At 45.0% G+C, this 72,089-nt stretch overlaps 1 protein-coding gene across 1 annotated transcript; it reads left to right on the top strand.

Moving 5' to 3' along the window:
• Positions 1-18,875: 18,875 nt before the first annotated feature.
• Positions 18,876-70,824, top strand: LOC123135030 (diacylglycerol kinase 4-like). The gene is made up of 12 exons (XM_044554157.1): positions 18,876-19,390; positions 44,998-45,120; positions 45,418-45,555; positions 45,637-45,722; positions 48,426-48,525; positions 48,625-48,700; positions 51,154-51,236; positions 61,836-61,906; positions 68,664-68,741; positions 69,024-69,111; positions 69,238-69,354; positions 70,436-70,824. Exons 1-12 carry the CDS (start codon positions 18,932-18,934, stop codon positions 70,598-70,600), a joined length of 1,584 nt encoding a protein of 527 aa, XP_044410092.1. The 5' UTR covers positions 18,876-18,931; the 3' UTR covers positions 70,601-70,824.
• The last annotated feature ends 1,265 nt before the right edge of the window (positions 70,825-72,089 follow it).

Raw genomic sequence — 72,089 nt, 5'->3', positions numbered from 1 at the left:
GATCATCCAAACCTGGCATTGCCATGCCATGCGTACGCACGGCCGCACAAATGATCGCCCTGGGTGGTGGATTAGGGCTACTGCCGTTTCTGTGTGCGGGTGTATCATTATTACCGCCACACCTTGTGCCAAACCGAATTCTGGTGGATCAATACTTGGCATCTTTACTCATCACCGTAAAAAGAAAGACGGGACTTTTCGAAAGGAACAAACAGACAGACAGAAGCAAGTGTGGTTGTCTTTGGTGAGTTTTCACAGCGTAGCAAACGTCGCTAGTGACTGTCTCTGCAGTCAACTTGTCAACGGGATCTTTTCCTCCTTTCTTTTTCATCGAGGGCACTGGTCAGCACTCAGAAGATACTGCCTCGATAAACCCTGGACGAGCACATGCAAAGATGCATGGAGGCCGAGGACATGAACACGGGCGGCACTGTACCGTCACGGCATGCATCAAGTACGGCCACAGCAACCACTGGACAAGTTGGAAACATATATGATATATACTCCCTCTGTTCGAAATTACTTGTCTTGAAGATGGATGCATCTAGATGTATTTTAGTTCTAAATACATCCATTTAAGCAAGACGTAATGCGACTATTTAAGCAAGGTACATGAGCGGATGCACGTACCCTCCCTGGATCTTGTACACTGAAACTAACGATCATGTGCTAACGCGCGAGTGCACGTTCACCCCGTAAGAGCTGAGTAGTTGACATGACGCGGACACGAGCTGCAGTCGACACATGCTAAGATTGAGACCATGGACACGCATGCAAGCAGTTGTCATGATGCATCATTATCGCTAACATTTTTTATGAATGTCGATGTCAACTATAGGTCACTATCGACCTTCACTCAACTCTCGCGGAACAATGTTGACTCTGGAATTTTGGAAGAAAAATGGCGGTGAGAAGAGTACCCTCCTCCTCCATGCAGGCACGGCCCGAGGAGCCACCAGACAAGCGTAACTCCTTACACGTGCACGGACCTTAGAGCAACTCCAACTCAGCGACTCAAATCGTCCGCTTGCGTTCGTTTGGGTCGGCGCGGACAAAAATGAAGGCCCAACACGTCGTTCCAAACCCAATACGCATCCGTTTCACGTCCACGGCTGAAATGCGTCGGTGCGGACACGCCTCGCGCGGCTTCTCGGTGTCCACCACGTCTCCACCTGTCGGTCGTCCAACTATCCCGCGGCCAGTTTGGTCAGCTTAATTTGTGACGACCGCCCACCTCGGGCCCACTCGTCAGCAATGATGGTCGTCCTTTTTAAGCCAGATGTGTGTGTGTGTGTGGCGGGGGGGGGGGGGGTGTCCTCATCCGCTTCTAGAAAGCCCCTGTCCCCATCTCGCTACCCTCGGATCCCCCGTCGGCGGCAACCCTAGCCTTGGCTAGGCACCCGCCACCCCTCTCCCTCGCCTACCCCCGCCTCCGCTCAACCTGGCAGTCGATCCCTAATCTGGTTGAGAGTCTGACCATGACCCTACTCATGGGTCTATACTGAGACCCACACCCGAACCATCGGGCGACCCGACATAATCGGGCACCCATCGGGTCTAGGCACAGCCGAACGAGTGGCCTCGATGTTCTCTCAGTCACAATAGAAGGTCAAGTTTATTTCAAAAATATTTTCAGGAATTTTCATCTTTTTGTTGAATTACTAATTTTTTTTGCATATAGGGTGCATATGTCCCCATAGACCAAAAGTTCCCCTCCAATAGCGGGAAATACACTTTGGTTCCTGGGTGTATATACACCCTATATGGGAAATTTTTAGCATTATTTTAATAAAAAGTCAAAATAGGTAAGAACTATTTTGACAAAACACTTGACTTACTTTTGCACTAGTAAATAAATCTGGATGAAAAAAAATTGACCTCACAGCAAAAAAGACAAAATTTATTTGCTATTATAGGTCACTGTTCACACTATTTTAGCCAAAATTTTGTCTTTTTTGAAAAGAAGTCAAAGGGATGTTTTTTTGGGGGATTTATTTTCTCACGAGTACAATAGAAGGTCAAGTTTATTTCAAAAATATTTTCAGGAATTTTCATCTTTTTGTTGAATTACTAAATTTTTTTTGCATATAGGATGCATATGTCCCCATAGACCAAAAGTTCCCCTCCCAGCAATAGCGGTGTTGCACTCACGCAGATTCCACCAGCCTTTAGAGCCCAAGTAAGTCGCTGAGCTGGCCAAAGGCCCAATGGCCGAACTAGCTTTGGGCCAAAATTACGTGTGAATGAGCCTAGTAGATGATTATATATGTTCAGGACAAGTGTTCGTGTGGGTCTGCTAGACGTGCCGTGTAACTTGTTCTGTTTTTTACTACTATGCAATTACTAGTACACTGCCGTTTTGGAGCAGTTATGAAGGGCATTTAAATAAAAGTAGCCAGATGTAATATAGAATAAATATTTATTTAATTACTAATATTAATCGGGCGACCCATCGGGTCACCCGTGGGCACAAACTTGTACCCATACCCTACCCATGACTAATCGGGTTACCCATGGCTAAACCCATGGGCAGAGTCGGAGACCCATACCCTACCCATTCGGGTCGGGTGCCCATGGGCGCGTAAACCCATGGGTCGAATTGCCGGGTTGAGCCTCCGCCGACGCCTTCTCGTCGGCCGAGGCAGCGCGTGAACGTGCCAGTGCCACCCCGTCCCCAGTCAAGGCTGAGCCGGAGCCAACCCCCGTCGAGCGCTACTCCTGGACCGGAGTAGTGCGCGAGTGGGTGAGCGCACCGCCGATCTAGCTCGGGGCGACGGAGGCGGCGTACCTCGAGCAATGGCGCCAGTGGCGGCTGGCCTAGGAGCGCCGCGACGGTGAGTACCTCGAGCAGCTCGAGCACGACGCCGAGGAGGAGCAACGTGAGGTGGAGGAGGAGGCACGCCAGGCCCAGGCAGCGGCGGCCCAGCCTGAGGCGGCACAGCCCGTGCCAGACGGCGAGGACGAAGATGCCTAGGGCATCGCACCGCTTCGTAGTTAACTTTTTTTATTGTTCATTAATGAAAATGTGGACGCGTGGACTCTCCCGGCCTTCGTCGCTGGATTTAAAGTTTAATTAAAGTTTGTTTTCATTTTCAAAATATTTGATTTTTTTTTTGCGCGCCCGTCAAAATGTGTCAGGTCAGCGTTGGGCGCATGCGCCGACCCAAACGCGAAAGCGGACATTGATGTTCACCGGGCCAATCCAAACGGATAAAATCGCCGTCCGTTTGGGTCGGCGCGTTGGAGTTGCTCTTAACGTTTTTTCATTGTTGTACGTATCACAAGAGACGTACCATAACAAATGTGCAACGCACGGACGCACGTACGTACAAGTCGTCCTCCGGTGCAGTTAGCCGACCGGCCTCGGAGGCGATCCAATCCGACAGGCACAGGACATGACGCCGGGTCAAAGGAAAGCCAATCACCCGGATTCAGATTCTCCCTCTACTCACAGAAGTTTTCTTCCCATCTATCAATTCTACTAGCTGCCTACGGTACCTTTTCACGCTTTGGCAGCTGCGCCTGCTCTCTTCAGACGGGCACACAGTCACACACACACCACCCTGCGTGGATCGCCACCCCTCCCACGACCGCCCAAATGATCGCCGCAGGCCGGTGGCTAGGATCAGTGCCGTTCCTGCCGGCGCATTATTGTTACCGGCACACACACCTCGTGCCAACCTGACACTAATCCAAGCCAACGCTAATCTCTACGACATATTTTCTCTCACTGTAAAAAAGACATACGACGACACCGGTCACCGGATGCCGGCTTGACAAACCCAGCACAGGTAGGAGCACGTGCAAAGATGCATGCGTGGCGAGGGCAATGCACTGCACAGGGGCGGTACTGTACCCTCCTGCACACCAAGCACGGCCAGAGAAGCCAGTGGGACAAGTTGGAAACATCACTTGGACTTGGAGATTGTATGAATACCAGCTTCATTTTCTTAACCAAGGCGCACGCGCGTACGTAGCCTGGATCCAGTACACCACCTATGCACAACGGCGATCACTGCACCGCATCCTACGATCGATATCGATCCCTCCTCCCCTCATTAAATCGGCCTGAGGCTTGCCCTGGCCGTGCACACATGGGCATAAATACGCACAGGGATAATAAATGGCGCTGCCCTGCTTTGCCTTGGGCCATGGACATGCATGCACATTGGTCGTCGGTAGTCCTTGCCTTGCGTGCATCGGTTGGACGTCCAGTCCCCGGAGCCGGGACCGGCACGGCACAGCCTGCCCGCGGACGTGGTCACCACGAGCTGCGCGCCGCCCAGCCGCCAGCCTTCCACCACGTACAGCAATACTGCCTGCGATGCAACGCAGTGCGGCACATGGCCACTTGCTAATCACGCAGGTTTAGTTCGTGGACACGATCCAGAAATAACGTGCTGCATTCATGAGGTTTTATGCCTGCAACACATGCAGCGCAATGGCGATTCAATGAGATGCAGCACATGGTGATTAATCAGGCGGGTTCAATTCGTGGGGGAGATATACTAAAAGAACTCGGTCAGCCTTCAGAAAGAACATGGAGTTTTTATGGTCTTTGAATGCTCATGCCTGTTGCTCCTTTAAGGAGTAGAGGAGATGAATGTTCATGTTGAATACTGGCCAGATTAAACACAGACAGCGCAAATGTGCAATGCAGTAGACAGTGCAGCACATCGTCGACATTGATGGAGCATGGTTCAGAAGAGAACGTGCTGTTGCTATTGCTGCTGCATGCAGGAGTTTTTAAGTGTTCATGTTTTTCCTTTAAGGAGAAGGAGAAATGAATGTTGTTGTTTTGTACTGGGTGGATTTCACCGTTTGTTTGATAGTCTGAATAACGTGCAGAGGTATAGAAGGAGATGCATGGCCGGGTCAGGGATTCAGGGTGCACACATGGAGCGAGCAGTGCACAGTGCAGACAAGACAAGGTGTACTCCGTGCAGCGATCCGAGCCGAGATCGAGATGCCCATGAACACTGCACAGGGATTTGATGTCTGGTTGGATCCAAGTGAAGGTGCTTGCTCATCAACATGGCCAGATTGTTAGTATTAACTCAAGGGGGGCAGCACAAGTGTATATGTTGATGAATCGCTGTTGAATTAACTCCTGGACATGCTCAACACCTCGTCAGCAATCCTAGGTACTGGTGTAGTACATGCGAATATTTATGGTCTTAAAAACACAATGTTCCTATGCAGATTTTGGCCAACGCAGCTCAGCAGGGGCCTTGCCCACTACTGAAACTGCCCTGAGCAGATGAGATTCAGAAGAAGTTTTGAGTTTCAGCCTTCTTGTGATTCAGACCTCTGGGACTCTGGGAGGGATCTTGTCGATTTTTTTTTGAAAGAACCGACACCCGCCGGCATTCATATATTAAGCAGGGAGAAGATGGTAAAAGCGTTCGTGATCAAGTGATCATGGCGGGTTAGAAGAATTGGTGAACACAGATTCACCCTAGTACCAGATAGAGCCCTGTCTAGCTAGCCTGGATCTCCCAACGACGTCTTGAGGCATTTCGCTCTAGCTAGTTTCCAGGAATCCATGTCACAACTGATTGCAGAAACGAGTTGCAGACCCGGTTGCTTGTCTGTCTGAAAGTATGATCGTTCCTCCCTTTCCAGATGTGCCATGTAATCAGGAAGATGTTCCTCCTTTTCAGCTTTGCCCTGAGCTTTGGTCCTGCTTGTTGGAGCAGGTTACGAACTCGCTGTTCCGAGGTGGTGCTGCTGTCTTCAGTTAGGAGAGTGAGCTTGTCACAGCCCGACCAGAGAGAAGTACGGTGCCAAATTTCCTTGGACAGCGGACACTCCCAGAACAGATGAAGGGAGGATTCGAGGTTTCTCATACATAGTGGACAGAAGTAATCATTTTCCCAACCTCGACGCTGTAACCTATCGCTGCACCAGAGCCGGTTCTGAAGCAGAAGCCAGAAGGAGAATTTTATCTTGCCGGGGGCCCGAGTTTTCCAGATCAATATCTTGTAATCATTCCTTGCCATATCATCGAATTGGGCATTGGAGCAGAGCTTGCACTGTAGTTTCCTGAGCTGTGTAAACACCATGTAATCCTGTCTTTAGACTGGGGTTGCAGTGTCACATTTGCTGCCCTAAGCGCTCTCCAAAGAATTACGAAGTTCTGAGCCAGCTCGGTATTTGCTTGTTGTCTGATGTCCTTAACCCAAGTGTCATTTGCTTTTTTTTTTAGAAAAGGAGGATGACCCCCGCCTCTGCATCTAGGAGATGCATAAGGTCACTTTATTGATTATTTTCGAGGACCTTACAAAGTATTACAACAATGTGCCTGGATCCACCGTCTTGGCAACACATGCCGCTACTCCTATCCAAAATGATGAAGGGGTGCTAGCTGGGCCACTACCCAAACCACTCACCTAAGCCTAATATCAAAAGCTGGAAGGCGAAACATATTCGGAAGCCCCAACCGAGCCACTTACCGGGTCCGGGGCACAATCCGGTCAGACGCACTCGCGTGTCGTCGCCGCCATCTTCCACAGGTCCATCTTCAGATCATATTGAGGCTTCTATCTTGTCTGGCTACTCAGCCATCGACGCCCCCATGACGCCAGACAACATCCTCCTCCTGCACGAATCCATCTCCGCGCATCAGGCACCGAGTCTCCACAACACCATGCCGTCGAGATCCGCCACCATCAATGTGTAAGATGAAGCACCGCTCCACCAAAGTCGCCGTCCTCTAATCCCTCGAGTCCGTGTGCTCCTCCAAGATGACGCCCCCAGGGGGGAAACGACACCAGAGAGCCGCCGTCATCCGATCTACTGATCTAGGGTTTCCCCCAGAGGTAGCAGAGAGTGGCCTTGAACATCTCCACGGCGATGCCTTCAGGAAGGGAACGACGCAGACAACGTCGCCATCGCCAGCCTTGACAATAGCCAATAACAGGTTTTCACCCAGATCTGATCGAGTCCTTGCCGGGATCTGGATGATCCCGCTTGCCAGATCTCAGCACGGAGAAGCCCCCCCCCCTCCCCCCACCGAGACCCGCCGGTCGAGCAGGGGAGGCCGAGGCCGCGCCCACAAGATCAGATCCGCGATGGATCCAAGCCCACGCTGCCGCCCCGGAGTCTGCCCCGCGCGCAGCCGCCAGCGCCTGCCGAGGCTCGCCGCCGCGTGCCCCGCGCCCCGCCACCGCTCGCCGAGGCCTGCCGCCGCAGGACACCGCCGCCTGCCGCCTAGATCCGCCGCCCGCGGAAGAAGGGGAGTCGGGAGAGGGAATCCCCCCGCCGCCGCCGTCTGCTACGCGGGTTTCACCCGGCGGCGTCACCCGGCGGCGGCGCGAGGAAGGGAGAAGGAGGGGGCGGCGGCTGTGCCTAGGGTTGGAGGCCCCCGAGTCGCCCAGGGCGGGGGCGACGCGAGGGACGCGATACTGAGCTGTTCGTCTAGTTAGCTGGTTCTCTCTGTTTCTTACTAGTATATACAAACCAGGACTTGTATATGTCTTTTGAATCAGATAGGTTACAATAGAGTCATTTGCTAGAGCATTAGCCACACATATGTGTTTTCCCCTGGATCTCATTTACATATCTGGGGACAGAGTCGCCAGGCAAGGGGAGGTAAACCATGAGGAACGCGAGAATGAAGCGATCTGAGCATTGCCAATGGTCACTGTTGTTGCTCTGTCAAAGAATTCCCTGTCTCCAGCGTCACAAGGAAGTTCAGAACCTTTCCATGGGCGATCATCATTTTGCCAGGACAGCCACAACCATCTCAGGCGCAGGGCCCTGGAGAACTTGTTGAGATCAAGCACTCCCAGACCCCCACGATCAGATGGTGTGCACACCGTTTTCCATCCCACCTTGCAGTGTCCGCCGTTGAGCTGTTCATCTTGTCGAATTTTAAGATTCTAGATGCATGGTACCATGGGCTTTTGCTCTCGCGATTCAGACCTTAGGGAGATGAAAGAGAAAAGACCGGCCTTGCCAGAAAGATTCAAGATGAATTAGAAACAGTATCTACAAAAATACGTTCATAGAAATGAATGAAATCTTGTGAACATATGAAATGTGGTTTTCGAAAGCGTCCAAGTCCGTAGTAGAAATGTTGATGGATGAGTCATGAGGTCGTCGTGTGACTGTCAACCGAATCACAAGCTGCACAGTTGTTGGCAGGAGGAAAGGAGGTTCTACTTAAATCAGTTACACAGGCAATCCCATCATATGCTATAGGTGTCTTCAAAATTCATAAACAAACATGCAAATGAATAACTGACGCAATGTCGCATTACTGTAGGGTGGCAGTGATGACCAGAAAAAGATCATTGGATGACTTGGTGGAAGTTGTGTATGCCGAAACATCAAGGAGGTATGGGGTTCCATGACATCCATTGCTTTAACCTTGCTTTGTTGGCTAATGATTTTTTATTTCATCATGGCATTTTAACTTTAATACCAAGGAAAAATTCACTATTCATCTTTCATGGGAATTTATGCTTTTGATGTGTCCATGGTACATTTCATTTATGAAACACAACAATTACTACCAAATAATATATGCTACACTTTTTATGTTCTACATGATGGAAGTTTTAATCCACATATATTTTTATATCTTCGTGTATATAGTAAAATATCTACAAAAATTAATGCACAATTTTCACCAGTACGTACATATGAATGTCCATGAATTGTTTTTTGCGCCATTGAAAAAATAATCTTGAACCATGGCAAAATTTTCTTTTAAAGATTATCGCAATCCTTTTTTTCATGGTCTACTGGCTTTTTTGTTATTGGACGATGAGAATTTTAACTAAAACAAGCCATGGTTCATTCTTCTTACATCAATTTTATTTCCTTTATCTTTACGCCAAGGTATTTTTGTTCATACAATGGCAAAAGATTGGGCTTTAGTCACCGCAAAAAAGGGCGTTATCAGCCAACGCAAAAAACCTGGTTTTATTCTGTCACAGAAAAAACTGGGTTTTAATTTTATTTTATTTTCATAGTGAAAAGGCATGTAGGTCAGCAAGGGGAGGATGCTAGGGCTTGGGTGTTCTCTAGTCGAAATTATTCGTTTGATCGATCTACCCCTAGTAGCGAACGAAACATTGGATCCTATAAACATGCTAGACTTACGTGCAGATTCTTACTATTTGAGTTATAATCTGACTTCTCTTGTTTTTGCTTGTCTAATTTGATAATTCGACCCATCCTAATTAACTACCCTTCCCCATGAATTCAGCGGGATGCCTTGATGGCCACTACGTAATTTTGTTTAACTTGCCTGTGAATATAGCATTGCTCCTCACAGGCAGCACCACGCAACACAAAACAGACATACTGCTTTTTTTTTTTTCGAAAAGGGGGGCTTCCCCGGCCTCTGCATCAGCATGATGCATACGGCCATTTTATTAAGCATAAAATAGTCCACAAAGTCTCCAAGTCTCAAGGTTGTCAACAAGAAAAGTAAGAAAAGGCTCACACAGAGCCCGAAGGCTAGATACACAAGCTAGCCAAAGCACTTATACATCACAGCCGTTTGGCTCCAAAATAGACAGGTAAACTAATTGCATATCCTGTAACACGACCGCCATCCAAACCGGCTGAATATATCCCGAGCTACCATCTCCCATCGGATAGCAGCAGTAACCAAAAGCTCCCTGGCCTCCGTCGGAGTGAGTAGCGACCAGGAACGGATAAGAGCCGTTGCTCGGAAGATAACCTGCAAAACATGGATATTTGTTGATCTGTTAAAGACGAAGTCATTTCTGCAATTCCAAAGCGCCCACAAAAAAGCGCAAACCCCCAAGCGAATATGTTTTGCTAACCCGGGCTCTACCCTAGTTAGCCATGTCCCAAACAACATGTTAACCGACCTTGGTGGGGTAATATTGAAAGCGACTTGAATAGTCGTCCAAAGAATTCTAGCTAGTGGGCAGTCAAAGAAAAGATGTTTAATGGTTTCACCCTGATCACAGAAACTACACCTAGTAGGTCCTGTCCAATTACGCTTAATAAGATTATCCTTTGTTAAGATCACCTGTTTATGTAGAAACCACATAAACACCTTGATCTTTAAAGGAACTCTGACGTCCCACACATGCTTTGAAGTAGGAATCGAGCTGGAATTAATAACATCAACATACATTGATTTAACCGTGAATCCCCCTGACCTAGTGAGATTCCAGCGTAATTTATCAGGTTGTTGAGATAGTTGTACCTGCATCAGTCTCCTAACTAGATGCAGCCACTCTTCCCAACGATTGCCCACTAACGATCTTCTAAACTGGATATCCAGGGGTATCGAGGCGAAGACCGATGCAACCAAAGCATCGCGCCTTCGAACTGTACGATACAGAGACGGATACTGGATTGCTAGGGGAGCCTCTCCAAGCCAAGTATCCTCCCAGAATCTCGTGCTTGCACCATTACCAACTAAATGCTTTGACCTCTGAAAAAATGAAAGCTTCACTTTCATAAGCCCTTTCCAAAAGGGTGAATCAGTTGGTCTAACCGACACCTGAGCCAAAGTTTTGGTTTGGAGATACTTGTTACGCAGGATTTGAGCCCACATGGCGTCAGTTCCTGAGGATAACTTCCACAACCACTTACTAAGAAGGCACCGGTTCTTGACTTCGAGATTCTCAATCCCCATACCCCCTTGGTCTTTCGGTCTACAAATGATATCCCACTTCGCTAACCGATATTTTCTCTTAGGCTCATCCCCCTGCCAAAAGAACCACGATCGATAGAAGTCCAGTCGTTTCCTAACTCCAACTGGGACTTCAAAGAAGGACAAAAGGAACATGGGCATGCTCGTGAGCACCGAATTAATAAGAATTAAACGGCCTCCATACGACATGAGCTTGCCCTTCCAACAACTTAGCTTCTTCTCGAAACGATCCTCAATACACTTCCATTCATTATTCGTGAGCTTGCGGTGATGAATAGGAATTCCTAAGTAGGTAAAAGGCAGCTCACCCAAACCACATCCGAACAACTGCTTGTAATCCTCTTGTTCCTCTTTGGCTCTCCCAAAGCAGAACAACTCACTTTTGTGAAAGTTAATTTTGAGCCCACTTAGCTGCTCAAACAAACAAAGCAGCAGCTTCAGATTTCTAGCTTTTACCAAGTCATGCTCCATGAAGATGATAGTGTCATCAGCGTATTGCAGGATGGATATACCCCCATCCACTAAGTGTGGCACCAAGCCCCCTATTTGGCCAACTTCCTTGGCTCTCCCTAACAACACCGCCAACATATCGGCTACTATGTTGAACAGAATAGGGGACATCGGATCTCCCTGCCGCAGGCCCTTATGTGTCTGGAAGTAATGACCGACATCGTCATTCACTTTTATGCCAACACTACCCTTTTGCGTAAAAGTTTCAATCTGGCTCCTCCAGCCCTCGTGGAAACCTTTCATACGCAAAGCTTGTTGCAGAAAAGGCCATTTAACTTTGTCATACGCTTTCTCAAAATCTACTTTAAAGATGACTCCATCAAGTTTCTTAGAGTGAATTTCCTGGAGCGTTTCATGCAACACCACCACCCCTTCCAGGATGTTTCTGTCTGGCATGAAAGCTGTTTGGGATTGCTGCACCACAGAATGCGCAATCTGTGTGAGCCTATTAGTCCCAACCTTGGTAAAAATTTTGAAACTGACATTCAAGAGGCAGATAGGACGGAACTGCTCAATCCTGAGAGCGTCGGTCTTCTTTGGAAGCAACGTTATCGTTCCAAAGTTCAAATGAAAAAGTTGAAGCCGTCCAGCAAAAAGGTCGTGGAACATGGGTAGCAGATCCCCTTTGATGATATGCCAACATCTTTTGTAAAACTCTGCCGGGAACCCATCCGGCCCGGGAGCCTTATTGTTCTCCATCTGAGAGATGGCATCGAAAACCTCCTTTTCCGTAAACGGCGCAACTAGCATGTCATTATCAGCAGCAGTTAATTGAGGCACATCCTCAGTCCTAGACTCATCGAGGGACACAGCGCTATCCTCCGGCGGTCCAAATAACTGCTTGTAGTATTCGGTGATGTATAGCTTAAGATTATCGTGACCAACAATTGTGCCTTCATCTTGCTCGAGCTGAAATATTTTTTTCTTTCTGTGTTTGCCATTCGCAATCAGATGAAAGAATTGAGTGTTCGCATCCCCTTGGATTACTTTGCGAACCTTTGCTCTGAGCGCCCACTTCAGCTCTTCTTCGCGGAGAAGTTCCTTCAACCTCTTTTCCGCATCAATCTTACAGCACATATCCGCAGATTGAAGAACCGCTGATTCAGCTTTAACATCTAGGTATTGAATAATCTCCAGGAGTCTGTCTTTCTCAACCTTATAAACTCCACTTAGATGTTTAGCCCAACCTCGAAGAAAGCACCTCAAATGCCTAATCTTATTCTGCCATCTCTCGACAGGCGATCTACCCCTAGACTCTCTAGCCCACTCTCTGGCAACAATATCCAAGAAACCTTCTCTTTCAAACCATGACGTTTCAAAGGAGAAAGTATTCTTGTTTCCCACATGCCTTGGCTCCCCTGAGTCAACAAATAGCGGTGTGTGGTCCGAAATTCCTCGCGTTAGAGCCTGCACCGTGACCAGAGGGAACTTCTACTCCCATTCGGCACTTGCAAGAACCCGATCCAACTTCTCATATGTCGGGTTTGGTAAAGAGTTAGCCCAGGTAAATTGTCTACCAGAGAGTTCGATTTCTCTCAAATCCAAACTCTCAATGATGGTATTAAACATAAAGGACCATCGCCCATCAAAATTATCGTTATTCTTTTCATCCCGCCTCCTAATAATGTTGAAGTCCCCCCCAACCAGGATAGGGAGTTGTTCGGACCCACAAATTCGAACCAGGTCAGCCAAAAATTCAGGTTTAAGCTCAGGTTGTGCAGCCCCGTAGACCGCCACCAACACCCAGTTAAACCCATCTATTTTGGACCTGACTCTGAATTTCACTGCAAAGTCACCCATAACAACACTCCGGACTTCAAGGGAATCACATCTCACACCCAGCAAGATGCCCCCAGACCTCCCTCTTGGAGGAAGACAATGCCAATCGAATTCCACCCCTCCCGACAACGTGTTAAGAAACTGAGGTGCAAAATTATCCCTACCAGTTTCAGAGAGAGCAATGAAATCTAAACGGTGCTCTAAAGATGCCTCCGCTAGAAACCTACGTTTAGCCAAGTCCTTAAGACCTCTGCTATTCCAGAATATTCCTTTCATAGGTCATCATGGAATTTTTTGGCCTTACGAATTCTAGCACTCCTGCGTACCGCGGATGCAGGGTACACCTTCCGCTTCCACTTACGTTTAGGAATGTTATCACCTGTAGCCCGGTCCTCATAACCGTGCTCTGGTTGAACATGGGCTGCATCATCTACCTGGAGTTCATCCTCATCAGGCTCCGCAGACGGAGGAACAAGATCCGCGCAGAATTTATCAAGCACCCTAACACCCAAGGCCTCAATCTCCGCATCATTCAAAGGTTTTACAGCCGCTAGGTTTCTAATAGACTCCAAGGCCCGTTCCGCTTCCAAATCTAAAAGATCATTAACCGAGTTATCAATTTCCAAATTATTATTCCCAAGAGACACCCCCACTTGGTTTGCATTATTAATAATCTCATCCTTAGAGAAATGCAGAATAGAATTTGAAACATTAACTGACATACCTGTTGTGCTCTCCACATCACGCAGCTTGGCCGCCCGCATAGCGCACCTCTGCTGCAAATCATCAACCTCCGGAAGGTCCTGGAGACGAGAGCTCGTCCGCCTCCCCTCGGAAGCAGGGTCTCGGATCCCTCCGAACGCGATCACCTCCTCCCGAGTAGCGGCTCCCGGAGTAGGTCTGGGAGAGGGGGACCGCGTAGGAGATGTGGAGATGCCTGACGGAGTTGGCACCAGGGCCTCCTGCCCTAGTCCGACCCCCCCAGCCGACGCCGTGGCAGCCGTGCGCTCCACCTGCAGGACCGCCGTCGGTACTAGAGGGTCAGGGGCCACCTGCCCCTGACGCCTGCCTAGCACCTCCGGCGACCCCACCACCAACGAGGCTCCCGCGAGACGGACCTCCAGGGCCTCCTGCCCCAAAGATATGTCGCCCCGGCTGGACACAGGTACCTGCGCCGCCTGCTGTGAAACAGAAGAATGAGAGGGAGTCGTGGCCACCTGCCCAGACGCCCCTCCCCTCCGCAAGGAAACCGAAGACCTAGATCGCCCTGGCGACTCCTGAGGCTCCACCTCTTGAACAACACGGGCACTGAAGCTGGCCGACTGCCGGGGTGACCGCCCAAAGTCCAAGACCGGTAGCGAATGCTCGAACGCATCGTCAGAGTCAACCCGATCACTCCACAGACGAGGAGGCGCCGACGACGGCAGAAAAGATCCAAACCGCAGTGAGTTATGAGGCAAAGACGAAGCCGGGGACTGCTCCATCCCGGCTCCGTTCTCCGGCTCCTGAGTAGCAGGCCCCGATCCATTGGGCTCCTGTGCTGCCTCATCCGCCTGCTCCCTGGGAGCACCTGTATCATCACCCCCATCGTGCATATCCACGTCAGTGCCAGCAGCAACCTCAGCAAACAACTCTGCATCCTCAAACTCAATATCAAGTGGAAACACCTCGCCTCTATAGGTCCAGTTGATGACGTCTGGGACATACTCAATATCCAGAATGCTAACTCGCAGTCGAGCCACCCCCTAAGCTCTAGTGAACGCCATATCCACTTTCTCCGTCTTACCAACCATAATCCCCAAACTAGCCACCACACGCACATCAGAAAGAGCCTCAGACGGTGCCCCCGAGAAACGCAGCCACACCTGAGTAAGAGGCTTCCCCTTAGGCTCAACTTTCTTCCACTCGTGGAACTCCAAAATACCTTTGGTGCCTGGCACCTTACACATCCCAAAGCTCAACAAACGCTGCAAGTCCTCAATCGAAGGAAACTCCACTCTGAATACTCTATCCTCAACGGGTACGAGGTCCCACTGAAAATCACCCGGAGCCAACTCCTGAAGTCTCTGCACAATCTGAGCCTGGGAGACATCTCCCTGTGTCACCTTGACCAAACCAGAAGTAAGGCTCTGTGTATCAGCTGGGATCTCCCTCGCAGCCGCTGACTCGAAGAACATCAGCTCCGCACAGTACACACCATATACAGTAAGAGCTGGAATATGGTCCCTCAGCAAAGGACAATCCCCTGAAGCATGCACAGGCTTACCACAGGATTCGCACAGCTGGGCCACACACTCCGCGATGAAGTGCCCCTTCTCTCCGCACCGGTAACAAAGCATTCTCTCTTTCTTCCGAGCGTACTTGGATGCCCTCTCAGAATCAGCCACTTGAACCACCTCAGCCTCCTTCGCAATCCCAGGAACCTCAGCAACCGCAAGTGCATTCACCACCTCCATCGCCTGGGGAGGTAGCTCCTGTGGTGTCTGATCAGTCTCCATCGCCGCCCCGTCAGAGTCAACATGTCTAGGGGGAGGCGGCCGACGGAACCTTCCGCGGCCTCCACCACGACCACGGTATCCGCGATAACCTCCTCTGTGCCTGTTATCAGGTCCTGAGGCCCCCTCAACGAAGCCTCCAGCCGGCCCCAGGAACGGTCTCTCTGCAGACCCGTCACTCTGCCAAGCATAACCCCGACCTCCTCCCGCTGAAGATGAGCCCCGATGCTGGCCTACTCCATACGCATCAAACCCGTCATCACCCCACTTGCCTCGAGGTGCATCAGTCGGTCTCCCACTGGTATTACTCTGATTACTCTGAACCTGATTCTGCCCCGAACGATTCTGCGCCTGACGAACCGCAAGGTGTGGCGGGGGTGCACGCTGACCCCCGGTAGTTGCCGCCACCGGATCAGCAGCGACACCGGCAGCCACCGTGGCCCCCGACGTCTCGGCCCTCAGAGCAGCCATCCCCGCCGCCGACGCGTTACGAGCCGGCACCACCGGCGGTGCAGGGCGAGGAGCTCCACGGCCAGTATTAACCATACCAGTCGTCATCGACCCAGGAGCCGGCGCCGCCGGCGGCGGAGGGCGAGGGCCTCCCCGGCCGACCCCAGCAGCATGAGATGGCACCGGGGGTCTATGCGCTGCCCGGCCAGCCGTCGTTGGCTGCGCCTCAGGAGCCCGAACTCCCGGAGAGCCCAGCTGCTGCCGCGGCTGGAGAGCGCCTCCACGACCTGCAGCATCCGGCGCAAGTGCCGGCGGCTGCTGTCCGGCCGGCGGTGCGCCCCGTCCCGACGCATGGGGCAGCGGCGGTCGAGCCCTTCCAGCCCCCCCCCCCCGCGGTACTCGCAGCAGGAGGGGGTCATCCACACCGCGGCTCCCCTGGCGATGAACCCTAGCGGCACGTACCGACTGCGCTGGGACGATCGAAGGATCGGACGTGCATGGCAGAAAACACTCACCGGACCGGCCTTGATAGACATAATGGGCCTCATACCCATTATTGTCCGGCCCATTGGCAACGAGGCCCGAAGGCTCCCGATCCAGCCCGGCCGCACCAAGCAGCTGAGCGAACGCGGTCGCCCTCGTCGATCGAATCTCGGTCGCCGTGGCCTCCATGGCCGGCGCCGGCGGACGCACATTCCGGGACAACAACCTCCGTCATTTCTTCCTCTTAACCGTAACCCACGCATCCGGTCGGATCAGATCAAACACAGTGAGCTTCGGCAAACATACCTTGGGTAAAGGTCCCTTCCATGGACGAAGCGCCGACGGCGCCGTCTTTCTATGCACGATCCGGCGAACAATCTCGATCTTCTCTCCATCGTGCAGCCCCTCACGAGCCAGATCGTCTCTGGGAACCACCTTGTCCACCGTGGTCGCTACTTCCTCTTCCGAGTAACCTGAATGAAAGAATTCACAGATTAGGTCCGACGGCGTAGGAGACGGCGGTGACTCCCCCGGCGGCTCCGCTCCATCCTCGTCCGCATCATCATCGTCAGATCCGGCGAGGGCCCAGAAGCGACCGCCCACCCGGCGGCGATCGCCGGCATCGGGCGGTGGCTCCGCCGTCGGGCGCGGAGATCGCCCCGGATCGCCTCCCTGTCGCCTAACGGTCATCTGTGACTCCCTCTCTATCCTCCCTCCGCTACATACTCCCTCCGTTTCAAAATAGATGACTCAATTAGTTAAAGTTGAGTCATCTATTTTGAAACGGAGGGAGTATGAGAGTGAGGTAGATGTTTGACCTGGTCTTCGCCAACGAGCTCATGCAGGCAGGACTTGAGGATGGTGATGTGGCTACCGCCACTGCGCGGGTTGACAAACCAGGGGTTCATGGAACCAGCCCCTGGGGCTTCCAGCAATGCATAGGCACCTTCTAATGGATTCCTTACCTTCAGCGAAGCGTGCAGAGCATCGCGGAGGCATTCTAGCAGCATGACCTAGACGCGGAGGTCCACCTTGTCGAACGTAGAGGATGCAACGCGGCTGAATCTGCAGCTCCGGAACAAGGGCGACTCAATTAGAGCACCATGCAACGGCGGCGGCACAGCCGCCAGTGAGCACGATGATCACGGTGCCTCCCTCTCCGCCAGCAACGGGGACGCCGACAATGATACGGTCATCTCTGAGCACGACCATGACCTGATCAGGGGTTAGGATCCAGGAAATGTGTTTTCCGGTGGTGGGAGAGGACGAGGAGCTAGCTGCACTGCTCCTCAACCGGCAAGGCAAGTTAGTAAATACTCCCTCCGTTCCACAATACATGCCTTCCCTCTGTCAAAATATAGATGTATCTAGACATGTTTTAGTATATAGGTACATTCATTTTTGGACAAATGAAAGTCAAGTATTTTGGAACGGAGGGAGTACTAGCTAATGACCAATAGCTAAATATAGCATGGCTTCTCACAAGCAGCACCGTGCAACAAAAAATAGACATATTGCTACATACTACTCCCTCCGTTCCTAAATATTTGTCTTTCTAGAAATTTTAACAAGTGACTACATACGGAGCAAAATGAGTGAATCTTACACTCTAAAATATGTCTATATACATCCGTATGTGGTAGTCCATTTGAAATCTCTAAAAAGACAAATATTTAGGAACGGAGGGAGTATGAGGGAGGGACATAGGTTTCACCTGGTCTTTGCCAATGAGCTCCTGTAGGCGGGACTTGAGGACGGGGTTGAGGCGGCTGCCGTTGTGCGGGTTGGCGAACGTGACGATGGTCTTCTCGGGGGCTACGTCGGGCGCGAGTGCAAACCTGGGGTTGGTCGTGATGCTTGCCCCGGGGCTTCCTCCAACACGAAGACCGCCGGTGATGACCCGCTCGCCGCGCTCATCACCGGCGGTCGTGCCGCCACCGCTAGTTGGTGCTCTGATTGAGTCCCTCTCGTTCGGGAGCTGCCTTTTCCATCACGTGGCATCCTTGGTGTTCGAGAAGGAGGACCTCCATCCTCGGGTCACACTGTCACATTACCCTTGCGTCGTTCTGCACATTGCGCTGATGGTAAGGGACCTATCGGCAGGCGCCTTCGCGCTGGAGGAAGCCATGGGAGGGGGCGCTTGACGAACCCCTTGTCCTCCCTTGCTCCCAACGACACCCCCGAGAATCCCCTCATCGCGTTCATCAACCCGCGCAGCCGCGGTCGCCTCCGCCCCATCCTCATGTCTCACCTTAGCTCATTTGCGAAGACAAGATCAAACCTCTGGCCCTCTCTCATATGTAGTAGTATGTTGTTTCGTATTGTGTGGTGCTGCATGTGAGGAGCAATGCTATATTTAGGTATTTCTATTTATATATTTCCTAAGCTGCCTTTCCTATTGATGAGCGGTGCAGCTAGCCCCTTCTCCTCGTCCTTCCTTCCCACCGCAAAAAGAACTACCATATAAAACTATTGCTTCTCCAACCTCATCCGTTCAAACCGACCCATTGTTTGCTCTCCTCCACCACTGCAAAACACAATTGCTGGATGCTAACCCCCTACCGCAATGCGATCAAGGTCTCGATCGTGCTCGGACTTGTCCATATCATTGTCAGCATCGCCGTCAACATCGGAGCGGGAGGCGCCGAGCTTGCCGCGTTCACCGCCGGCGGCAGGGCAACCGCCGCTTGTTGGTGCTCTGCTTGAGTCTCTCTCGTTTCGGAGTTGCGGATTCGGGCGTGCCTCGTCCTCGGTGTTTGAGAGGCAGGATCTCCGCCTCCGAGTCGCGCTACCGCAACGCCTCCGCGACGCTCTACATGCTGCACTGAGGGCGAGGGACCCGTCGGCAGGCGCCTTCGCATTGAAGGAAGCCCCGGGGATCGGCGACGTGACCAACCCCTGGCTGTCCCTCGCTCCCGAAGACGCCCCCGAGAACCCCCTAGTTGCATTCGTCAACCCACGCAGTGGCGGTCGCCTCGGCCCCGTCCTCAAGTCCCGCCTCCAGCAGCTCATTGGCGAAGACCAGGTCAAACCTCTGGCCCTCTCTCATATGCAGTAGTATGTCTTTTTGGCATTGTGTGGTCCTACATTTGAGTACCAATGTTATATTTAGCTATGGCTCCTTAGCTATTTTCTATGGTGCCTTGCCCGTTGAGGAGCGGTGCAACAAGTACCTTCTCCATGTTCTTCCTTCCCACCGCAGGAAAAAACAACCATACAAAACTCCGCCTCCTCCACCCTCCTTCGTTCAAACTGCCACATCATGTACTCCCCCCCCCCCCCCCCCCCAATGAAATACACATTTCCTTGATCCTAACCTCCGACCGAAGTCCATATCATTGTCGGCATCACCATTGCTGGTGGAGCGGGAGGTGCTATGCTCGCCGCGCTCAACACCGGCAGCCATGCATCCATCATTGGATGGGGCTCTTATTGAGTCACTCTTGTTTCGAAGATTCGGCCGTGCCGAATCCTAGAATTTTGAGAATGAGGACTGCTGCCTTTGGGTTGCGCTGCCACAACGACTCTGTGCGGCATGCGCAATGCACTGAAGGCGAGGGATCTATCAGCAGGCGCCTTCGCATTGGAGAAAGCCCCAGGGCCGGTGCAGTGACCAACCCCTGATTCACCCTTGCACAGAATGAAGCTCCTGAGAACCCCCTCGCCACGTTCACATCAACTCGCACAATGGCGGTCGCCCCGGCCCGCTCCTCAAGTCCCGCCTCCAAGAGCTCATTGTCGAAGACCGAGTAAAACGTCTACCTTTCTCTCATATGTAGCAGTATGTCTGCTTCATGTTGCATGATGCTGCGTGTGAGGAGCAATGCTATATTTAGCTATTTTCTAATTTGTGTTGCCCGTTGAGGAGTGGTGCAACCGGCATCTTCTCCTTGGACTTCCTTCCCACCGTGGGAAAAACCAACCATACAAAACTCAGCTTCCTCCACCCTCCTCCGCTCAAGCTGCCACATCACTTGTTCTCCTCCCATCATTGGAAAACGCATTCCCTGAATTCTAAGACCTGATCGAGACATGGCTGAGGTCGCGGTCATGCTCGGAGGTGTCAATATCACTGTCGGCATCGCCATCACCGACGGAGCGGGAGGCACCGTGCTTGCCGCTCTCACCTCTGTGGACGTGCTGCTGCCGCTAGTTGGGGCTCTGATTAGGTCTTGTGTTCTAGGGTGCCGGACTCGGCCTTGTCGCGTCCTCGGTGTTCGAGAAGGATGACCTCCTCCTCTGAGTCGCACTACATCAGCAACTCCGTGATGCTCAACATGATGCTGACTGACTCGTCAACACTCGCCTTCACGTTGGAGGAGGACCCAGGGTCCATCACCACGACCAAACCCTGGTTCACCATTGTGCCCGATGATGCTATAGAGAAACCCCTTGTCAAGTTCGTCAACCTGAATAGCGGTAGTCACACTGCCCATCCCCAAGTCCTGCCTCCAGGAGCTCATTGGTGAAGACTAGGTCAAGCCTCTGTCCCTCTATCATATGTAGTACTCCCTCCGTTCCTAAATACTTGTCTTTCTAGAGATTTCAACAAGTGACTACATACGGCGCAAAATGAATGAATCTACACTTTAAAATATGTCTACATACATCCATATATTGAGTCCATTTGAAATGCCTAGAAAGACAAGTATTTGGGAACGGAGGGAGTAGTATGTATGTTTCGTGTTGCATGACGCTGCTTGTGAGGAGCAATGCTATATTTAGCTATTGCTCTTTATCTTTTTCATAAGTTGCTTTGCCATTGAGGAGCAGTGCAACCAACTCCTTTTCTTCGTCATTCCTTCCCACCGCAAGAAAAGAAGGACCATAGAAAACTCCACCTCCTCCACACTCCTCCATTCAAACTGTCACATTGCTTGTTCTCCTTCCACCATCAGAAAACACATTTCCTTCATCGCGACCCACGATCAGGATGCCATCACGGTCTCAGTCATGCTCCGGGATGTCAATATTGTTGTTGGCATCACCTTCACAGGCGGAGAGGGAGGCACTACGCTCGCTGTGCTTACCATTAGCGGCCGCGCCACCGCTGGTCAACGCTGTGATTAAGTCACTCGCATTCCGGAGCAGCGGATTCGTCCGCGCTATGTCCTTGTTGGCATTTGAGAAGGAGGACTTTCACATCTGGGTTGCGTTGCCGCAGCCCCTCCATGATGCTTTGCATGCTGCGTTGAAGGTGAGGGGCCCGTTGGCAGGCACCTTTGCCTTGGAGAAAGCCCCGCGGGCCAATGTCGCGACCAACCCCAGGTTTTCCCTCACACCCGCGACGCCTCCTCGAACCCCCTGGTTGTGTTCGTCAATCCATGGTGCGGCGGTCGCCTCTGCCCCCTCCTCGACTCCTACCTCTAGGAGCTCATTGGTGAATACTAGGTCAAACCTCCGATCCTCTCTTATATGTAGCAGGATGTTTGTTTCGTGTTGCATGCCATTGCCTGTGAGGAGAAATGCTATATTTAGCTATTGCTCTTTATCTATTACCTTAGATACCTTGCGCATTGAGGAGGGTTGCAGCCAGCTCCTTCTCGTCGTCCTTCGTTCCCTTGTGGGAAAAATGACCATACAAACTCTGGCTCCTCCACCCTCCTCCATTTAAATTGCCACAGTGCTTGTTCACCTACCACCACCGGAGGCATTATTTCGTGGATCGTAACCCCCAATCACAATGCGGTCACTGTCATCCATATCATTTTTGGCATCATCATCGTTAGTGGAACGGGAGGCACTACGCTCGCCGTTCTTAGTGTCGGCGGTCGCGCCACCACCACCCGTTGGGGCTCTGGTTGAGTTGCTCTCAGTTTAAGCTACAGACTAGGTCATACTTCATCCTCAATGTTTGATAAGGAGGACCTCCACCTCATGGTCAGTGCTTCAGTGCCTCCGCGATGCTCTACATGTCACGCTGATGGCGATGGACTTGTCAGTACAGGCTTTCTCATTCGAGGAAGCCCCGGGTGCCGGTTCTGCCACCAACCCCTAGTTCTTCATCGCGCATGATGATGCCCCACAGAACCCCCCCTCATCGTGTTTGTTAAACTGCAAAGAAGTGGTTGGCTCTGCCTCATCCTCAAGTCCCATCTTGAGGGTCTCATTGGCGAAGACCAGGTTAAACCTCTGTCCCTTTCTCATATGTAGCAATATGTCGGTTTCGTGTTGCGAGGTGCTACCTATGAGGAGCAATGCCATATTTATCTATTGCACTTTATATATTACCAAAGTTACCTTTCCCATTGAGGAGCAGCGCAAGTAGCTCATTCTCCTCATCCTTCCTTCCCACCGCGGGAAAATAACCATACAAAAGTCTGCCTCCTGCACGAAAACCGCGGGATAGCTTGTTCTCCTCCCACCACCAGGAAACTCATTTACTCGATCCTAACCCCGATCACAATGCGATCAAAGTTTCACTTGTGTCTCAGAGATCTCCATATTGCTGTCCGCATCACCATCATGGTCGCCAATGGAGCGGGAGGGATTGCGATCACCTCGCTCTATGTCTGTGCTCGTGCTGCCGCCGCTGGTTGGGGCTCTGATTGAGTCACTCTCGTTCTAGAGCTCTGGACTCAGCTATGCCGCATCCTCGGTATTCGAGAAGGAGGACCTTTGCCTCTAGGCCACGCTGCCATAGCGCCTCCACGATGTTGTGCATGTTGCACTAAAGGTGAGGGACCTGTTGGTAGGTGCCTTCGCGCTAGAGCAAGCTCCGGGGGACGGTGTCGCGACCAACCCCTAGTTCGCCCTCACACTTGACGATGCCCCAAGAACCCCCTTGTCTCCTTTGCCAACCTTCATAGCGGTGATCACCTCAGCCACTTCCTCAACTCCCGCCTCCAGGAGCTCATTGGTGCTACTTATGTGCTGTGTTGGGACTTTCCCCGAAGAGGAAGAGTGAAGCAATATAGTAGCTAATAAGTATTTCCCTCAGTGAGAATCAAGGTTAACGAACCAGTAGGAGAATCACACAAAGCCTAGTGAACATTACCTGCACACACAAGAGCAAATACTTGCACCCAACTCAGCCAAGAAGGTTGGCAATCCCCTTGAACTCGTTACTTGCAAGGATTAAATCTAGTAGTGGTAGTATATAAATTGCAAAGCAAAATAACAATAAACAAATTGCATCAAGGTATTTTTGGTTTTCGTAATATGATAAAAGTACACTCGGGGCAATTGTTTTCACTAGAGGCTTCTCTCACGAAACATAGCATACAGTGGGCAAACAAATTACTGTAGGGCAATTGATAGAAAAACGCATAGTTATGATGTTATTCATGGCAATGATCTCATCTATAGGCATCATGTCTGTGACCAGTAGACGAACTCCTGCCTACATCTACTACTATTTCTTCACTTCGAGAGCGCCTCTATGCTTGCCTCTCTTGTATTAAGTTCATAACAAACAGAGTAATGCATGAAGTATGATGACATGACGTATACAAAATAATACCAAGCAATATGATTAAACCCCATCATTTTACCCTTAATGAAAACAATATGAATATGTGCCTCGTTACCCCTTCTTTCACGAGGTGAGGGCACCACAAGATTGAACCCATCAAAAAGCACCACTCCCACTGAAGATAAATCAATCTAGTTGGCCAAACTAAACCGATAGATCGAAGAGAAATACAAAGCTATAATGATAATGCATAATAAAGTTCAGTAAAGACTTAATTACTTTTAATGAGTATCTGATCATAAACCCTTCACCGGATCCCAACGAACACACCACAACAGAAGATCACATCGGATAGATATCCATGGAGGTCATGGAGAATATGGTATTGAAGATCGAAGAGAAAGAAGAAGTCATCTAGCTACTAGCTATGGACTCGTATGTCCGTGGTAAACTACTCACACATCATCGGAAGGCAGCAAGGTCGATGTAGAAGTCCTCCGTAATCGATTCCCCCTCCGGCAGAGTGCCGGAAAAGGCCTCCAGATGAGATCACGAAAGAACGGAGACTTGCAGCATAGAAAAAATTGTTTTTGGTGGCTCTCAAGGGGTTACCCACCATTTGAGAATTTATGAAAGTGAAATTAGATCAGATGGAGCCACGTGGGGCCCACAAGGAATCAGGGCAGGCCTACCCCCCAGGGCGCACCTTGGTGCCATGTTGTCTCCTCATCTGTCGTCTGGTCTCCTCCTGAAGCTTCCAGGGTAACTTATGTGTAGAAAAAAACCATCAAAATGTTTCGTAGCGTTTGGACTCTATTCGGTACAAATTTTCTAGAAAACCAAAAACAAGCAGAAAAGAACAACTGGCACTAGGCATTGGGTTAACAAGTTAGTTCCCAAAATGATATAAAATTGTATAAAAAGTATCTAAGGTTGGTAATATAATAGCATGAAACAATAAAAATTATAGATACCTTGGAGACATATGAGCATCCCCAAGCTTAATTCATGCTTGTCCTCGAGTAGGTAAATGATAAAAGCAGAATTTTTGATGTTGAATGCTACCTAGCATGTTCATCATGGAATATCTTTACGGTATAAATATTGAGAAATGATGAAGTAATTGATATCAAAATAATAATATAGATGGATATAAGAACATAATCATTACTTTTTCAAAATATACATTGCTTAACAAATGTTATCTCTACTCATTGACTTATGTAAGCATGGAATGACTCCGCCTTCATCGCATAAATATAAATCACGAGCACCCTGGTGTCAAACCAAGCAATTGGATCACACTTTTCAACGCTGTTCAACATTTTCAACTCCACTCAATACATGAGCATGAGCCATGGATATTCGCACTAGGGTGGAATAGAGTGCGGTGGTAGAGATATATAGGAGAAGTCAAAAAGGACGAAATGCTTGCATCTACTCGGTGGATCGTTAGGAAATGGAGAAGCCTTACAATCGATATCACTGCGAGGAATAGGGATTGCCATGCGACAATTGCACTAGAGCTATAAGTGCATGCAAGCTCAAACTCAAACTAAGTGGGTGTGCATCCAATTGCTTACTCGTTAAGACCTCGGGTATTTCAGGAAGCCCATCATCGGAATATACAAGTCAAGTTCTATAATGAAAAATTCCCACTTGTATATGAAAGTGATAACTTAGGAGACTCTCTATATGAAGAACATGGTGCTACTTGAAGCACAAGTGTGGTAAAAGGATAGTGACATTGCCCCTTCTCACTTTTCTCTCATTTTTTTGGTGGGCTTTTTTTGGCCTCTTTTTTTGTTCGGTGTCTCATCCCAACTTATGGGGGAATCATCGTCTCCATCATCCTTTTCCTCACTGGGACAATGCTCTAATAATGATGATCATCACACTTTTTTTACTTACAACTCGATAAAACTAATACAAGATGACTCTAATGCCTCTAGCAGTGTACTAGGATGTGCAATGATCTAGCATAATATTGTAACAATGATGAATGGTGGCTTTTCCAAAAATATCATGTCAACTCTATATGATCATGCAAAGTGATATGATGATCAACACGCATGTCATAAGACGGAGCAATGGAAGTTGCATGGCAATATATCGCGGAATGGCTATGGAAATGTCATGATAGGTAGGTTCGGTGGTGTTTTGAGGAAGATATAAGGAGGCTAATGTGTGATAGAGCGTATCATATCATGGGGTTTGGATGCACCAGTGAAGTTTGCACCAACTCTCGAGGTGATAAAGGGCAATGCACGGTACCGAAGAGGCTAGCAAATTGCGGAAAGGTATGAGTGTGTAATTATGCATGGACTCACATTAGTCATAAAGGACTCATATACTTGTTGTGAAAGTTTTATTAGCCCTCAAAACAAAGTACTACTCGCATGCCCCTAGGGGGGGGGTAGGAGTTAACCATCACGCGCCCCTGATCCAAACATCACAAATGATTTCAATCAGACCTAAGAATGCTCGGACATCCCCATCATACCATGTCGGACACTTAAATGAGTAGTTAATAACAAGCTTTAATATCCATATTATTACTAAGAGATGGTCATGGACTCATACCCTTTTATATTACGACATCAACATAATCAAAACATATGTTTCATATTTAGTGATCTATATGAAAGCTATTATTATACCTGTCTTAAATACCTATCCTTTTTTGGACTAGTCTTATAACATGTGCTCATTATCACATCTTATTTAAAGTCTCTAAAAAAGATTTAAGTGAAGTATGATAGTGAAATTATTTCTATAAAATATAGCCACCACCATGCTCTAACAAATATAAGTGAAGCACAAGAGCAACTACATAGCTCAAAAGGTATAAGTGAAGCTCATGGAGTATTCTAACAAATCATGATGAATGTGTGTATTTCTCAAAAAGGTGTGCCAAACAAACAATGATTGTGGAAAACTAACAAGCAAACAAAGTAAAACTATTGCACAAGATGCTCCAAGTAAAATTCATATCATGTGATGAACAAAAATATAGCTCAAGTAACTTACCGATGATTTGTGGACAAAAGAGGGGATGCCATCCGGGGCATCCCAAAGCTTAGACTCTTGGGTCTTCCTTCATTATTACCTTGGGGATCCTTGGGAATTCCCAAGCTTAGGGTCTTGCCTCTCCTTGTTCCTTCCTCCATCATGATCTCACCCAAAACTTGGAACCTTCAGCACACAAAACTCAACACAAACCTCGTGAGATCCGTTAATATAATAGACAAATCATAAACTTTAGGTACTTTGTAAACTCATTCATAATTGTTCTAGGATAATACCTACTATACTATAACTTCTCCATGATTTATCCCCCCCGATATAATCCATAGCATTATTAAAACAAGCACACTATGCAAAAAAAAACAGAATCTATCTAAAACTAAACATTATGTAATGATCTGAATAAAACTCATACTTCTCTAACTCCAAAAATCTGAAAAATTAGGAAAACATAGACAAAACATATATCAATCATGTGTAAAAAATTAAGCTAATTATGAAGTTCCAGTGATTTTTAAGAATTCATGCACTGAACTCAAAACTTTCTGTTTTTGCATAGAATCAAGTCAACTATCATCGAAATCATCCCAAAGGCTTTGTTTGGCACAAACACTAATTAAAACATAAAAAAACAATCATTACAGCAGAGGTAATAATGTCATCACACAAGAACAAAAAAAACAAAAAATTAAGATAAATATTGGGTTGCCTCCCAACAAGCATTATTGTTTTATGCCCCTATCTAGGAATAATGCATTGTTTCAAGTATTATCATCCTTCAAAGTAATTCCATAGGTAGATCTCATAATAGATTCGTATGGTGGTTTAACTCTCTTCTTTGGTAAGTGTTCCTTCCCTTTCTTTAATGGAAATTAGAACCTTGTATTTCCTTCTTTCATGTCAATAATCGCACATATGGTTCATAGGAAAGATCTACCAAGTATTACAGGACAAGACAAATTCCATTCAATATCTAGTACAATAAAATCCACGGGGACGTAATTATTATTAGCAATTGTGAGAGCATCATTTATTCTACCCAATTTTTTCTTAATTGTTGTATCCACTAAGTACAAGCTAAGGGAACATTCATCCATATCAGTGAGACCTGACACGTCACATAAAGATTTTGGTATAGTAGAGACACTAGCACCTAGATCACACAAAGCATTACATTCATATTTATTTTAACTTCAATAGTAGGTTCCCATTCATCATGTAATTTTCTAGGTATAGATACCTCCAATTCTAACTTTTCTTCATGAGCTTTAATCATAGCTTCTACAATATGTTGTGTGAGTGCTTTATTTTGTTCATAATCATTATGTGAGTTCATCTTACATTGAAACAAGGAAATACATCCAATCATAGAAAAAATATCATAATTAAAGTCCTTGTAATCCAAAAGAGTGGGTACATCACTATTTAAAGTCTTGACCTCTTCAAACCCACATTTTTGTGTTTTTATCGTTAAGATCATCACCCTCCAAACAATTGGGACGCCTTCTAGCTAAAGTTGACTCATCTCCAGTACCTTATTCATCAAATTTTATATTACTAAACAATGTTTCAATGGGTGTCACATCTAATCATTTTAATATCTTCATCATGATTATGATAAAAACAGTGTGGAATCGCTTTTTGTAAGAATTCTCGCTTAGCTCTAATCCTCACGGTTCTTTATCTACTTCCATTCATGGTGACTTGAATAGAATCTATAGTTTCAGTAGCATAAATTTTATGTGGAATAATTTCAATTTTAAGAGTTTCCACATCATGAGCAATTTATCCATGTTTCTTGCGATATCGTCAACTTTGTGTAGTTTTTCTTCAACCATAGCATTGAAAATCTTTTGAGAACTGATAAATTATTTAATGTTGTTCTCAAGAGCATTAGGTATCCCATTATTATTATGTGAATTTCCATAAGAATTACCATAATCATTAGAGGAGTTACCAGGATATGGTCTAGGATTGAAATTCCCTCTATAAGCATTGTTGTTGAAATTATTTCTTGCGATAATATTCACATCAATAGAATCATTATTTTGCTCAATCAAAGTAGATAATGAGGTATCATTTGGATCAATATGAGATTTTTTACTAGTAAGCATATTCATAAGAGCATCCATTTTATCACTCAAAGTAGAAACTTCTTCGACGAAGTTTACCTTCTTACCAGTTGGAGCTCACTCGGTGTGCCATGGAGAATAATTTGTCATCATATTATCGAGAAGCTTCATGGCCTCTCCCAAAGTCATTCCCATAGAGGTTCCACTTGCAGCAGAGTCTAGAAGATTTCTCGACACAAAGTTTAGTCCCGCATTTTTTTGCATTATCATCCATGAGTGGGATATTTTTAATCATCAATTTCTCTCTCCCCCAAGATTGTGCAAATTGTTCTTGCTCAAGTTTCCTAAAATTCATAATTTTGGTTTCTAAGAGGAATAATCTTAGCGGGAGGAAAATACTTGGCAATAAAAGCATCCTTATACCTATCCCATGAATCGATACTATTACGAGGTAAGGATGAAAACCAAGTTTTAGCACGGTCTCTAAGTGAGAAAGGAAATAATTTCAACTTAATAATATCATTATCCACATATTTTTCCTTTTTCATGTCACATAATTCAACGAAGGTATTAAGATGGGATTCAGTATCTTCATTTGGATTTTCAGAAAATTGTTCTTTCAAAACATGATTTAGCAATGCATCATTAGTACCATATGACTCCGCACTAGTGGCGGGAGGATCAATTGGAGTACTAATAAAATCATTGTTATTAGTATTTGAGAAGTCACACAACTTGGTATTTTCTTGAGACATAATGACAAAGCAAGCAAACGAACAAAGATAAATATTTTTGTATGTTTCCTATTTTTTCAACGAGACCAATAAAAGCAAATATAAATAATAAATAATAGAGAAAGTAAATGATAATTTGATTGTAGGTACTTGTAGGTTTATGATGATGTCTCCCTGGCAACAGCGCCATGAATTGGCAAGTTGACGGGAGACTACTTTGATCTCCTCCCTGGCAACGACCCTAGAAATTCTTTCTACTACTTGTGAGTTGCGTTTGGATTTTTCCTGAAGAGGAAGTGTGAAGCAATATAGTCTCTGATAAGTATTTACCTTAGTGAGAACCAAGGTCATCGAACTAATAGGAGAATCACACAGAGCCTAGTGAATAGCACCTGCACACACAAGAGCAAATATTTGCACCTAACGCGGGCAAGAGGGTTGTCATTCCCCTTGAACTCGTTACTTGCAAGGATTAAATTGGTAGTGGTAGATATATAAATTGCAAAGTAAAATAAAAGTAAATAATTTGCAGCAAGGTATTTTTGGTTTTTGTAATATGATAAAAGTAGACCCGGAGGCCATAGTTTTCACTAGAGGCTTCTCTCTCGAAACATAGCATACGGTCGATAAACAAATTACTATCGGGCAATTGATATAAAAGCGCATAGTTATGGTGTTATTCATGGCATGATCACATATATAGGCATCACGTCCATGAAAAGTAGACTGACTCCTTCCTGCATCTACTACTGTTACTTCACTTCGTGGGCGCTTCTATGCTTGCCTCTCGACATATTGAGTTCATAACAAACATAATAATGCATGAAGTATGATGACATGATGTAGACAGTTTAGAACAAAGCAATATGATTAAGCCCCATCGTTTTACCCTTAATTGCAACAATACAAATATGTGCCTCACTACCCCTTCTGTCACGAGGTGAGGACACCACAAGATTGAACCCATCACAAAGTACCACTCTCACTGAAGATAAATCAATCTAGCTGGCCAAACTAAACAGATAGATCAGAGAGAAATACAAAGTTATAATAATCATGCATAATAAAGTTTATAAAATACTCAATTACTTTCAATGAATAATCTGATAATTAGCCCACAATTCATTGGATCCCAACAAACACGCTACAAAAGAAGATTACATCAGACAAAACTCCATGGAGATCATGGAGACCATGGTATTGAAGATCAGAGAGAAAGAAGAACCCATCTAGCTACTAGCTATGGACCCGTAGGTCTATGATAAACTACTCACACATCATGGGCTGCAAAGTTGATGTATAAGACCTCCATGATCGATTCCCCCTCCACCAAAGTACTGGAAAAGGCCTGGAAATGGGATCGGAAGAACAGAGACTTGCTGCAGTGGAAAAATTGTTTCAGGTGGCTATCGATGGTTTTCCCAATATTTAAGAATTTATGGAAGTGAAGTTAGGTTAGACGGAGCCGTGTGGGGCTCACAAGGCATCAAGGCGCGCCTACCCCCCAGGGTGAGCCCTATTGCCTTCCTGTCTCCTCGTTTGTCGTCTAGTCTCCTCCCGAAGCTTCCTGGGTCTCTTATGTCCAGAAAAAAATTGTCAAAAAGTTTCATAGCGTTTGGATTCTGTTTGGTATAGATTTTCTGGAAAAACCAAAAGCAAGCAGAAAACAACAACTGGCACTACGCAGTGCCTCCACATTGCTTTGCATGTTGCACCAAAGGCGAGGCACCCATCGACAGGCACCTTTGCATTAGAGGAAGCCCTAGGAGCGGGGTCATGAACAACCCCTCATTTTCTCTCACGCCTGACGTGGCCCCTTGAGAATCCCCTCGTTATGTTCGTCAACCCATGCAGTGGCGGTAGTCTCAGCCCTGTCCTCAAGTCCTGCCTCCTGGAGCTCATTGGCAAATACCCGGTCAAACTTTGGTCCCTCTCTCATATGTAGCAGTACGTCTACGTCGTCTTGCATGGCGCTGCCTGCATATAACCATGCTATATTTAGCTATTGCTCTTTAGCTTTTTTAAGTTGCCTTTCTTGTTGAGGAGCGATGCAACGAACTCCTCCATTTTCTTCTTTCCCACTTTGGAAAAAAATGAAGATATGAAACTCCATCTCCTCCGTTAAAACCATTGCATGGCTTGTTCTCCTCTAACCATGGGAAAAATTCTTGAATCCTAACCCCCGATCAGGATGCGACCGCGGTCATTCTCAAAGATGTCCATATCGTTGTCGTCATCATCGTCGCTAGGGGAGTGGATGACACTGCGCTCGCCACACTCATCTCCGGCGTCCGCGCCGCTACCGCTGTTTGGGGATCTAATTGAGTAGCTATCATTCCACATCTGTGAATTCAGGAGCGCCATGTCCTTGGAATTTGAGAAGGTGGACCTCCACCTTTGGGTTGCGCTGTCGCAGCGCCTCCGCAATGCTCTGGATGCTGCACTGAAGGTGAGGGACATGTTGCCAGACACCTGCGTATTGGTAGAAGCCAAGGAGTCGACGCTGTAAAAAACACCTAATTTTTTGTCACGCCTAATGACACCCAAGAAACCCGCCTCGTCGCCTTCATCAACCGATGTAGTAGCGGTCGCCTCAGCCCTGTCCTCAAGTCTTGCTTCCAGGAGCTCATTGGCGAAGACTAGGTCAAACCTTTGTCAATCTCTCATATTTAGCAATATATCAGTTTCATGTTGTGTGGTGCTGCTTGTGAGGAGCAATGTTATATTTAGCGATTGCTCTTTAGCTATTCGTAAGTAGCCTTGACTGCTGAGAAGTGGTGCAGCCAGCTCCTTCTCCTCGTCTTGCCCTCCCACCATGAGAAAAACAACCATACAAAACTCCGCCTCCTCCACCCTCCTCAATTCAAACTGCCGCATCACTCGATCGAGGTTCCGGTCATGCTCAGAAATGTCCATATCGTTGTCAACATCATTGTCGTCGACAGAGCAGGAGGCACTTCTCTCGACATGCTCACCACCAGGGGCCGCACCACTGCCACTGGTTGGAGCTCTAATTGAGTCACTCTTGTTTCAGAGATGTGATATCGGATGTGCCTCATCCTCGTTTGAGAAGGTGCACTTCTGCCTCCAGGTCACTCTGCCTCAACGCCTCCGTGATGCTCTATAGGCTACGCTGAAGGCGAGGGACCCGTTAGTAGATGAATTCATGTTGGAGGAAGCCTCAAGTGCCAGCGTCGTGACCAACCCTTGTTCACCCTTGCACTCGATGACACCCCTGAGAACCCCCTCATCACATTCTTCAACCCATGCAGTGGAGGTCGCCTTGGCTCTGTCCTCAAGTCCGGCCTGTAGGTGCTCATTGGCAAAGACACGGTCAAACCTCTGTCGTTCTCTCATATGTAGCACTATGTCTGTTTTGTGTTGTTTGGTGCTACTTGTGAGTGAGCCAGTTTATATTTCAGAAAACATACATACTACTACGTGTTGAGATGTTGGTCTCCCTATATTGTGTGGTTCTCTTTTTGTGGTGACAGATCATCCGATGGTGCAAATCTAGGTAGCTTTTGTCACGTCGGATCTACTTCGGTGCAGTGTGGAACTCTACAACCACAACGTACTCATACTATGTGGAGGCCGCGCTTCGGGATCCCTCTCTACTCCCATATCCTCCCCACTCCCTGGTCTCACACCCCTCATATCATACCCTCTCTCCTCTTGTTGTTCCCTTCTCCCCACCATCCCATGCGCCTGTTGCCTCACTCTTTCCATCCACACCCATGGTGTTAGGCTCGGACTCACAAAATTCCTCCTCGTGAACAAGGCACTCTTTTGTGTCTACGCGGGTCTTCTCAGTCGCCTATCCAATGTGAACTTTCTTCGACACTCCCTGATAATCAGGGATCAGATTCAACAAGCTCATCACTTCGCATGTGAGGGAAGGGTTAGTCGTTGGTGTTCTTTCACTACTTGACGTAATGCCCACAAGGAATGTTCTGCCTTGTTGCGCCCTGGTGAATAGGTAGGTGGAACATGGTGACAGGAGGAAGGCATTGGAGTGTTCTCCCAAATGCAGGCCAAAGGTGTCCGCCTAGGCGACACAGTTCTTGGTTTGGTCCTTGCTGCGTGTTCACAACCAGGGCCTCTGGAGCAGTGGAAGTGGGTACAAGATTACCATAGGGCATCTCTAATTTTTATATAAAATATCCGCTCAAACGCCTCTTTTTTTAAAAATGGGGGAGGGGGAGGATCACCACCTGAATATATTACTAAAAGCACCAAAGGCAAGGTTAAAAGAGAGCACTAGCGCGCCAGGAGAGGTATTGGTGCCAAGACACGATGACAACATCCTTATGAGTGAATCTAAAGGTCCATAGAGAGAAATATTTTATACAATATCTAAGAAAACAACTCTAGTGAGGTGGTCTTCCGGGCGAAAGACCTGGGCATTCTTGGAGTCCCAAATATTCCAAAGAATGGAGAGAGCCACCGAAGGCCATATGTCATTGTCGAGCCCATTCGGCGAGGGAATGTCCCATATCATATTAAGGGAGAGCGAGGAGATGAGGTGTAGTGCGTTCTAGAACTTTACCTTGGCCAGGAAAAATATAAATACATGGGTGTCATCCTCCACTAGTGCATCACACCGAGGACAAATACAATCTGTAGTTATAGTTTTTCTTGAGGCAATTGTGCTTGGTGTTGAGGTGATCCTTGAAGATAAGCCAACCATATATCTTGAGCTTGATCGACACCATGGAGGACGAGATGAGCTCGACAAGAGGGTCCACCTCTTCCTCGGTAGTGAGAAGCGCACAAACTTCCTTGGTGGAGAAAGGCATACAATGCAGAAGGAACCTGTCATCAGAAATATCATTTGGGACTAAATATGGCAGCAAAGGCAACACCTTCACTAGCTCGTGTGAAGCAACATTAGTAAGGTGGTTCAAGGATAGCTAGAAATGCATCCTGTATGATCTTCGAAACTAGGGTTGTGGGCATGATGTTGTGGGATAAGAGGTGTGGGTATGCAACGACAAGTGGTTGTGAAGAGATCCATGTATTGGTGCAGAATAGGGTCGCAGACCATTATTTGTGAGCAGAACAGATATTATGTAGGATAGGTAGTTGTGATTTTTACTACTTTCCAAAGTAAGGATGGGTTTGTTGGCTTGTCTGCAATAGCGTGGGTGTAGCAGCGGTGGTACCAGTTGACCCAAGGTAGGTTAGGGAGCTATATTAGTCTGAAAGTAAACTTCATTAGTAAGTAGTTATTCAGAGTAAGCAAAATTTTAATACCTAGACCACTATCTTTTTTTGGGTTTGCAAACATTTTTCCAAGGAATAGGACACTATGCTCCAGTTCAAGTTTCCTCGATGGCACAAAAGAAGGCTCTATGAACCGTGTCTAGCTCTTTCAAAATATTTTTGGGAATATGGAAGACTGACATGTAGTAGACAACAATCGTGTTCAGGACAGAGGAGATCATTGTGGGTCTGGCTCCCAATGAGAGAAGTCTAGCGACCCGACCTATTAGGTAGTCTGGGAGGACTAAACAATCGGTTGAAATGCTGAGGGGAGTTTTTGTGGGAAGAGTGGGAGGTCACGGTAGGCTTGACGGTAAGTCTAGATAGTGCAACCAAAAATGTTTGCAATCTCAGAAGCGAGAGCGGGCTAGAGGTGAATAGGGAGGAAAGTTGTTTTGTGAAAATTTAAGGAGAGACCGGTAGCAAAGACAAAGTTGTCCAGGAGAAATTTTAGATGAGTTGCTCTGGAAGTTGAGATGTGGGCTAGGATGAGATTGTCTGCATATTCCCAAAGAACCAGGGTAATATTTAGATCGAGGTTGTGGTGAAGTAGCCAATGTTGGTGAGCTCGCGGGATTAGGTGTGGCAGGATGTCCTCTATCGGGATAAAAAGGTAGGGACATAGGGGGTCTCCCTAGCGGAGCCCATTTTTGTAGCCAATCCAATTGCTTGGCACCCCATTGAGCATGATAGCTATTTTTCCTAAGGATCACTACAAGAAATATGTCAACTTATGATCACCACTATTGGTCACTGAAAGGTCACAAATTTCCATTTATGACCTTTTTGTGACCAAAACCAGAAGGTCAAAAGCTGGCCGTCGTAAACTGACTATAGCGACCTTTCTTCTGGAATGGTCAAAGACGTTTACGACCAAAATATTCCTACTGTGGCGTTTTGGTCACTAGCAACCTCCCCAGGCCACGTAGGCATCCAGCGTGGCAAGCTGATGTGGCACAAGATTCAGCCCGGTCCGATTTGGTGTTCTACATGGGCCGAGCCCATTAATTCGGCCTTTTTAATGTATTTTTTTCCTGTGCTTTTATTAGCTACATGGGTCTGACCCAATAATTCGGCCCATGTATTTTTTTAGGCAAGCCCTTTTAATATATGTATTTTATGTTAATTTTGGTTAGCTACCTGGGCCTGGCTTACAATTTGGCCTTTTTATTTTCTAGTGCACAACATTTTGTAGTCAATTTATTTTTTATTTCCAGTTTTTTTCCTAGCTCCAGTTTACATATGGGTCCCAAAAGTCAGATTTTTCATAGCTTATTAATAAGCAATATATATGTATATATCAAACAGACAAAAGAAAGAAAGCATATGAAAATCTTCAAATAACAGCTAAAATAAGTTTATTACAATATGCTATACAAAACAGAACACGTGAAACTACATACACTCATTCACATCACACACCCAGTTTCCATACACTCATTCACATCACATCAACCAGTTTAACCATCGAATCTTGTATACCCAGGAACTTCCGCTTATGTGCAGACCTACAGGAAGGGCATCTCTCCAGCATCATCTCTCTCCAGCATTCACTGCTTCACACTTGGCTTCACGGCTTCACACTCAGAAAAATTAGGACTGAAGCTCCTGTAAAAGAGTGAACATAAAGGAAAAAAAATTAGGTTTGGAGCTCCTAAAAAAGAGTGAACGCATAAAGGAAAACAAGTAAGAAAACTATACAGGAAAATTAGGTTTGGAGCTCCTGAAAAAGAGTGAACGCATAAAGGTATGCTAATAAGCTAGTTCTCTGATCTACATGTGCAAAACATGGGATACACCAAGATATTGATAATCAGCTCAACACATGGGATACACCAAGATATTGATAAAAAGGTATGCTAATAAGCTAGTTCTTAGATCCAAAACACACAGGGATATATGATCCACACATGCATCGATCCTCATCGGACAGACCACAAAAGAAACATTTCAATTCACAAGCTTCTGTCGTGTATAAGACATCCAGATAAAAAACAAGTAAACAACTATATATCGATAAAATCGTGAAAGAAACAGTCCATCTACATCTCAACTAATACTAGTATTTGATGAAAAGTAAGCTAATAAGCTAGTGTTGTTCCCTCGGTCCAAACACACAGAGACATGACCTACATGTGCATCAATCCCCATCAAACAGACCACAACAGAAAAACATTGCATTTCACAAACTTCTGTCATGCATAAGACATCCAGATACAAACTTGCATATAAGAACAGCATATATAGATGAATCATGAAAGAAATAGTCTATCTACTCTCGATGGACACACTGCACAAGTCCATATACTTTAGGCATGTTATATATTGCGACTACACTTGGAATTCTATAACATAAATCCTAGTCATTCTCAAGGCGCAGGACAAAATGCAACACACATGCTAGAGTAAAATCACACAGAGCAAAGCAACAGCCTTAAACAAACTATGCAGAAGTAACAGAGTTGATAAGTAGAGAACCTGTCGTCGTCTATTACTACTAGACACGCCGGACAGGATCAGCTGGCTAGCGTGCCCCGTGCGCGAGCCAACAGGGCGCCAGCGGTCAATCGGCTAGCTGGACGGGATGCAGACAGAGGAGGGAGAGCCGGCCGGCCCGGAGACGAAGCGCGAGAGGGGATCCGATTGGAACCTCGGCCGGACGGCCAGGGAAGGAGGAAGGGGTTGGGGGGAGTCCGTACCGGCGAGCAGAGCAGAGCGGAGGAGGCTTGTTCCGTCACGGCGACACCATACCACGCCACGTCCTCCTTGGTGTTCACCCCCTCGACCTGCACCAGTGACGTGCTCTCGTACTGGTTCGGCTTCGACCTGCAGATCAACCCCCCACATCGCCATCAGCGCGCCACCCAATCTCACCATGAAATGAATCGCCAGATCCGGCGAGAGCATGGCCAAGAACGGGGCTGCTCACTTCTTGAAGCCGAGGATGGTGCTCCGGACGTAGAGCCTGACGCGCTGCCCCGTGCGTCCCTTCACCATGGCGGTTGCCGCCGCTTAGGGTTTCGACGGGATGGGGACACGGGAGGGGAGGGGAGGGGAGGGGGATAAGGTCGGGCGGGGGGGGGAGGCGATGGGCGGTGCAGCGGCGATGGGAGAGGGAGAGGGGAGGCGAGGCGAGGCGGCGAGGGGAGAGGGAGAGGGGTGGCGGATCTGGATCTGGAGAGGGGAGGCGAGGCGGCAAGGGGAGAGGGAGAGGGATGGCAGCTAGGGTTCGCGTGCGGGAGGGAGTTTCCTTTTTTAGACGAAGAGGGGGTGAGGGAGAAAGGGCTGCCGTTGGATCTGAATCTGGAGAGGAGCATCCGACGGCGCTGAAGGCACGATCCGCGTGACATGCTCATGGACCAATCAGAGCCCAGTACACGTTATGACCATCTGAATTGGTCTTAATCAATTAAAAATAAGATGTTGAATCATATAAACAATTTTATGATACGAGAATTCAAAAAAATAAAAACATTCTGATTGTGTCACCAAATGTGACCTAGTTTTTTAGGAAAACTAACAAACTTGAAATTGGAATAAGACAATTATCTTTAAAAAGTGTTATGAGAAATGAGTTTTTACGGGGGGAAATCATTTTCTATTTTCGAAGTGACAAAATTCCTTTTTTGTGAAGAATCTACCAAATATTTCTTTCAAAATAACAGCACACCATTTTCCAAAACTATAAGACAACATTTTATGTACAGTTGACCAAATCTTAAAATGTAAAATGCTTTTGATTCACCTCTCATCAAAAAGACAATTAATGTTTCAAAAAAGAATCCCTGAGCATTCTTTTTTTCTACTTTTTCACATGTAAAATTCCAAAAATGATCTCATATTGCGTAAAAGGGTGCATTTTGGAATAGCAAACAATGTTGCCTAAGGAAGTTTTCATTTTCTTTGGACGAAAAAACCATTTTCCATTTTTTGAGTGGCCAAAAATGAGGTTTTTTTAAGGACCTACCAAATAATTGTTGCAAAATTGGACCAAATCAATTTTATAAAATACTAGGTCATATTTAACGCATAATTGACCAAATGGTTGGGTGTAAAACGTTTTGATCCACATCTGGTGAAAAAGACAAATTTCCGCCGATTCAGCTAGAAGCGGGTCAAATTTGAACTGCAGCTGCCTCATAGTTTGCTATTTATTTTTTCCAAAAAATCATTTCTAGTTACATAAGGACCTATTTAATCAGAGAAACACCAGAAAAATTCCAAGATTCAACCACTAGCTAGGAACGGTCATTCCCGCCGTTTTGACCGCATTTTTGAACGGGCATAAAAAATTCAAAACATATCAAAAAGTTGGGAAACCTTCGCATTGTGTCATCATATGTGGCCAAGTTCCCAGGAAAAATAACAAACTTGTAATACGGCAATTATTTTAAAAAAGTGTTCTCAGAAACGAGCTATCATGTGTGGAGATCAATGGCTTTCAAGCCAAATGATCAATCTTATGGCCACATTCATGGCATAGTTTGTTCAAATGATATCACATTGTGCACAAGGGTGCATCTTGGAATTCCAAACAATGTTGCCAAAGGGAGTTTTCATTTGCTTTGCACGGAAAATTCATTTTCCATTTTTCGAGTGCCCGAAATGAGGTTTTTTTGTGAAGGACCTACCATATATTTGTTGCAAAATTGTACCAAATCATTTTTATAAAATATTAGGACATATTTAATGCACAATTGACAAAATGGTTGGGTGTCAAAAGTTTTGATCCACCTCTGGTGAAAAAGACAAATTCCCGCCGATTCAGTTGGAAGCGGGTCAAATTTGAACTGCAGCTACCTCATAGTTTGCTATTTATTTTTTCCAAAAATCATTTCTAGGTACATAAGTATCTATTTAATCAGAGAAACACCAAAAAAATTCCAAGATTCAACCACTAGCTAGGAACGGTCATTCCTGCCGTTTTGACCGCATTTTCAAACGGGCATAAAAATTCAAAAAAAAATCAAAAAATTGGAAAACCTTCGCATTGTGTCATTATATATGACCAAGTTTCCAGGAAAAATAATAATCTTGTAATACAGAAATTATTTTAGAAAATTGTTCTCATAAATGAGCTATCATGTGTGAAGATTCATGGATTTCAACCCAAACGCTCAATCTCATGGTCACATTCATGGCATAGTTTGTTCAAATGATCTCATATTGTGCACAAGGGTGCATCTTGGAATTCCAAACAATGTTGCCAAAGGGAGTTTTCATTTTCTTTGCACGGAAAATTCATTTTCCATTTTTCGAGTGCCCGAAATGAGGTTTTTTTGTGAAGGACCTACCATATATTTGTTGCAAAATTGTACCAAATCATTTTTATAAAATATTAGGACATATTTAATGCACAATTGACAAAATGGTTGGGTGTCAAAAGTTTTGATCCACCTCTGGTGAAAAAGACAAATTCCCGCCGATTCAGTTGGAAGCGGGTCAAATTTGAACTGCAGCTGCCTCATAGTTTGCTATTTATTTTTTCCAAAAATCATTTCTAGTTACATAAGTACCTATTTAATCATAAATACATTGTTTGGTGGTGATACGTCGAGGTTTGGGCGGTGGCCGAGGGCCCTAACTCTAGAGCGCGTAAACTCGCATGCCCGTCGCGTGGTCACCGCGTGACTGTGGCGTTGCCTTGTGTTCTGGGCAGCCTATGCATGTCTAGTGGGTTGAGCACTCCCCAGGTAGGTGCTAGGAACAAAATTACAACATAAGATTCTCACGAGGAGACCGATCGATGCTCAAACATGAATTAGCGGCCAAGTGTTTGATTAGCGGTACGGGAAATGTACATGGCTAATGGGCGTGAGTTTTGGCTGAGGATGATCAGTTACTAAGAAGATCGTCTTCACAAATTTCCAGCTCAAAAGGAGGAGCCTAGGTGGTACTTGCTTTGCAAACCACCACAGTGGACATAAATACGAATGTTGAAGCTCGGCTCAAAATAATGAATGGATTGAGCCGGCATTTGGTGGAGGATCGTTATTTGGTCATAGGAAAGCACTGTAGAAAATGGATACTATTTGGACATGCCAAAGTGGTACTTCCTTCACAAACTGTTACTCTGAACAGAATAGGAAAATGAATATATTTGAATTATTTTTGAACTAGGCAAGGAAGATTTTTACATATTTGATGAAGATATGACCCAAAGAATTTATGAGATTTTTTTGGGAATTTTGGGAATGATAGAAATATAGGTTGCTTCACAACCTAGGGCAAAAACTGCCACATGGACATGACACATAGGCAAAACTGATGAGATGGCGCCTAGTCATCACAACCCACCACAATCTACAAGGTTATGACCATCTATATTGGTCATTAACAACTAGAAATAAGGCAGCGGACTAGCACTGTTTGCTTTGTGACCATTTCGTGTAAGGAAATTACGACCTTTCTGACCAAAATGGTCGCAATGGTTTAGGGTTTGAAGCCCCCTGAACAGCTTTTGACCAATTGGTCTAAAATGGTCATAAATTTATGACCAATTCTTCGAGGGTCACTAACAGAAGGTCATAAGTTGACATATTTCTTGTAGTGGATAGTAGAGAGTTAATCCAAGCAACCCATTGTGTGGGAATCTCCAGTGGATGAGGATTTGTACGAGGGGTGCCCATGCGTTGGAGTCGAAATCTTTGTGGAAATCAAGTTTGAAGCTCATCGTCATGGCTTTACAGACATGGAAAAATTGAGCAGGCCAGCAGCCTAGATAAAGTTTTTCGATAATGGAATACCCATTTATGAACCATGTTTGGTTGTCGTGAATAATGAGGAATATCATGGGTTTTAGTATATTTGTGAGGAGCTTGGAAATGGCTTTTGGAGGGCAATTTTAAAGCGGGGTGGGCTTGAAATCAATGGCTAATTGCCGATCTGGGTACGACATCTTTTGGAAGGGGGGCCATGAAGGCGGTATTGAAATGATCAACACATTTATCTAGATTATGGAAATCACAAAAGAAAGGGATGATCATTTGTTTTGTGGAGTGCCAATGTTTTCTGTAGAAGTAAGATCCAAAACAGTTAGGTCTAGGGCTGGCATTTGGATTCATTCGGAGAAAAGCATAGTAGATTTCCTAATCAAAGAAGGGGTCATGAAGTGCTCGGATCTTGGTAAGGCGGTTGGGGTAGAGATTTGACAAGGAGATGTTCCAACCATGAACTTTGGGGGCCTGTATCAGATCTCGGTAAGAGGAGTTTAGAAGATAGGTCTTTTAATTGTGCGACGGTCTGGTGCAGCGCTTGACGGCAGTTGAGAAATGACTTCTGACCCCGTGTCCACCTCCAGATTATGCGACTGTAGTTGCCACCCATGATGCCACCTCTGTGTCCCAAGCCATCCTTCCAATGGTGGCCTTGGTCATTCCCCACGCCAATAGCACATCTAGTTTCCCCTTATCTAATGGAGGAATCGCCACCACTATCCCCAGCAGACCTCCACTCGCAAGGTAGATTTCCCACGCCCACCATCCCCTCACTTTCTTGCCTTCATTGTCTACTTCCCCTCGCAACACAATCCTATGCACACCGCTGCAACCACCATCACCCGCCAATGCCCTTTTAGCAACTCCAGCCATCTCCTTACTCGCCATCGTCACCCCTAACATCAATCTGGGCCACTTGGCCACCATACGGCCCAAATTCTGCCCCAATTTTTCCGCCCACCTACCAACAACAACCCTACGACCACCAGCACCAACAACAACAGATTTTTGCCACTGCCTCTACCGCCTTCACATCTCCACTTGCCAAATTATTTCATATGCCAATATGGCCACACCTCTTCCACAACCCATCTATGCATCCACCTCACCCATCACCTCCCTTCGGTCCCTACCTAACAATCACCTCAGATCAAGATGTGGTTCACACATGCCTGGCTTTCACAAGCTTGACTTCCCGACGCATGATGGTTCGGTCGATCTTCTTGGTTGGCTCAATAGGTACCAGCAATTGTTTTGTGGACAACGCATGAACGAGGCTGACAAAGTCTAGCCTGCAGCCTACCACCTCATCAATGACACTCAGTTCTGGTACTTACAGCCCGAGAGAGATTTTGGCATGCCGACACGGGAGTAGTTCAAGGAAGATTGACACATTCAGTTTGGGCCGTCACTCCACAGCAATCCCGTGGGCGAGTTGGCATAGGTGCCATACACTTCCTCGACTAATGCTCATGTGTCGCAACAATGATCCATTAACACCGCCCCAACAACGGTTTCTATGCACAGTAGGGCTGCCCGATGGTCTTCACATTGACGTCAAGCTTCAACATCCATCTAACCTCCACACCGTCTTCCCCTTCACCAAGGCCTATGAGGAGCATTATTTCCCTACAACAACGTCACCACACCAGCCTTCTAGTATTAGATGACACTTTTATCCCTATGATCTTCCTGCGGCCAATGCATCAACAAGACCATACCTGCCAACGCCACTAGCACATGTTTTGTCATCAACCATTCCGGCGTAGACCCAGCCACGGTAGGTTCGGTGCCTTACTCCAGCTGAGTCAGCAAAACATCATCGCCAATACCTTTGCTCTAACTGTTTGGGGCCACTGGTGCGTGTGGCTCTTCCACAACCTACAGCTTGCGGACAAGCTATTTTTCAAGGAAGAGAGAGATGTTATGTGCACCAGCCCATCAAACATGGAGTCTTATCCCTTAATTAGAATTCTAGTTGATTAAGCATCTTTGTTAGGAAAGAGTCCAGTGATGTCTTATCCCTTAATTAGAGTCGTAGTTGATTAAGCATCTTTCTTGGCAAAGAGTCCAGTCACTTTAGAGGTTGTATTAGAGTATGAATGGATTTAGCCTAGTCTGCTCTATTATCTAAAGGGACCGGCCCTTCAATAAAGCAGGAGAGAATATTGACATTTACTTTTATCTACTTTTTAGTAATTAGGCTTAGGTCAGCAGTAGATTCTTCCATATATGCAGTCATGCTGTTATTAAGTCATCAATAGATGTTTATGTTCATCTCTGAAAAAAATCAATATATACTGCAGAGGTATATTAACCTTGCGCATGTTATAATATTAGTCTACATTAGGGTGATCCAATGTACAAATGTGAACCTTATTGATGGACTTGGCTGGAAGACATCCTTGTCCATTGTTACACGATACCATGCTTACACGATTATGGCACTGCTAGTAAGAAATGAACTGCAAAAGGTCGGTAGATATTGACTCGTTGTTCAGGGAGCTACTGGCGCAAGAAGTTGGTGAACAAGTCTGTAGAGGAAACAACTGAATAGTTGAAACATAATAGAAATCGGAAACTTAATATGCTTATTCAGACATAACAATTTTATCGTTTTTGTTGGGTAAGAGAAACAATGTACACACATGCACAATAACTCCGTAGAGTACCCATATATAGATGTACCCCATTTGCGCATGGGGTACTAAATATGTGCAAGGTTTTTCTCCGCCGAGAAAAATGGGAAATTTTGTTCTCATGACTGACGCAACTCATTGATGATGCCGATGACACGTGCAGACTGCCATAGCCTTTCACTTTACGATCTGAATTACATAAAAGCTATTTCTTTCTGTATGCATCTTAATTGGCTTTATTGTGCACACTAGAGTATAATTTACTATCGCTTAACCTCCATCCTTAAGAATCTACTGTTTTCTATTTTTGGGGGGGAGGGGGGGGGGGGGGGTGGTGCAAGTATGAATCTACTGTTGCCGAATTTTCGTTTTTTTTCTTTTATCAGATTTTTGGTGTTTGACTGTGTGCATCCTAGTTATGCAAAGGCCAGGTGATACTCCAAATGCTTTGTATCGGCTTGATGCTACATTTTGAGATAATAAAAGCGTCCTTTATCGGAAAAAATCTAAGTATACTGGCAGGATATCACTTAAATTAGAAAACTCTAACCTTTCTACTTCCTTGTATATGTTCTGCTCTCCTGCTGGAACTCGGATCAGCACTCTCTGTACTTATATTCCAATGCAGTGTGGGAATATTGATTAACATGCCATATCTTCATTTTTTTTTGAACTGTTGCATATTGAAAGGCAGAAATATACCTTTTTCAAAAAAACAAAAATACTAAGCACTTTTGTTACTGACGCCAGCTTTTATGACTCCAGGTTTTCGATATTACGATCGTTAAGCCATCTGAATTTGTGCAATATGGATTGGGCTGTTTGGAGCAACTTGCTGATTCAGGGGATCATAGTGCAAGATCAGTTCGCAATAACCTGAGAGTCATGGTAACTTAAACAACTAAACACCATTACATAAGTATTGTGGCATATAACTCATATATTTTTTAGGCTCGAAATTAGGCTCGAAATTCAAGGGGGGCCTTACCTTTTAGGAAGGAGGGAGTATTATACATTTATACCATTCTAATCTAGTATTGAGTTGAAAAGAAGAAATAATCTGACTAAATTATGACAGGAAGTATATTGTTTCACTGTTCCGTGCACTATGACACACAGTAGTCTGCAATACCCTTCTCATTCCCCCAATGATTTCTGAATACTTACGGTGCTTAACGTACCTAGACAGCAGGAGGTGATGGTACAGTAGGTTGGGTACTGGGATGCTTAGGAGAACTATATGTACAGAACCGGGAACCGGTTCCTCCAGTTGCTGTCATACCCCTTGGAACAGGAAACGATCTTTCGAGGAGCTTTGGTTGGGTAAAAGATGTCTTTCTTTTGTTCTTATAGTCTTCTTGTGATACTTACACAAAATTTTCATCACTTAACTGTTATTTTCAGGGTGCTTCATTTCCTTTCTCATGGAAAACAGCCGCTAAACGATCTCTCTACAAGGCTATTTTGGGCACAGTATCATGTTTAGACAGGTTACTCTTGTTTATTTAATAGTGAAGTTTTTAAGATCTTCTACATATTCTGTTTTCTATTTTAGTGCAAATGTGATGCACATGTATTTATTAATTTAATTTCAAGCTAAAGCAATCCTAACCTAATTTAAAGGATAGCTGCCTCCTGGTTGCATGTGCTCATCTTGATAGGCCTGTGCTTAAGCTAGCCACCACCCATAATAAATAAGGATTAAGAGCAACTCCAACCAGGCGACCAAACAGACGTGCAGTTTGTCCGCTTTACGTCCGTTTAGGGTCGGGCAGGCGGACGGGAGCATCCGCTTTTTCATTTGGGTCAGCTGGTGCACCCAACGGGAGGTAGACCCAAATTTGCCCGCGTCCAAAAAACAAAAATGATAAACACGTGGCACAGATAAACATAATAAAAATTTAATTAAACATAAGTGGCCGGTCAACCGCCGACCAAAGTCCACTTAAAACATAATTAAAAATTAACTAAAACCAAAAAAAGTCTGTGCCCGCGCGCTGCACTAGACGTCCGCCTTGCCCTTGTTGTCGCCATCGCCGTCGGTGAGGTCGATGAAGATGGGAGGTGGCCCAGCCCACCCGAACGCCGCTTGGTAGGATGCTAGGGCAGCCTTCTCCGGTGTCTGCTGCGGCGGCGGCATTGCGGATCGTCGGGTGCGCTCCTCCTCCTCCTCCCCAAGGAGCGACGCCTCCTCCTCCTGCTCCTAGTGCATCTGCTGCTGGTCGCCGGCCTCCTCCTCGTTAAGCCAGTGCGCCTTCTAGCGCTCAAGGTGGGCCTCCTCCTCCTCCGGCATCGCGGCGTAGTGGACTGGAGGCGCGATCACCCGCTCGCGGAACCCGCCGGTCCACGTGTAGGACTCCTCCGGCCAAGTGGGAAGAGGCGGCGACCGCTTCCATGTCGGTGGCTCCGGCTCCGCCTTGGGCTCGACGGTGAGCAGCGGCGGTAGTGGCGGGACGAAGAGCGGGGTGTGGACGGAGTGCCCAGCAGCCGACAAGGCGAGGGCGTGCTCTAGCCCATCCCAATGGGCGTCCTGCTCGATCCTGCTCTCTTCCAGCGTGTGCTGCAGGGCTAGCTCGAGGGCGGCTTGGTACGCCGCCTCTTGCTCCTCCTCCTCCGGCAGAACCTCGGGCGGTGGCGGAGGAACGACGTGGTCGACGTGGACGCCCCGACGGTGCTCCTCCTCATGCTCTAGCGCGAACCAGCGCTTTGGCGCGTAGGCATGCATCACCCGTTGATCCGGAGTGAGGCCCTCATGACGCCGGCGAACCTCCTCGGCGTGCGCCCATGCCGAGTGCGGCACTACTGGAATGGCGATCCACTATGGATTCAGATGCCAACCATGCGACAGGTTGACATCCGGATACTGCAATGGCCGGCAGTACTGCCAGTGGCACCGCGCCTGGTGGACTGGTACGTACAGACGGTCCTGATCAGATGGCAAGCCGCGTCTAGTAGGCGGCGGCGACAGTGTAAGCCCGCGGGAAGAGCCCGCACCGGTGCTGTGCTTCCCCTTCCACTTCCCCTTGAAAACTCCATGGTGGCCAGGGTTTGGGCTTGCTAGGGTTTCTGGTCATCGGCGAGGGAGCACTGTGTGGCCAGAAGTGGACAGGTGTTGGAATTGGATGTGGCCGGCCCCACCGCACGCTTCCATTAAAAAGGATGGGCACGCGGACCTTCCACCCATTGCCAGGTGGGTCCCGAGATAGGTGTTGACATTTAATAAGACGCGAGCGGTGGTTGAGCGGCCGACTAGTGGGCCCGTGGCAGACACAGAAGGGATGCGGGGCGCGTCCGTTTCGTGTCCGCGAGGACGCAAATCCTGCCAAAATTTGTGCCTGAAATAGGTCGGCGCGGAAACGAAGTGGACATGATTTGGATTTGGGTCTATGCATTGGGCCACCGGTTTTGTCCGCGGCGACCAAAAAGGACATGGGCGGACGAAGGTCGCCCGGTTGGAGTTGCTCTAACATTCTCCTTGAAATGTATGATCTCTCTTTCCAAATGTGTGGGTTTCATACATGAATACGATCTCCGGTACACAGGTTACCATCACATTTTCGTACCTATAATTAGCCAAAGTAATAAAAATATATAGCTTCTTTAAGTAGTTTTCACCATAAATCTACTAATCTCACATGAAAAAACGAAGTTGCAAAGTTGTGATTGCATCCATTCCTAAATGACATCTATTTGGGAAATGAGGTAGTTAATTACTGTCTGTGGGGCGAATTGGATTACACCAGTTGTGATACATTCTAAGTGATTAATGTTGGGTTTACTCCACAATTAATCCAAACAGTCTTCGTGGAAGTTCCCATGTTAGTAAGATTCTGGTGATTTGTCAAATATGTATTATGATGGCAACTGCGGCTGTGGATAATACACATTGGCTTTGGCCAAACCCTAAACCCTAGCATGCAGTGATTGAAATGCCATATAATAATAGCTATCATGAAAGATTCCGTGTGTTACCTCTGTAAATTTTTATAAGATGTTTTTAGATTCTATGAAAGTGTCAAAAAATGTCTCATATTAAGTTACAGAGGGAGTACTTATTAATGCCTTAACGGTTTGCTTTATGCGATAGCTTATTGCAGAACTTGCTACATGACGTTTCCTTCTTTAGTAGGTATGGTATGTACTTCCAGAGTTGATCACTTCCAATTTCTTAGTAGCATAGTTGCCTTGTGCAGTTGGCACATCGTCGTTTCTATGCCAGAAGAAGGAGAAAAAGAACAAGAACTGAATCTTCCTCACTCCCTTAGGCACCTCGGAGAGTGTACATTTTATGATGTACTGCTTATAGACTATCTTCTACCAATGATTCATGAGTTCAATGATGTTTATTTTCCCACACTCTGATCCACATGAATGCAATAATATGTCCTGCAGGATGGCACTGCTGAGGGAGAGTTGCCTGAGACAGTTTGTTGCTTTGACGGCGTGTTCTACAATTACTTCAGCTTAGGTACTTCCTTTATTCACTTGACAACTTCTAGCTGCATTGCTTGTAATTTTCTTCATTATTTCAGAATGTATTTCCTAGTATCCCCTAATTTGTTTTAGATCATGCTCTTATTTGGAGTAATCTTGGTTATATATCTATCTTTTTCTCAAGAAAAAGAAAAAGCCTTGAGTTTCCTTACGGTTGTCTGTATGAAGTGACACAAATTTATTTATTTTTGCGTGAAAACTTCCAATCTATTCATCTCCAATCATGGCAGTAGAACGAACACCAGAAATACAAATTACATCCAGATCCGTAGACCACCTAGCGACGACTATAAGCACTGAAGCGAGCCGAAATCGCGCCGCCGTCATCGCCCCTCCATCGTCGGAGTCGGGAGTGGCACACCCATATCTCCTAAGCAAAGGGGCCTGCACTCCTTGAACCAGTTGATGTGGCAATGGCCGCACTGTGCAACCACCCTGCCTAGCCAAACGAAGCCTCTCGGGATTTTGTCAACATGTCTCTTCGTCTTCTTGTTCAAGCCGAGGACACCATCTAGTGCAAAGGCATAGTAGCCAGAACCGACATGACCAAAGTGAGACGTCTCCCTTTAGCCATCATGGAGGCCCTTCACGTGGGAAGGTAGTCGGCAATCCTGTCAACCAAGTGTTGGAGCGCCTCGCTCGACAACCTCCTTAACACGCGGGGATTCCGTTGTGCTTGATCAAGCTGGTACTCATAACCCGCGAGATCACTAATTCAAAGGGTACTCCTTACAAAGTTCACTCCCATCTTCTCAGTCCCTGACAAGTGATGCATTGTATGTGCATCACTTGTCTCAACATGAGAGTTCTTCCTTTTTTTGTAGATTCATTTATTCAAAATATTTCATCTCTTAAATCATGTGTCCACATCACAAACTGTTTTTACTATTGGATTTCTCGCTTTGGGAAATTCGAAGCTAGATCCCATGTAATAGGTTTTGGCGAACTTTTTTTCACGAAAAAACAGAAGAAACAAAACTAAGCCGAAAGCACGTTTTTTTCTTCACTTTTCCCCTTTCATGTCATACTTATTGCTGGAGCAAATTTTTGCCTCCACGAGAAGCACAGTGAAAGCAAAAAAAAAACCTGTTTTTTCCTTACCGAGAGGCACATGTGTGCTTCTCGTGGAAGAAAATCTGTGCATTCAGGAGAAGCAAATATGTACCTTTCACAAAAGCTAAAGAACAACTTTTATTCTTTCCGAGAGGCAAAGTTGTGCTTCTCACATAAGCAAATCTTTGCCTCCACACGAGGAAAATATGTGCCTCTCGTGGAAGCACAATTTTTCTCAAGCAAAAGGAAATTCATTTTTTTTTTCTACAAAACATATGGAAAACTGGCGAAGCCCCAAAAGCCGATGCTGCCCTAGGGCATTGTTAGGGCCCTTGCCTAACCAGTCCACCTACAAGGGCTTGTTGCTGGGCCAACACATGGGTCGGGTTGGAAGCTACAAATACATGGGAGGAGACCACGAGCTAGTCATCAGAGGATCACAGCTTCAGCGGTGACTACTCTTCTCTTACCTATGGCTCTCTTCCCTAATCCCCTTCATGTGCCTTGTACCTCAGTTTAGCTACATCTCCTGTGTAATCCAATATCGCTGGTTGATTATCAAGTGGGTTGCTAACATGCATCCTCGCCCGATCAACCAATGGGGGACACTATGTCACTTGGCAAAGTTCGTGGGCAATCTTGATGCATGCATGAAGAATGTGGGTAAGCAGCGAACGACAAGGAACTCCTCCCTATCCAGGTGGTAGAAGAAGACAATGTCATCTGGGTAAGGTGAGACATTCATCATAAAGATCGTGAGGTGCTAGGCGATGGAGCTACTCAAATACCTTGGCCTTGTCGTGTAACATATTGAGAGTTCCAATCATCAATATAAATAACATCAGGGAAAGCGGGTCACCATGTCTTGGACCCTTTTTGTGCCAAGCCGCCGGAGCTGGCTCGCCATTGAGCATCACCCTCATGCTACTCGAGGACAGGATGATGGCAATCCACTCGCGAGTTATATTCTTTAGTGTATGCTTTTAGATGAAACAATCATATTTGCTAAAACAAACATGTTTGATATCAAACTTCCTATATTCATTCATATGTTTTCACAATTCTGTTGCAAACCACTCTAAGTTTGAGAAAACTTCTTGGCCCAGTGTCTTCTAAAATAGTAAGAGCATATATATTTATATTGTTCTTAGGTGATACATTTGTACGTATTTATGTTATTTAACCATAGATGAAAGTAATAACACAATTTTTAGTACTATCCTTGAAATAATGAGATGAATAATCTTCTTGAGTTATACGTATGTGGGGATTGTTTTGTTGTTACCATTTTTTTTTTGTATCTAATTTGTCTATTGCGTCGGAATCTTTCGAAACGAAACATGCTTTCACTATGCACTTTATCTGAAAACGCAGGGATGGATGCTCAAGTGGCTTATGGATTTCATCAACTACGTGGTGACAAGCCATTCCTTGCTAGTGGTCCTTTATCTAATAAGGTATGCAACTTAGTGAAACCCTTACCTTCACTAATGGGAATTCCATAGCTCCTCGGCATAAACTCTCTAATATAATATTGCATGTTCAAGTTTTATGTCCTTTTAGGTTCTATACACGTAATGTTGACTTGGAGTAGGATAAGTATTATTGTCTACACACTACAAGACCCCTTCGAAATAGATGTCGTAGTTGAAGATTTTACCATTAAGGACACAACCTACTTTGTGAGGGGGGGGGGGGGGAGCGGCAACATGTGATATCCAGTATTGGCAACATTGTTTTCTATCTCCAACCAAAGATTCTAATCAATATCTTCATGAAGAAATATAACAAATGTAACTTGCAAGGCACATACTGAAAAACAATAATATGATCCTGCACACTCGAGTGCATGAAGGAAGCATCAACATCAATATGATTCATGAGCTCATGCTTCATAGGGTCCCACGCAATACTGATAGCAACTGTACTGTCAGACAAGAACGTAGTTGTAGTGACATAAACAACAAAATCACAAGCAGCCATCATAGAAGAGCCATAGCTCACAACTCAGCCTTTGAACCTGAATAAGAAACTTTAGTATGTTCCTTCGTCTTCCGGGCAATGAGGGAACCAAGAAAAACACAGTTAGTAGGAAGGGACAAGCGATCTGAATGATTGCTATCCCAAGTAGCATGCGAATAGGCATGAAACTGAAACAAACTGAAGCATGGAAAGAAGAGACACCGAGAGATAGTCCCACGATGATATCATAGAAAACAGAAGAGGTGACAGTAGTGCGCCAAAGTGGTAGCATAAATGAATCGAGTCAGAATGTAAATGAGATAGGGAAGGTTCGGATGAGTGACAACTAGATAGACAAGACTCCCAACAAGATGACGGTGGAGCATCGAATCATACAAACACTGATCATCGGAAGCACAGACATGGACGTCATGCTCCATCGGAGTCTCAACAGTGTGTTGTGTGCTTGTTAGTAAGGGCAACACGAGCAAGAAGATCATGGATATAATTCTCTTGGGAAATAAGGAAGCTGTTGGAGGTAGAAGAAACATCAACCCCAAGAAAGTAGATAATGGGACCAAGATCAGACAAAAGAAAATGCTCACTAAGACATGCCTTCACAAAGGCAATGCACTCAGAGTCGCCGCCAGTGATGATCATGGCATCGACATATAGAGAAAGAGTTTGACCATGACTTTAAAGGTGGAAAAAAAGTGCAGGATCCTGAGCACTCTCAAAAAATCAGCCGCAATCACCATTGAGGCGAAATCCTCAAACCAAGCATGAGGACTTACTTAAGGCGACATAGAGAGAGGCGAAGATGACATGTCATGCCACCAGGAATAGAATACCCAAATGATGGCTGCTTGTAGACCTCGTCACCTATCTCACCATTAAGAAATGCATTCTTCACATCAAGCTAAGAGACGACCAATGAGAAACATAAGTCATAATGAGAAGTGTGCGAATTGTGATCATGTAGGCCACATGAGAAAATGTCTCATTGTATTCACGACCATGATTTTTCTCACAAACCACAATGCGAGCTTTGTAGAGCTCAAGAGAACCATCGAAGCGAGTCTTAACCATGTACACCCACTTACATGCGATGGGACAAACACACAACAGGAGACGAGATCCCCAATAACATCAATCTCCTCTGGCATCACATGCTACAATTCGGGGAGAACAACAATGTCACAATACACTCAAGAAGATTTGTGCTAGAAAAGCCACAACGAGCAATAGGTGGAAGCGGGCAAGCGAAGAAAACATAAGTAGGTTGAGCTAGAGGCGGTGCGTTCTATTAGAAAGATACATAGGAGTCGAGGGAGATGGATCATTAGAAGAAGATGACACATTGGAAGAACCCACAAGACGTGGATGACGAACTTAGTAAATAAGAGGACGAGGAATCACTAGGGAAGCCTTAAGGGACTTTAGAGATGAGGGAGCCTCAAGTGACGAACGAGGTGGGGAAGCTACAGGTGAATATGGCATGGGGTGTGACGACCCAGGAGAGGCCCTAACCGTACCTAGCACCTGGGCTAACATCTTCATAGTATAGACCCCAAGACGGCCACCAAAGCACATTGTACATGTGGTTACATGCACACTATGTGGGTGGAACGGTCATCACAACGCAATTGTTCAACAGGTCTGCAACAATATATACAATGACTACAATGAGTCAAAATTTAACAAATGCAAATGGAGTCATCCTTCACCAAAGATATCCTAAGGCACTCACATGGCGTCTATGGTCTGATTTGCAGCATGGGAATGCAAATAAAATTATCCTTCACCAAAGAGATCCCAATGTTGTGATTTTAGCAAATGCCTTAAGAAGGCTAAAGAAAAGCAAATGACTTCCATATCCCTACCATCCCACTATATGAGGAATAACCATAGCTAATGTTGTCCTTCACCAAAGGGACTACCTTCTCCAATTGTTGCTATTTTATTTGCAACATCCGAATCAAAAGAATTAATATAGCAATGTAAGTACCAAACTATACCCGCATGACTTACATCAGATCTATACTAAGTATGTAACATTCTCAAGGAAATGGTTATATGTGGTTTGAGCGAAAAAAACACTAGAAATCTGTAGAGACAGGCTACAACTTGCATTTGTCGCTGATAAGGTAAGAGAGCGCAATAACACACAAGGAAGCAATCCCAAGCCTCTCACATGGTTGGTAAGTTTTATTTATTATTAGTTGAAGGTTCTCTATATTACTAACAAGGTTTATTGATAATTAGGTTTAAGATGTTCTATGATCTCAGAAGAAATCTCCAAGTCATTCGTAACCATGGACATGACTATTCAAATAGATTTAGTCGTGCAAGGATGTACCACTGTACCCTAACATGTGGCAAACGCTCCTGGTGCATGTACAAATAGCACAAACAGGTTAGGCCAGCAGAGTGAGATAGGCCACGAACACATCCCACACACACACACACACACACACACACACACACACACACACACACACACACACACACATCAAGCAAGTCCAGGAAGCTACTCAACTAAGTCATACGATGATCGAGTCTAGCCATAGCTCCTACTCATACCCAACAATTGTGTGTGAAGTCCAAGATGGCTACAACCTTTACCAAGATAACCACTTGGTCCAGCCACATTTCTATATTTATGCAAACATCAGGTGTAACTCGCCCAATGAGAAACTTACCACAAACGAAGATGATTCATGCAACTATGTGTGTGCCAAGTGGAAATCCTGAACTATGTGGCCCCTAGGACAGGTCGAAGGATTAGTTACTAGGTCATGGGAGTGGCTCATTTACTCCCCAACCAGAGGTTCAGTATGCTCAGCCATGGATCATGATAACAAGAACTCCTGTCCTAGTGTTGGCTCAATTGGAACAAAACATCATGCGCTCAAACATGGCTCCCACCATTGGCTTTCTTACAAATTAACATAATTATCCACAGCATAACATAAATGTATCAGAGTCTGGTTCAAGTACCCATATGCAGCATAAAGTAGATATGCCATGACTCAAACATAAATCCTAAGCATGCATACTACGACAATCAGGGCCAAACATGACAATACCACGAGCAAATAACTAGGCATGCTAGGAATGTTAGGTAAAGGCGATATCATGGAGACAATAAACATGGGATGCAGAGGATAGGTATCGAAAGACAACTATAACATCATTATTGTAATGCAAGAGGGAAGGAGAAGCATAGGATGTGTCAGAATGGACAAGGAGGTTTTTCTTGCCTGGAATCCACGCTTGTTTCATTCTCAAAGCCTTCTCACTGCTCACATCATCTTTGGATACGAATCGAGAAGAAACAGAAACACTGGAAAAGCGCAAAAGATGCATTTTACTACTATGGCAGAAGTTTCGGCATGCTCGTGATATGCAATGCATTACATGGCAAGAATGATGTTGAAATGATCCAATGAGATCAGCAAATAAGTTGAATGAAGTTTGAATTGCAACTAAGATGCAATCCAAAGACTCCATATTTAAAGTATAGGCTTTGGTCTTGTGTAGCTACTCAAACAAATTTAAATGTTTTTAACATAGATGATCATGGCATAAGGTGATGAAGTATATAAGCTAAGACTAAACTAAGCAAGTTAAATGGGAAGGAAAGATTGTATAAGACATTTCAAAAATCTACATATTAAAAGAAAGGGGTTAATTATGGTTTAATCCTAAATTCCATTTTAATTGATGCAAAAATGCTTAAAAGTGACATATCTAGCAGCTATTTAATATGAATTATGCAATTTAAATAATTCATTAATGTTATATAAATGAATGCACAATGTCAAAATGCTCAAACATGAATGCAAATGGAATATATGAGAACTACACATTTTTCTAATCGGAGTATAAATATTGTTTGTATTATTATGTTTTAAAAAGAATTAAATATGACTTTAGAAGTTTAAGCATTTTATAGAATTTCCTATTTAAAATAAGTCAAATAGGAAGTCCCAGGAAAGTTTTGCGCTGAGGTAGAGCCAACCACAGTGACTGACGGGTGGGACCATGGGTCTGACTTTTTTGGTGATGTGGCCGTGAGTGATGCAGGTTTTTCTTGTGCATTGTGTGCTATTTGTTGAAATGTATATGTAGATTATCTAGTTCTTTTCATGAGTTTGGACTTTCAGTTGGGTTGGCTAATGCACAAAGCTTATTATTGTTTCGCGGTCTAAGGATTTGAAATCAAGACCTTAGACCTTGATAGCACTAGCCACGGTGGTTAACCGGTCGAGCACCTGCCAGGTCACGGATTAAGTCAGAAAAGAGAGGCTTTTGCCTGGATGGAGAATGGAACCAAGGATCGCTCATTTGTGGTGCGCTGCACTGGCTAGATGGTCTTTTGTTTTTTTATTCAGAGAACATGCAAAGTCCGAAGAAATAAAAGAGGCGCCTTAGACCAACTCCACCGCACGACCTCAAACAGACGTCCGTTTGCCCGGATTCTGTCCATTTGGGTAGGGCAATGGGACCGTGTCCGGGCCATTTTTCGGATGCGGTGGCTGTGCTCCCAACCCACGGCCGCATCCTGTCCGCGTACATTTTCTTTGCAAGCCCATTAACTCTTTTCATCATTGATTTTTGATACATGAAAATACATCGTCAAATTTTGACTAGAAAAGTAAGACCAAAGAAAACAAGAACCACAAGAATACATTTTAGAAGATATCCAACCTCCATAACTGCTCCTGTAAGTTGGATTAGTGCCTTCTCGATGCACTCATTGCTGATTTGCGGAGACTCGATCTTGCGTGCTTCTTTCTTCGAGTGTAAAGAAGTCGATGTTGCTTCCTCACATCTAGTCTCATGTCTAGCCTCTATTTTAGCAACAAGTGCACTAGTCTCATCTCTAACTTCTATGCTAACTAAAAGTACACGAACATCTACTAAATTGCGCGCTATCAATATATCGATATACTCTTCTTCCCAATACTAAAACTTGCATCACTGTACACAATAAAATACTAGGTTAGCACAAGTAGTCAAATCCGAGAGCACAACCAAAGCTAAAGTAGCACATACCCCGTCATTTAAGCACTTGATGAACACCCATTCGGGATGTTCTGGCGTTGTAGACACGCGGAGCACGACCTTTTTTGGGCAGTCGTCGCACTTAATGAGTGACAATGGTGCGCCGACGAGCTTTTGGGCTAGCAACGAGCCCAGCCGATCGCCATTCGTGTATCTGCCGGCGGACCACCGACGGTGTAGATCCGAACGGCTAGAGGAGGAGCCACTGCCTGCATGCAGCCTTGCGGCCTTGCAGGGGCCTTCCGGCTCGGTGCCTGGCTAGTCTATGGCGCGGCGCGGCCTCCCACAGCCGGGCGAGCTCAAGACCGACCGGATCTTTTCCAAATCCGGCCGCGGGGTGCGCTAATCAGGTGGCCGTGGTTGGGCAGCTCAGGGGCGTCGAGGGGAAGGGGGTTGGGCGAGCGCGCTTCCGAGCTGCACAGCTGCAATGTCAGCGGTGGCGATGGCCGGAGTGGAGAAGAGTGGACGGGGTGCGGCTGGAGGGGGGAGGGGGCTGATAGGAAAATGCGTCCCTGTGCCATCGTGGGCGGGCCAGGGGAGGACACGCGCCCATCCGCGCACTGTACTTTTCTCCCCAAAAGCGGCACAAACTTGGGCCGTAGATGGGTCAAAAGCGGACAGAAAACGGACAAAAGTCCGTTTCCGTCCGCGCGTTGGGCCGTCTGATTTGTCCGTTTTACCCCAAACGGACGGGGCCGGACGGGATGGGGGTCACGCGCTGGAGTTGGCCTTATGCAGGGTGGTGTACTAGTGTACTTTGGTGACTTCTGGAGCTTGCCGAGTTTGCAAACGTGTGCGTGTGGGTGCGGAAAAGACTGCCTAATGCAAGGAATGATCTGGTGCACATGACGGACCATGTTGTCACTAGAGAAGCTCCAACGACGACGGTCCATGGCGGATCTGCCCAGATGTGTGCGGTTGATGGTGCTATACCTTGCGATCAAGCTATACCTCGCGAGGAGTGCAAATGCTTCCTGTGGTCGCCCTGAGTACACAGGGGTGCTGAGTGACGACGTACGCTACCTAGCACTACGGCGGCAAGTTATGGGCGTGTTGGGAAACTAGACTAGAGAAAATGGACGATACTAGGAGAGGGCTTTGGTCGGGAAGCTCACGAGGAGGGGGCTGGAGTAGTCAAACGGGCCTAAAGATGAACGACGACGAAATTTCTCTGAGGCGTGTTGGTGTTGGAGTCGAAGTTTACGGCAGAATTCGTCATCAGCCGGGCTCCTGAGTTTGCGTGTGTCAGTGTGGAGGAAGTAGAGGTGGCTGTGGGACCCAGGGCATGCTCGCATGGCTTGCAAAAAACGCTGGTCACATGGTCTCCATGAGCGCAAGCTCTTGAGCTCTGGGTCATGGCATGGGGAAAAGGTTGGAGGGAGGAGAGTTACCTTGCGGTGGCAAAAGGGAAGAAGAAGGGTTGGGGTTAGGGTTTGGGAGCGCAGATTGGCTTTACGGGTTGAGGAGCGCGGATTACCTTGCGGGCTGAAATAATCCTCATTTGAAGTTAAATTGAATTAAAATTATGCTCATGAGATGCTTATGAGATGATCATGATGCCCAACCAATTTCCAAGGAAAGTGTTGCTCCTGGATTGTTACATGAGTCTACAATAGTAGTACAGGTAGACATAGTGGGATGGGTGGACAAGGGCAGCACATGAGTGATAGGTGTATGGAAAAGTGAGGAAATAAATATCCTTAATGGAGGAGGCCGAATAAGAGGATAGGTGTCCATAGAAAGGACGAAACTCATCAAAATTCACGTTTCGAGAAATGTGTATCCGACAATCGATAGGAACCCAACACTGATAGACTTGTGCTCATCACTTTAACCTAAGAAAACACACTCAACATATTGAGCGGCTAGTTTCGTGCGTTAATGGGGGGGGGGGGGCAAGAAGAATGTAACAAACACAACCAAACAAATGAAGCAATGAGTACTCAGGACAAAGACCAAAAAGGCGCTTAAGAGAAATGCCACCATGTAGAGCAGAGGAAGGTTGAATGTTGATGAGATGGGTGGAAGAAGAAAGCTCAGCCCAAAAGTGAGGTTGAAGAGGCGGTGATCATCAATGCATGAGCCATCTCAAGAAGGTGATCATGCTTGCACTCAGCACAACCATCCTGAGTGTGAGCACCAAAACAAGAGAACAACAAGTGTGTCTTCTCAGCAAGGAATCCGCGCAACAAAAGAAAAATAAACTACAGAATCGACAAAAGAGACAGTATTAGGAATGGAGAACTGGTTGTGAACCATGATGGCAAACTTCTTATAGATAGATAATACCTCATTACGAGAAGATATAAAATATATCCAGGTGTGTCAAAAGAAATCGTCAAAAGATAATGTAGTAGCGATGGCCTCCTATCGAGGCAAAGGGAGTCGGATCGAAACATTAGAGCAATGCATGAGAGTGAAAATGGTCGAAAGGACATTGAGACACAGTCTCCGCGTGAGGATAAGTTAAATGAGCATGTTTACCAAGCTCACAACTCTACAATCTATAGACACATCTCCAGTATGAATCCAAGAAAAGCACATCAAATTATGGATGAGAGAAGAGAGCAATACAATGATACAAGTGACCAAGATAACGATGCCACTGCTGAAAAGAGACGGTAAACGATGCACGAAGGCGGAGAGACTAGCGGTGGTGGCAGCGGAGGGAAGTTGAAGCCAGTCAAGCTCCTAGTGGCCCTGGGGGTCACGACGCCAGGGGCCAGCACTAGTAGATCTCGTGTGATAATCATGTACATACAACAGTCAAAGTCAACAATGACCCAAAAATGAGAGTCAACAATCTAACTGCAAGAAATGAGTTGCATCGACTATCGACTGGGAGGGAAGTACCATCAGTCTTAATAACAAGAACATGAGAATCCACAAGTCGAATGGTGGGAAGGAGACCAACCATAAGTCATATGAAAAGACACTCTAGTACTCCTACCAAAGATCTATGGAGATGTAGTTAACTATGTAAACAAGTGTTTTTTCCATACCAAAGGCATCAGTAGCAAAACATGTCGATGGAGAACTGAAAGAAGCAACTACTAGGCACCAAAGTCATGTAGTCTCCAATGTAGTTAGATGCTCGATAAAATAGGTCAACATGGAAGCACCAGGCGGTGAAGAACCCGAAGCATTAAGCAAGTGTCAAAGTCGTGAAGGACACCGCTCAAGTGGTCAACGTATAATCACCAGGAGAGGAGTGGCCACCTCACAGATGGAAACCACTAAAGGAGCTGGTGTGGCACGATCAATCCTGTCTCTAGAAGTCAATATAGAAGACAAGGTCACAGATACAAACGTAACTGATGGGCTACCGATGAAAGTCTTGAGAGCAGTCGTTGAAGTGCGACCACCACAACTTGCAGATGTAGAGCAACCATCATTGTCTGTGGATATAGCACGAGGTGTTGCTATAGAGAAACCACCAGTCTTCAAATAGCACTAGAGGAGGCCACGTCACAGGTGGATGAACACCAAGCACCAAATAAAGATGCATCTACGGGACGTCATTAGTGTAAGAAACACCGCAAAAAGGTAGTGGGCAGCAAGGATGAGGCGTACATGAGGACGTGGTCATTGTACCTTTTTTTACAACAAATTGAATTAGCCCATGGCTGCCTGGAAATGCAGCTAGCCAGAAAAAAAGAAGTAGAAGCAGGAGAGCCACAATGTAAGGTCATCTCCAACTCCGTGTATCAAAATGCCGCGAAAGATCCGGGCAGTGAGGCCTAGACAATTTGTGCCATCCAATGTTATGAATTCAATATCCGCGGATCGGCTCGCATGTGCGAATTTTTCCAAAATGTAACCAATGTTGGCGGAGATTAGGAGGTGTCTGGATGCCCTTAATGCCGGACTCCGACACACCTTACCCACCCAATCCCCCCCTCTAGAGACCTTCCCCCCACTCAGTCCATATCCTCTTGCTATGCATCTGCATCTACCAAACCTCCTACGCCTCTACACCACTTTGCCAGCCGCTCAGTTCTTTTCAGACCACCGCTGCTCCACCCAAGCGCCCTTTACTTCATTTCCATTGCATCGTCGGATCTGTCCGCAACCCATGTATGGTCTGCCCCTGCTGACACCATTCCGCAGACATCACACCCCCAAGTGTTCAGCCAAATGTCGGTGAGAATATATTTTTGACCCTCTCCTTACAACATGAATCAAGCACGATAGCAAGGTACTCGGTGAGGGAGCATGCGTTGTTGCCCACAAGGAGGGGGTTGTTGGCATGAACTAGAAGGGCATGATACTTTGGCAACATAAGCATTCTTGGTTTCATGAGAGCAGTACGTGCACGTGTAGCCGCCTACAAGTACGTCTGCAAACCTTGCTTTTTCCAGCTATAGATCGGATCGATCAATCTCGGCGACTTGCACCATGACCTCTAGTTAACTTGGCGATTAGAAAAATAGGTCGAAACCATACCAGCAGCTTGGCCAGCCCGATCCAAGTGGCTAGGAAGCAATGCCTGGAGACTAGAGGGTGTGCAGACGTGCAGACTGCGGAGAGCTGCATCAGCGGCCAGCAGAGGTGGATGGCAGAGAGGGGGGTTGTCCAGGGGCTAGATCCTGTTGGCAAGGCAGTGACGTCCTGGGATGAGGAGATGGTGAGGCGATGTTGGGGAGATCGAGAGGGAAAAAATCAGTGACTAGTAGCGGCGTCTAGGAATAAGAGGTAAACCTTGAGCTCATATACCATGTTACGAAATATTAACTTGTACTTTAAAATGATCATTGACCATCATATATACGCGTGCATGTCAGGAAGTCTCTTATACAAAGGGTACAGGGCTAATTTTATGTTGGTTGAATAGCTAGGTTGATGGATACTTTCTACTGGTGCATAGTTCTCCTTTGGTGTAAGATGGGGATAGTTTGAACTTTGTAAATTTTAATTATAGCATTTGTGGCTTTCAACAAATATTCTTACCTATATATTTCCTATAATAAGCTTTTGGAGCGACCTCTGACAATTAAATTACTGATTGGCTGATTTTATGACAGTTAATTTACGCAGGATACACCTGCAAGCAAGGGTGGTTCTTTACACAGTGCATTAGTGACCCTGAACTACGGTACGATATTTCCTCTTTAAAGATTAAATGTGGCTAGTTTACAATAGAACACTGATTGCTTTCCCTAGGAAGACTGAACTTGCTTAATGAAGCCCTCGTTATATAATCATGTTTCACTCTGTGATGTCAGTCCTGAATAGAGAGAAGTGTATATAACCCCCTAGTCTTTCACGTTCGTGCTACATCACGTCCTCAAATCCAAAACCGGCTACATAACCACCTCAGCTTTCCAAAACAAGCTGAAACACCCCGTGACACTATGTTAAGTGGTTTTGGACAATGGTTTTGCCAACATGGCAGCGAGGCCGGGTGTTGAGGCCGACCACGTCACCCTGCTTAGCAAGTTGACATACCCATCTATCACCATCTCTTCCATTCTATGGAACTCATCTTGTCAGAGGACATCGCGGGTCATCCGCCACAGATGTGCTCGGTGGAAACAACTGCAGCTAAGAAGCCTGAGGTCACCGCTGCCCTTCTCCACCTTCCTTTTTGTCGGCTAGTGATACCCTGGCCAACGCCCCACAGAGACACCATGAGGAGCCTCCTCAGAGACTCCATGGTGTTGTGCATCCACATCAATGTTGACAACCTCTTTGAGCTGGCCACCTCCATGTTGGTTTAGCTCGTACGAGGACGGCGCGAGAAAGGGAGAGATGGTTGTGAGAGAAAATAGTTGGTTACACCGACATATGGGTCCCAGGATGAGCTGTGAGTATATGAAAACCACCTTCAAAATCAGCGTAGGGGGTGTTTTGTCTGGTTTTGAAAGGTTTTTAGAGTTGACGAGTGATGTAGTCGAAACATGAAAAGTTTAGGAGTGCGGATATCATCTTCTTTCGTCCTAAATATTGACTGTAGATCCTTTTGATCCTAAAAAATGGTTGTGGTTTGTTTAGCTCTATGGCTACAACTCCCTCCATCCCAAAATAAGTGATTTAACTTTGTACCAAGTTTAGTACAAAGTTGAGTCACTTATTTTGGGATGGAGGGAGTATTTTGCAGCCGAACGAGTACCATAGTTCCTTTCACTTTTGTGCAAACGCTTGGTACTTTGTTATTTCATTATTAGAATGATAATGGAATATGTCAAAGAGGTCGTTCAAAAAATCTAGAAATATGGAGTCACCATTGATTAAGTGATTATTTTCATACTTCTAATGTCCTCTTTGTGCGGACAACTCCATGTTAAAATCCGCACAAAGAACTACATGTTGAAATAGTTACATATGTGATTTGGGATCATGGTTCCAAAGACCTTGTGCTAGTTTACAGACAGTGCAAGTAGCCAAGATAGCACGTCACGCCAAATGTCCCTAGTAAAGGGGCAGTCAACAAGAGGTGTTGGGTCTTCGAGGTTTGGCTACCAGGCATGCAGGAGGGATTGTATGGCAGCTCTCTATGAGCTACGCAGTTCGCCTGTGAAACACCGATCTAGACTAGCAAGCTAGAAGAGAAACTTGAACTTTCATGGAGCATAAATGGACAAGTATACCCCGGACTTTGTATATCTCCAAGGCCCCTATATTACAAGGAAACTATAAAGGCTAAATGGAAACATAATATAACCCTAACACCCCTCTCAAACTCAGGTTGGATCCACAACATTGAGTTTGGAGGGGGAAAATCCATGGTGTGCTCTAGTCTGTGCGTTCATAAAGAAATCCATCAACCATAACTCAGAAGGCACATAGTGAAAAGCAATAACCAGATCCAGCACACCTAAACACGCAAAAGAAGCATCAGCACTGAAATGCTTGTTGTGCTAATGCTTCATAGGGTCGCACACAATACAAATAACACTTGTATAGTCTGAGAAAAGGGGAGTGTAGTAACTGAAACATCAAAGTCCTAAATTAACCATAGTAACCAAGTCGCCTCTACTGTTAAAAGAGTCATAGCTTGTAACCAATTCACCTGTTGATGAATGACTTATTTCTTGAGGTACTGCTCTAGTTCCTAATGGGTTCCATTAGAATTGCATCGGCATACAAATCTAACACCTTCATTTTGGAAATTTTCCCTTGCTTACTCCATATCCCATTGACCTTCTTACTTCTGGGATGCTTCTGAAAATACCTTTTTCCATGATTCACTTTAGTAAAGCATTTTCTTGCTCAAGTGTAACTTGGCTAAGAGGAGAGTTAGGAGAATCAATAGAAAGATTCACATTTGAGGATGTGACATGAGATGGTGTAGCAATAGGTGCAATCACAATGGATAATGATTGAGATGCATAGTTTGAAATGTAGAAAGTGAATTGAGTCAACACATGTGGTGTGTATTAAAAAGCTATGAATTGCTTAACAATATGAGTTATATATAGATAAGATATTTTGAAAATACCTTCCTGTTTGTATGTATAAAACAACATAATAAAAATAGTACATACTACCTAAAAAGTAGGATATACTACCCAAATATTTTTTATATACAACATACTACACTTACATATTCTCAGTTTTGACAGATACTACATACAACATACAAAACTCACATGAGGGTAACTACCATTGGTGGTAGGAAAAATTTGTCCTATATATAATATGGAAAAATGAGGAAACTAAGAGAATATGTGAGGCTACCAAGCCTTCAGCCCATGTTATGGTGTCCTGGTTCCCTTCCCTCCCACCCGACATGGCCCACTAACAAAATAGTTGCAACCTACCTCATTGCACCACACTGAACTTGACCAATCAATCGAACAGGCGCATTGGCTCCCTAACTCCTTCCACAAGACCACGTGCAATGAAGCAGCCAGCCAGGGCACGGGAGCACAATAATAGGAACTCGTGCGGTTATGGCTACGGGCCTGTGGACAACGGCTAGATCTATCACCCGACATGGGGGAAGGCATCCTGAATTGCCTTCCTCGGTGCTCTAGATAAGGATAGAGGCAACCGTCAGTTTTGTATTTTCGTCGATCGTCAACCGCATTCCGCTTGCTAGGCTGCATTCACATCCCACATGTGTACAAACAATAACAAGAGTAAGCAAGTTATGTTGTCTAGTTGGCTTCCTATTTCAGCATATTGCAATTTCAGCTTTGTTTGCACTTTGCAATGATTCTTGTATTGTTTAAACAAGGGGAATCGATATTTTTAAATGTTATTAAGTAGTCTAATTCATTAATATTGTTTTCATTTTGTGACGTGAATTTGCAATGCGAGAATCTCTGTGAATTGTAAATTTTTACCATTGTATATTACTTAAAAAAATTAAGACTCTAAAACTTGAGGTTCTAAAAAGAACATCATCCTTTAAAATTTTGAATACTTACTCTTCAAATCCTAGGTTCTTCCCTACATTGAGGGCCTTCATGCATTCATGATTTTTCCTTAAATTAAGCAGTTGAAGCTAAGCATCTCATGTTCCTTCAAAAGCTCTCTCGTCGATGTGAGTTTGATGCTTTAACTTTAGTTTTCCCAGATCAGTAGTCATGCTTTCATTTCTTTTCTCATCGCATTGATAAGAAACTTTTCTTACTCCTCCCACATGTTAGTATGTGCGCCATAACTCAATCTGTCCTCATCATCATCAACATTCAAGTCATCTTCATCGCTCTTGAAATCATTGAATTCGGGTTGAGTAAGCTTATAGCCATTGGATTTGAAGTATCTTATATGATCCACTTCTTTCAATTTGTGAGCCAAATGAGGACTTGGGCTTGCTGGATACAATTTCAATCCCAATGAAACCTTTATCATAACTTTCACAGTAGGTTTAATAGCTTGTGTGATGTTGGTCTCGGGTTTGGTACACCATTACCATGTGATCTACTCTTCGAGTATCTCTTGGTGTAATTTTCCTTTCCTATTAGCATAGTTGTTTATCTAATGTCTTCTTTCTCTTCGATCATCCTTGTCCCCCTTTTCTCTTCTATCCCTTCTTTGAGATTCTTCTTTATTCTTATTGGGTTACGGACAATCGACAACAAAGTGTCTGGATTGACTAGAACTCCATTAAAAAAATCTCGTTGTCTTGAGCTTGATTATTAGTATCTTGATCTAGTGTAGCTGCAATCTTTTCTCTTGAACTTGTCCTTCGAATACATCTTGTTGAAGTTAAGAACCATGAGACCAAGTTCTTCATCGGGGACCTCTTTCGATTATTTCACACTTGGGTTCTTGGGAGCACCATTAGTGGCTTTGTAATCTCCCCTACTCTTGTGAGTTAAATATTAGCAATGAAAATCTTGCTTAGCCTTAATACTCATCTCATGACCCATAATCCTTGACCTTGATTGTCTTGCGATCTTTGTAGTTAGGCATCATTTGTAAGAGAGTGCAACTAGTGTACTAATTTCCATCTAAATCTCTTAAGTTCTTCTTGACATTGAATCTACCATTCATCTATTCACGTCCAAGTCTAGCAATTTCATTGGCAATAAGTAGAGTCTTGAGTACATCTGGGCCACACCTTATCCATGTTTCATACGGAGCTTGTCAAGTTCGCCATGAAGAACATCAAGCTTTGACTCTTATACTAGTTTGGTGCCTTCGTGAATTTCTAGAAGGGTGTCCCAGATTTCTTTGATGTTCCCCCGAGAAGCTGGTCTTGTTGAATTCTTCCGGACACAAGGAGTGGAACAATATGTCCACACTTTAGCATTGCATAGGATCAACTTCAATTCTTCAACATGTTTGACCTCTTTCTAGTTTCTATTGAGCATATTGAAAGAATTTTCCTTGTATGGCAACAACAATAGCAGTCCAAACGATGAGATTATGACCAAAAAATGCATATGGCTCTTATTCTTCCAACTAGAAAAATTTGAGCCATGAAAATAAGGACATCTATATGGTGAAAACTCCCTTCTCTTACTTGAATCTATTCATTCTTTAGGCGGTTTAACCAAACCAGAGCACGTGCAGGATGCATTGGAGGCTAGATGGGGGTTGAATACACTATAAAGACATGGGGTCTCTACAAAAGTCAAGTGTGGAAGCAAAATTTGTAACGAAGGTAATAAATTTGAGAGAGAGAGAGATCACAAACACTAATTTTTCTGACATTGAGTTAGTTGGAGCTATCCTAATCCTTGTTGGTGGAGGTGCAAACACAAAGGTCTTGGTAGTGTCACCCACAAAAGTCCCACAAAGCGCATAACCCACCTATGTCACCATGGTTAGCTGACCACGATGGTCAAACTTCACTTGGGGTATATTTTCATGAGGTAGGTGATCTCCAAGGCCTCACAAACTTATCGGCTCTTTCAAGTCTTGAAGGATTCCAAACACACCTAGCTAATATAGGTGTCACACGCCCTCCATAACAAACAAGATAAGGTTGCTTGCAGATGAATACCTTTGCTTGTGCTTGAAAAGATAATCACCTCCACACTCAAACTCTCATAGGACAAATATTTGGATTTGGATAGGTCGGGTGTTTGAATGATAGACTTGAAATCACGAGAGGGGAGAAGATATCAAAGGTATTTCATGAATGTTTGAAGAATGCCCTTTGAAACCAACACAAGACTATGGAGGTGGAGTGGAATGGTAGGATTGGTGGTGGTATATATAGGACAAACCCACTGAATGATCAGCTTAGACACACCAAGTAAACTAAAAAGTGATTTCTTTTGAATAGCTCCAAGAGTTCAACCTGGATCCACCAGAAGGCTCCAATTAGCACTGGTATTTGTGTGCTAACTTATGGGCACCGTTATGAATATCCAACCAAGGGGGGTTCGGAGGTCCTCCCAGTAGTTAGAGGTTGACAACACCAATGTATTGGAGGCTCCACATGGCACTTGGTTACTATGGCTATCTCTCTGGAAGGAGTTGGAGGATTCAAATGGATATGACTCTATGGCTCCTAGCAATGTAAAAATACAAGAGATAGTAGAGAAGTAGTTGACATGTTTGAGTGGTTCTAGAGTCTTATCTCCAGGCACGTAGCAAAAAAAGTATCACCACACAAAGTGATCCCCTCTCGATACTATCAACATACCTATGGAGTCATTGTGCTCTTGTATCACTAAAAGCTACTCCCTCTGTAATAAATATAAGATGTTTTGATCTAAAACATTATATATTTTTTATGGGGGGGGGTATAAAAGATGTTCTTTGTTGAAGTGTATATGTGGTGGATTGCCTAGTCCTTTCCATTAGTCCAGACTTTCATTGCATTGGCTAGTGCATGAAGCTTAATATGGTATCAAAGCCGAAGGTCTTGAGTTCAAGTCCTGGCTTTTGCAATTTATCCAGAAATGTTGACCCCCTTGTGTCCATGTATGGGCCTCTTCGACCATACCTTTGTGTCTATCCATGTGTTGACTTTCCGTGTGACACGTGAGAGGGTGTGTTGAAGTGCATATGTGGATTGCTTAGCCCTTTATATTATTTTGGACTTTTGGTTGTGTTGCCTAGTTCATGAAGCTTAACATCATTAACCTTGCCAACACTTGATCTTGAAATTTTTTGGGGTCAATAACTATCTTTCAACTTGCTTCTGTTGAGACTTATCATGAAAAATAGGTGTAAAAAATAGGCCCTTTGATAAAGTTGTCATATATCATTTTTTTACTATTTATTGTAGAGTAACAACCCTATAGTATTTTGTTCTAGATTTTTCCCTGGGACAGCTCAAATCCATTCCTGCCGAGAGCGGATTTAAACATGTAAAGTCAATAGAAATAGCAATAAATAGGGTCACTCATTCTTAACTATACAATTTTGTAAGATAGAGTATAGCAGTAAATAGGGTCTAAATTCAAGAAGCCTCTTACTCTGTCTCTTCTTTATTATATCAGGGGACTCACAAACATTATTCGTTTATCAATAAAGAAGTTGGACAGTTCTAAGTGGGAGCACATCCCTGTACCTTCAAGGCAAGTTAGCGATTTTTTTGGTATTTAGTGGAATAGTACTAATTGGCACATTTGAAATTGGCAAAGCGTTTAGTCATTGTAAGTGTTGGGTCCATGACATCAAAGTATAACATCAATTCCTCTTCTACTTTGTTTAAAACATGATATGGTCATGAATTGATGTGGGATATTTGAGAATACTATGGAGACATACTAAATAATACAATATCAGGGTAGTTAGATATCACTCTTCGCACAAATAGACATCATGTAATTACTAAACAGAAAAATGTTGTGATGCAGTGTAAGGGCTATTGTTGCATTAAACCTTCACAACTATGCGAGTGGAAGGAACCCATGGGGAAATTTGAAGCCTGAATACTTGGAAAAGGTGCTATGAATACATTGATATGATTATTTACTATTTTTGTGTTTACAAACATTCCCCCAAGGAAGCTAGAGCACTATCTATTCATTGAGAATAATATAATATTCTTATATGTTTGTTTATGTATAGAAAGGATTTGTCGAAGCCCAATCAGATGATGGCATTCTTGAAATATTTGGGTTGAAGCAAGGGTGGCATGCATCCCTTGTAATGGTTGAACTTATATCAGCCAAACACATAGCACAGGTATGTGTGTACAGAGTAATTAGGTTGGGTAGTCATATGAAATGAAGAATATCTATTGTATAGTTGTATACTACCTTATCTGTTAATCACCACGGATGAATACAAATTTATGGAATATATATTAATTAGTGGGACAATTGAGGAAAATACAAACTTTAGGTGTATTGGTGTCAGGTTAAAGCATGGAACATGACTATAAACTTGAGCATTGACCTTTCATACCCCCTCCAGTGCAAATGAATTAAAGTTTGAGTTTTTCCTTAGTCAAAGAAGTCTGACCAACTCTATAGAAAAAAATATGTGTATTGAAATATTTTCTTATAAACTTGGTTAATGCATATATTTCTAGACTTGGTCAAACTTCAACAAGTTTTAAAAGATAAACCTCGAACTTCAATTAGTTTGGAATGGAGCATGTAAGGTATAATTTCCTATAGACGTGGTAAAATTAGTTTGGAATGGAGCATGTAAGGAATTTTGTCTAGGACAAAACTTAACCTTCAATTAGTTTGGAACGGAGGAAGTAATTCACTACAACAAAGAACCGTCATGCCTCTCCTTATGCTCCAATGTGGTGTTACCTCTCAGTACTCCACATAAAAAAAAATCTTTGTGCCATGGAATTAATGAGGTAAGAGTAGGAAACTATTTATATTCTAGATACCATCTTTAACGCAGTCCAACAAAGAAATCATTAAGAATTTAACTTGTCATCCAATTTGACTCACATTCTATTAATAAGAGTGTGAACCATTGAATTAAATACTTGGTATATTTAAGATACAACCGATTAGATTGGTGGGTATCTAAGTGAGATGACATACTTATAAGAGATGACCAATGGGATTGGCCTCAAAGCAACAGCTAATATAAAGTGGTTAACTTTAAAGTACAATTCAATTCCAAGTCCATCAAATGGAAATATGATATCACTTTAGTGTGCTACTCCCATAAGAAAATGAGAAAAATAAAAGAAAGGAAAGAAAAGATTAACTAAACATTATTTAAAACTAAAGCAAGAAATACATAGTGTCAATGTCAACATTATAGTGTCCACATCATGTTATAACTAATGTTTCAGGCAACAGCAATCCGGTTAGAGATCAAAGGTGGCCAATGGAGGGATGCATATATGCAAATGGATGGGGAGCCATGGAAGCAACCACTAAGCACTGAGTATTCGACATTCGTTGATATCAAGAGGGTGCCTTACCCATCACTGATCATCAACGGTGCAGATCGCTAATGATAGCCAATGGTTTTTTGCACTCACCTAGCTGGACCTGCGAGGAGCAGTTTTTAGCTTCCAGCCCGGAAGCTTGATGAATTACAAGTTCATTCCTGATCATCCTTGTGCAAAGTCATAACGATATATGAAGTTGTCGATATATAGAATTTGTATAGCAACGATAGAATGTATCCATCCACTGCTTTCATCCGAGTTCTAAACTTAATACCATATCATTTGTACAGGATGAATTTGCTATTGCAAATTGTTTAGTTATTCGAGAGTGATACCGAAAATTGTGTTGTAAAAGTTAGGCTTTAGACAAAAATAAATTTCCCCCAAGTGGACATATGAAACTTTATGGAAACTATTAGGCGATGTGACATATAACCAACATTACTACAATAAAGGTCATATCCTCATGCATACTCATGCACAAGAGAACCTAAATCTGATGTAAGAAATATTTCATCTTATTTTAGAAATTCAAAATGTTTGTAGATCAAATTGTTTGTGTGATTCACAATTCTTCTTTACCATTAAACTTGTTGTATCAAGATTTTTGAAATTAGATACCATGTTGGTACGTTTTCTTCACTCTTTTTTGGAGTTAAAAGTTACTACCTAGTTACAGAGGTAGTACTAAACTATATATGTGAGTTAGAACAAGTTCACACATTAGTTACACAACATGAAAACTTGTTTGAAATGTTTTAGTATTTTTTAGGTCCAAAGTTACCATCTAATACTATAAGAGTACCCATATTGTTCATATGATATCCGTAACATCGTGTGGATTGTCACACCACTCGTGGGTACTCCAACAAAAAGCTAGATTTTGCAGCAACCTCCCGTTTAACTACATCATTATTATGGTTGTGAATGTCCCCTTAGACATTGGGTAACATACATGTGCCATGATGATAACTGTAGCATGGAGAGATAGTCCACTACAGATTGATCATTTTGGTAACTATATCATGTAGAACCTGGTAAATGTAGTTGTGTCATGTCGATAACTGCAGCATGGTTACAAGTTGTGGTTAGGTGTGACATTTCCCAAAGGACGCTGCGAACCACACAATCAACTGGCAACTACATTTGCATCATGTTGATAACCGTAGCATTGAAAGCTGGCTAACCTCATAGTACCATGGCGGTAACTACAACATACGTAAGTAGATAATTCAAAATAACCATGTTGGTATATAGTATAGAAAACCTGATAACTACATAATTGCTATGTTTGATAATTGTAGCGAGGCCAGATGAGTAGCTATAGTTGTTTCATGTTGATTAGGATGAACATCTGAGTAACTACATAAAAACCCTATTCGTAACTAAACATAGGCATCTATGTAACAACATAATAACAATGTTGGTAACTATAGCATGCTAAACATGGTACCTATCGTTGTGTGTAGTCTCCCATAGATTAGAGATAGTGGTTTTTTAACGTGCATTGCATCCATGCAGCTAAAACCTCAGGTAAATGTAAAAGTTCATT

The sequence above is a fragment of the Triticum aestivum genome, chromosome 6B, assembly GCF_018294505.1.
Source record: "Triticum aestivum cultivar Chinese Spring chromosome 6B, IWGSC CS RefSeq v2.1, whole genome shotgun sequence".
Lineage (NCBI taxonomy): Eukaryota > Viridiplantae > Streptophyta > Magnoliopsida > Poales > Poaceae > Triticum > Triticum aestivum.
The sequence above is the reverse complement of the archived record's forward strand: the minus strand, read 5'-3'. Positions and strand labels throughout refer to the sequence as shown.

Bases quoted from the DNA above. Each gene is read 5' to 3' on its own strand.
- LOC123135030 (XM_044554157.1), top strand. From the start codon at position 18,932: ATGCGATCAAGGTCTCGATCGTGCTCGGACTTGTCCATATCATTGTCA. The intron at 45,723-48,425 runs GTTACTCTTGTT...TGCCTTGTGCAG, and splicing joins ACAGTATCATGTTTAGACAG to TTGGCACATCGTCGTTTCTA. The intron at 48,526-48,624 runs GTACTGCTTATA...TATGTCCTGCAG, and splicing joins GAGAGTGTACATTTTATGAT to GATGGCACTGCTGAGGGAGA.